Raw genomic sequence first — 52,612 nt, 5'->3', positions numbered from 1 at the left:
GCCTAGTGTCATGGACCAACATGTGGCAATCAAGATCAGGAGTCTTCAATCAACTCTTGGATGGGTCATATATCTATGATGCATGGTGGCCGGTAACTTTTACTTAAATTTTTTTTTTTTTTTTAGTTTTGATGTAGAACAAGTCACAAAAGCGATTGCCAAAAGTCCAAGTGGAAGGCCTAAGCCCACTAACCTTAATTGGTACAGAGTTAGAATCTTCCGTGAGACTTATTCTTGAATGGAAATATTGAAATCTTCAAGATCCATAGCAAAGCTATGGTCTTTTCATTTTTATTTTTTTAAGCTTGATTCCTTCGTTTACTCCCTTTTTAAAGAAATTTTGCTATTTTAAAATTTTTTCGTTTTGTTTATAACTGTAGTTATGGAAGTTAGAATCATGCACTATTGATTTAACAGAGGTTTGATGTTTTGAAATCTATGTACTAAGCTGATGAACCAATCGCATGACGCCATATGTATTGAAAAAGCAAGTAAAATCAAACACTTACAACTGCTTTGAAATTCTCTCCCTAACCAATCACACTTGTTTTCTTAATACGCTAGTCCCACTTTCTTGACATAGTTTTCGTCTCCTAAATAACTTTCTGTAGGGGTGGATTGAGCAGTGGCAATGTTTGAAAAGTATGATTTTGTAGTAGATGAGCCCCTTCCCTTCTGTGTTTGATTTTGAGGCTTCATGCGATTGATTCATAAGCTTAGCACATAAATTTCTAAACAGTAAATCTTTGTTCTTCTTGATTCTGCCTTATTTCTAAAGTTATGTAGTATCTATTTGCATGCTTAGTTCATTTTTATTATTTTTAGTAATTTTTGCTATTTTCATGTTTGACAAGAATTAGAATTTTTTTTCCCCTATATAAGAATTGTAACTACAACGTAGAAATCATCTTCAATTTAATAAAAAAAAAAATTAAAAGTCTTTTCTGGTGGATTCTAAATTTTCTTTGTTCCTTCATTGTTTCACTCTGCATCATGGTTAAGATTGATCAATCACTACAATCCTACTAATATGATTTTTGTATAAAAAAGTGTGACTCATGTAATGTATATGTATGTATGCAACAAAACATACTACAACTTATACAAAATTAAATTAAAGTGAGAGACTGGTTTGATTCAGTCTCCTCTTTTTGGAATGATGGGGATAAGTTTTACCGATTACACTACATGAAAAATGGAAAACTCGACAGGCCAAGGCCCAAAAAATTTTGAAACAGAATTTCAATGGCTTCTACCCATTGAAAATTTTAATGTTCCCTAATTCGATGGCTAAGAGCCGTTGGATTTATCCTCATTAATTTGATGGTTTTGGCTCGTAAAAATAAAACAACAATGAAAATTTTGATGCCTTGGTCTGTCCAATTTTATGATATTAGACGACCTTGGGCCATCTAATATGGGCTTTCTCACATTGTTTAATGGCTTAATCAACTCATCTCATCTAATTGTGCATCAACCCACCTTAATTTTATAAAGCTAGATAAATTGAGGTTGATGTGAATTAGCAGGATGATTTAAGGAGCATCCATCCCAATAAAAAAATTGTAAGAAGAAATGAGTACAACATGTTCATAGATTGAATGTAGTATAAATGGTGATGCCAAGATGGATGAGTGAAAAAAGAAGATAAAACTAGAAATAGATACATTTGTGAAAATGTAAGAACAAATATTCCAACAGGTAATAAACTGGGAAAAAGCCAATTGAAATGGTTGGAGCACATAGCACAAATACCGTTTAAAGCTTCAATTAGATGAGATGCACAAACTAAAGATTCTAAAAGGAAGGGAAGATGACTAAAAATCACTGATCCACGTACTAAGGGAGAATATGCATGCTCTTGAATTGATAGAAAACAAGGCTTTCAAGAGAATGGAAAATGAAGGATAGGACCCATTCTGCAGGTACATTTTGTGTGTGTGTGTGTGCTAATCGTGGGTATCCTTACCCTTTGGGTGAAACTAATCTCACGGTCACACACACTGCCCCCTCGAAAAGTCCTATGTGCAATTGGTTGAGTCAAGGGTCAATCAGACCTTGGAGGATAGCCCCAAGGAGTTCATTGTTCTGTGGAGTTTCGAACACTTAACCTATCCTTCTTGAGGAGCTTATTAAGGCTTAGCTTGCCATTGGGCCAACCCTTGGGGTTACCGATACCTTACCTTTAGGATAAAACTTTGATGACGACGCTGAAAGAAATCTTAATTAAATACAAGTTGAATATGATAATTGTGAGAACTAAAAATCGGTAGTCCATACAAAATTTTGAAATGCAAATCACATGATCGTGACTGTCAAATGGAGACCCCTCACTCGTGACGACCTCATGATTCAATCAATGGATAAATGAACCTGCAATTACATGCTTAGGACTTAGGATATAAATTGCATTCTGTCTGTATGTTACTTAACAACAATTAAGTATATTATTTCCCGTAGGAAATTCCCAAAATATACATATTTAAAAGGAAAGGAAAGGAAAGGAAATTAAAGTCCCTTCACAGCTCACGAATAACATAAACAGTTTTGGTAAAGCTTAGAGCTCAAGCGTGGTCCATTTATATAGAAGGCCTCAAGATTAAGACCAGCCAAATCCACTGTGCCTGTATATCATATGAGCATAAAAGATCAGATTAATGAGACAAGCTTAAAAGCCCATCTACGTGTGGAGTGGTTTCATTTAATATCCAAAAAGCCCATTTCAGATCCAAATAAAATTAGAGCCTCCATTTTTTTTCCCCTCTTCTAGAAAGAATTGTTTGCCAAGAAAGAATCACAATAAACAACCAAAAGAATGTCTGGAGATAGTTATTAAATAATACGAGATATTTACTAATGAGAAGTGTGAAGTATACTTTGAACAACTGGTCTACAGATATAAAAGAGAGAGATTAGATTACTTGAGTAATTAAAGAAAAAAAAGTAATTTAATTATTAACTAATCTCTCATACACAAAGCTCATGGAATAAAGTTAAAAGAAAAGCATGATCGTGATCTCTCTGTACTATTATTAACTTTTGAGGAAGCATTGGTGTACTTTTAATGTCGAACACAGCTAAAAGACAAATGAGATATTTTATTAAAAAAATACTAATTAATGGATGCATATATCTTCATCTAATAAATAAATTATAAACTGCAAGACAGCCAATGATTGGACATGATTCCCTCCTCCTTCTCAAGTTTGAACAAGTCCTGATTTTTAATTTGTAGGGATCGAATTCAAATGAGGAATCTCTCTAGTTGTTTAAGCATCACCAACCAAAGCAGTAAAAAGATCTCTAGTTGAATTTCAATGATTTACTGCTGGCCGCTGGTACCTCTATTTTAATAATTATTAAAAGTACTGAATCTTGTGGACTGAGGTCTACTTAGAGTCTTTGAATGAACAGTCCAAGGCACTACTAGATCAATAAAGGAAAACTAAGAAAAAGGATTACTGAATTTTGTCATTTTGATATAATACATGTACCGTAGAGGGTTTTAAAGTTCAAATTTTACCTTAATTGGAAGGAATTTTAATTTGTAATTTGTCAATTTTTTATTTTATTTCAAGCAAGTTTATTCTAGGTTAATTTTGCGCAAATATTTGTCTACTTGCATATGTATATATTTTTATATAAGTGTATCTAGGATTTGTTTAAAACTAATAATCATATCTGAATTTTCTAACTTTGCTTGAAAAAATGTCCCGAAGGTGTATCTGATTGCTGAGAAAATATTCTCTCTCATAAATGGATTTTGCTAGAGCATGTATATTGGTATTAGAATTTTCTAACTTTGCTTGAAAAAATGAACCGTCCCTACAGGAAAATAACTTAGAAAGGGCAAATAATTGATTGAGAAAAATGCAATTGGGCCATAGTACTCTTGTTTTTAAGTTCCTACGTATTTGATATTCCCTTAAGATACTTTGCTCAGGTAGAAGCTGTGGTTGGGACACCTAAACTTTTTTGTAATGTTCAAATTGAATCAAAGGTGTATTAGAGGTAAAAATTAATTAAAACAACAAAAATAATGCTAAGAGATTCATTACATAGTGGAGTAGAAAGGTGGGTTTAAGACCATCAGTCGTTTAAGTCTTCACATGGTAGAACCACCAAAAGAGACTCCAAAAGGATCTAAGAAAAGGGAATCCCTTCCAATTACTTAGATGGATGGTCCTTCCATGTAGCTCCACAAAAAGAAACCAGGCCCTTATGAGATTTATGCCTGGCATGGTGAAAGTGACTTTTTTCACTTAAATTTCAAAGAAAGAAAAGCAAAGATGAGCGAAAGTGAAGAGTAGAATCCTTCAATAAATAGCATATGGGTTGTCTTCTATATATGTCTTTAAACCATTACTAAAAAGAAGCCTATTTTAGAGGCCAGGACTTCTCTTAAGGCGTGTATCAAGGGTTAGCCATGAGTTGGCCTGCATCAGCATTAGGTTCCATTGGAGTCCGGATTATTGTCCGACCAAAAACATTGGTCTTACAATGATGATAATGACATGAGTCACTACATTTTATTCGTGTTCAAATCAAAATTACCAATTAAATGTTAATATACATGGCTTCAGACAGAATTCAATGGAAGAACATGATTTATCGTTTATACTACAATGATAATGACATGGTGCAAGATTTTTTCGTCGTATTCCAACCAAAATAACCAAGTAAAATAGTGCCAGTAGACATGGCTTTCGATAGTAGTGAATGGGGGAACAAGATTCATTCATCTTGCCATGATGATAATGAAATCGGTCCCTAAATTTTTCTGTATTCCAATTTAAATTACCAAGTAAATGTCAATACATGTGGCTTCATGAGATATAATTGAATTGAGGAACATGAATTGTTCAGCCGCCCTAATATTTTTGGAATAAGGCACTAACTAGGTACACGTACGCCAACATACATGAGAGAATATGAACAATTGTAGAAATATTCACCTGGAGACATAACATGAAAAGAGGTTTGTGAGGGACAATTACCAAAAATAAATTGTTGAGTACCAATGTTGCTTATTATTGAAGAAGATGCTAAAGGCACATTCCCTTGCACGATTTGGTACCTTACTAAGTTCACTGAGAAGTGCCCAGAGAACCCTCACCATTGGTTTCTAAGCAACCCACCGGTTAACACTATATGCGATTCTTTGTTGCAAAGGTAACTTTTTGTGATGTTGACCGCAGTGTCGGGGGTCACCAGTATTCCATCAAGCGAGTCAGACAATGATTTGTGACGATAATTTTCCAATTTTTTGCAATGTTAAAGCAGAAGTACCATGGCATATGGATCTCCATCTTGGTTAAGTATGGTTCTAAGAGAAATTGCTAGAATTCGATAAGGATCGAGATGAAGCCAATCTCAATCCTAAGATCATGTAGTTTAGACTAAATTATTGGTCCCCATTTACATTCAAGCCAATACTAAACCATTCTTTTTTTTTTACATGGTGCACTCACAAAAATATTTCTTACAAGAAAAAAAAAAAAGGAGGTGGGGGATTGCTAGAGAAGCATATATTCTCAAAAGAAAAAGATTTCTTTCCCCTAGTGAAAATCTAAAGAAGTAACCCGTGCATACAATGTACAATGATTGTGAAAGAAACTATAATCCCTTTCATGTAAAGGTTCCAAATTTAAAGAAATTGTTATGGTTTTCCTTGCTAACCAACTCTAAAATGCTGTAATTATTATGAACTTGACATTCAGTTGTGAAGAAAATCCTTTGTGAGAAATGACGATAAAATGCTGTAATTATTACCTAGTTCCACGAGATTGCCTGACCACTGGTGATGATAAGATCCTTTCTCTAGATATAACAGTGAAAACCAGGGTTACAATCTCTCAATCTTGCTTCCACTCAGAAAAACTTAAAATCTTCCCCTAAAACAACTTGGATATGAGTAGTTAAACCTTACAAATATGAAATTGCCCATAGAGCAAAAGTTGCAAAATTGAATAAATTTGAGACATTGGGAATGAATATGTAGCAGTTGGACCCATGGTATCCACTCCTTGGTGTACAGTCCCTATTGCCAATACAAAGCTACCTCCAACAGAAAACAAGGCACAAATATAACAAGTTGTTGCGGCACAGCTACACCATACATAGATAACACTGACGAGACGTTGAGAATAGTTTATGGGTCTTCAATTATCTTGAATGAGTCATATGCCAAAATTCAGATCGAATAAACAATTGTAATTGCATGTCATTTGGAATTTTTTTCGTGATGGTTAATCTCATTGTCATCTTGCAGCTGATGGCACTAGTAATTAAATCATTTGTTAAGTGCTGATTATTGAAATTTCCAACATCATATATAATAGACCATGACCTTCTTGTACATCTTGTACAACAGTACCTTTTAGATCATTCATGGACACATCATAGTGTTATATATAGAGATATTCAGAAAAATTAGCTATAAAATAACCACTGGTATGCTTATAAACTAAAATCCAGAAATCCATCTCGAACTGGATCATAAGTTCATATCATGTGAAGGGTACACAACATGATAAATCACAACGTTATGTACCGATGAGATCCACTGACCCACTTTTATTTTTATTTTTATACAGACCCATTTAGATTTTGCAACCACCGGGGGAGACCATATTGTCTCAGTTCCAACTCATAAAAAAGGATAAAAGAAATAAATAATACAAGGTATGAAGAAGGCTTCAACATAAATAAATCCTTTATATATATTATTCTTTTAATTATTGATGAAATTCACAAGCTAGAGATAGAGAGCGCACTTTGAAGTAATTACAAGAAAACTAGCATAACAAATGGTGAGAAACAAGTTGGTTTGAATAATAAAGTTCCGTCCAGAGCAAAGAATATGCCTAATCATCCAGTTGAACCGGTGCAACCATTTGCCGATCAGCGTCAGAGACACGACTTTCATGAAATTTAGCAATGAAAGCTGAGGCTTTCATGTCAATGTCTGGTTCAGCCACCCATCCCCGTTTGTCATAGTCGCTAGGACGTACTTTTCGCACACTAACTGGTTCATCCCATACCGTGTAGTCCCTGTCACGAGACCTCCTAGACTTGAAGATGTTGAAAATTGAGAACAAGGAAGAAGTCTTCTTGTGCTTGTTGCCTCCCATTACTCTCTTTTTTGTCTTACACAGCCAGTGTTTAATGTTTCTGATTTAAATGACAACAACACTCTCTCCAATTTATAGTAGGAGCAAACATTAGAGAATTGAGATGAAAATATTGTAAGGGAATCTTCAAAGGGTTCTAGACTCATCATGATCAATATGGATGATTGAGATTGACCGAAGTAGCATGGTGGGAAATGATACCTAATGTTGGTAAAACTTTCTTAAAAGCAAATGTTATGGTCCTCTGCTTTACAATTTGACCGCAACATGTTTAGTTGTTCAGTACCCAACTTTTTGTTCTTTCGTATCTCTCTCCAAAAAAATCCATCTTCATCTTTACAAAATACCCATCCAATCCATATAGATCTCTAATTCTTGCAATTGGGAGAAATCTCAAATCCCTTTAGTGATATTCATTTTTTTTTTGTTGTTGTTGTTCAAAATAAAGATGGCAATTACATTGTTTAGATTATGTCTTGGACCCAAAATATTTTTTGCTAAGAAGTATGATTGATCTCGTAGGGACATTTTAGTCTCTTTAGTACAATGGGGTTAAGCAAATAATTTTTTTTTTTTGGAATGAATTGTGTAATGGGTTCTACTAATTATAAGTAATGAATTCTATCTCATTAAGGTAATTTGAAGGAGTGTCATAATTTTTATCCATAGCATTGATCAGACATCATTTTGGATTTCAATAAGTTACGTGAGCCAAGTGCTCAAATTGTTCAATTCAAAACCTGTATTCAACCATATATTTAGCACTATTGATCAATTCATTAACCACCCAGTTTGCATACCAAAAAAAGAGGAAGATAAGTGAAAAAAGATAGTGTACAAAATCCATGAACCTTTTTTTTTTTTTTTTTAATTTAAATAAGACTCAAATTGTTATGAAATCAAAATTTGTTAGTAGATGCTTTAAGAAATTTTGTAGATTAACCAGATGTTGAGATTATATATATATATATATATATATATATATATATATTAAGATATTAAGTTAGGTATTACCAATTTACCATTGTAGTTTCAACCAAATCACGGAAGAGGTGTCGTCAATAGGATGAGTACTGTAATACATACATAAATATATAAATAAAACTAAACTACCTGTCGTTTAAGGAATGACTAAGTTAGGTATTTCTCTAAGTTCGAGTTGAATAACAGGGAACGAACCATATTATCATTAAGAGCAAGTTATAAGAAGTTACGTTAATTGTTTAAGAGAGCGACTGATAGCAATAAGTGATGTACATGTCATATATGGTACAATGTAGTGGTAACATTTTAACCCATGGAGAGCCAGCTATGATTTTGACATCTTAAAACTATCACTAATGCAGGAATGACACAAACGGGGACACAGGGGTGACACAAAGGACGTGGTGGCGTGCACATGAACGTAGGTACTTTTTTACTCGTATCTCACCACCATGTCATTGTGTCACCCCAGCACAACTCTAAAACTATAATTCAATATTGATTGCGAAACTACTAGCCAGGTAAATTTAATTGGTCTGTCCTAAAAAATGAAGAACAAAGGAACAAAAGTCAGAAAAAGAAAAAGCATTGTGGGTTCTTTTTGAGTTGGTGTGTGGTTTACAATACAACTACAAGCTTGGGTTGGTAAGTACAAAGATTTTCAAAGAAAGTTCCCCATTTCTATATCAGAGTACAGTAAAGCATGCAAGCTGTCTAACTTTTAGGCATCTTCTTCTCTAATTAGAGCCGAGTTTAGCATACCCACATTGTACATCAAATCAAATCTTGCCAACAGTGGCTTTAGCTTGAGTTTCCTTTTTTAATTAGTAATCAATATTTTCTTGCTGTAATCACATTGATTATAATATTGTTCCTTTTTTTTTTTTTTTTTTAATATTATTAAGAGAAGAAGAATCTCAAGGACATTAATCCAATTTTGTTAGGCGGATGAATGTAGACAACCTCGATATATTATTTTTATTTTCATGGGCCGTGGTCCTTCATACCTGTCAATTGTGATTACTTTCTCTCTATCAATATGGCATGCAATTTTATTAAAATGTCATTTTCCCAAAAAAAAAAAAAAAAAGGGCAGTGCACGCATTAGAGCATGAAATGATCCAGGTCAGTTCTGATCCACACCAATCTCGATATTTGAATTGGATTCATTTTTATAGTATGGGCTGAATTTGGGTCCAAGAGATCTGGACTGGTTTGGGTTAGGATCCTCGTTTAGATGATAAGAGACAATTCTACTCGATTTACTACTATATGTGCTAGGTAAAATATGCTTCAAATGGTGACAATCATATAGTATTCTGGATCATGAATCAAGGATTCATGTGGGGATATTTATCGTCTATATGAGCAAATTCAAAACTAATAGGAGAGTGAAGTAGAGGAAACGATTCCAAAGATAGCTCTCAGGAAAGTCTTTGAATATGCATTCCCTTCTAAGTGATTCTTAAAATCGTCTTAACCAGGGATGCAAATCTGGCCACAGTGGCTCAGCCTGACTTTTCCGGACCCAAACCCAATTCAAGCCCATTTACAGATGGACAGGCTGGGCCTGGGACTTATAAAGCCCAACACGACCCGATAAACCCCAAAAAAGAAAATTAGTAATCTTCAAACTCTAATGATAAATTAGATTCAATTCATTGTTTTCAACTTGCCTTAACGTCTTGTAAAAGAAAACAAAAGAAAAATAATTTTTAACCATATATAATGCAATTAAGCCTGGCCCAAAGCCTGATCTATAGATGAGTCACGGGTTAGACTCAGGCATGGGTTTATGGATCCAGCCCACCCAAAACCCGTCCAGCATGTCCAGATCATTTGCTTCACTTCCTTTAACTCATTAGTTAAATGGATCTAATTTAAAATATAGTTTACCTTCTCACGTTTTAGTCTATGTTAGAGATAGCCTGTGTTTTGAAATTGATTGCATGCCCCTCCTTCAGTTTTTACCAAATAGACTATCAAGCTATCACAAAATAAAATTGGGGTTTTTAGATAGAAACCCCTCCTTCAGTGTTCATCAAGTAATTTTCACTAAAAGATTTCGCTCAACGATTGCTAAAACCCAAGCGTTAACTTAGTATGATTTCAAATCTAACTAATGGTTGTTGAGCTCACCTTGTGGCATTCAAAAACATGATCTGATGCAACACGAATGTAGTGGACAAAATTGTATGATTTTTTAAATATATATAATAAAAAGAAGTTATTTTTAAAATTTTTGAATCTTAATCTTTCCATGAAATCTAGAGGGTTGTGGTCGGATCCTTTTGAACTCAATAACTCTGAAATATGATTAAAAAATCTTAGTAAGGGTCCAAGTTAGTAAGGAAAGTATTTATCAAAATAACAGAGTGTTCAATAATAAGAGTAGAAGCTCTCAAACTGGTTTTTTGGAGTTCTTGGGTTTGTTATACCTTTGGTCTAAGCAGAATATAGAGTTTACAGGGATTACTTTTGATGATTTTATTTTTGGATAGCATTCTTTATGTAATCATTGATGTTGTTTTTTCTTTTCTTTGTTATTTTTCTTGAGGACATCTTGGCCTCTTTGTTTCTTGGTTGCCCTCTTTGATCAATATATTATACTTTTCAAAAAAAAAAAAAATTTATTTCTCAAAGTCTATGGTTTTATTCTGTGTTTTACCATATCAACAGAGTGCTGAACACATTATGATAGGAGGTTAGCTCGGCAATTTTATTTTTCCTTTTGAAAAAACATTTTCCTTACTAACTTATGAATGAGAGTTGTTTTTTTTGAAAAGTGTAATATATTGATAAAGGTAAACAAATACAAGGAGGACGAGGAGGCCTCATAAAGGACAAGAAGGAAAATAAAACATCTCTAATTACAAAGGTCACTCCATCTAAAGATAAAATCATCGAAAGAGAATCCTGCAAACTCTTTATACTATTTTGACCAAAGGTACAAATAGCTCAAAATCTCCAAAAAGCCTGCATGCGAGCTTCTAGTCTTGCTATTGAACACTCTGTTGTTTCTCTCGTTCCAAACCCCCCAAACAATAACCGAGGGAAGCATAGCCCATAGAAGTCTTTTTCTGGAATTAAAGTCATTACTAGCCCATTCAACTAACAGGGAGGAAAATTTACAAGGAAGGACCCAATAGTACGAAATCGACTAATAAAATAAGATCAAATAATAGAAGAGAAAGAGCAATGAATTAGAATATGATCCACAGACTCCTCATCCCTCAAACAAAGAGGACAACAATTAGGGGTGATCCAACCTCGAGTAATCAAATTATCCAACGTGAGTATTCTACCAAGGGAAGCCAACCAAACAAAGAAAGAGACTTTAGAGGAAATAGATTTACACCAAATGATGGACTCCAAAAGGGAACGCTCTTCATGAGGATTAAGACTCTCATAGAAGGATCTGACGGAAAATCTCGCATCCTTTGCCTTCTTCCATTCCCACTTATCTTGTTTTCCCTCATTGAGATGAACCGTGTGCAGGAGATCAAGGAAAGATATCAAGCCGTTTAGCTCCCAATCATTAAAATTTCTCTTGAACCCCAAATCTCAAGTAGGATTAGACTCATTACGTATCAGACACTGCTGGATAGAACAGTTCTTTTTAATAGAACAGGCGTACAATGACGGGAATTGAGTAGCTAGAGGGGATGTATCACACCACCGATCCTCCCAAAATCTAGCTCTGTCCCCCGTCCCCGCTTTAAACCTAATACCACTTCCAAAGTCCTTGCTCAGTTTAATAACCCCTTTCCAAATGCTACAACCGTAAGAACCTTTCGTCTTGCCACTATACCAACCTAGCTTTCTCTCCCCGTATTTGGCCTTGATGATCTTTCTCCAAAGTCTCCCCCTCTCCTCCCCAAATCTCCACAACCATTTACCTAAAAGCGCTCTGTTTGCTAATCTAAGCCCCTTTATTCCCAGCCCCCCGTTCTTCTTGGGCATGCAAAGAACTTTCCACTTGACCAAGTGATACCTCCTTCCACCTCTCTTATCGTTCCATACGAAATTCCTCATGAGCCTTTCCAATCTAATTTCTACTGACCTCGGAATCGTGAATAGCGAGAGAAAATAAACTGGGATGCTCGACAAAGTGCTTTTAATCAAGGTTACTTTCCCTCCCTTCGACAAATACTTGAACTTCCATGTACTCAACCTTTTCTCTACTCTCTCAATCACACCATCCCAAATTTTGGTACTGTTATAGGGAGCTCCTAATGGTAAACCCAAATATGACGTTGGTAATATATCATACCCACACCCCAAAATTTCAGCCATCACCTGAATATCATTCACCTCTCCAACTCTGAAAAGTTTGCTTTTATTCAAGTTAATGTGTAAACCTGACATAGCCTCAAAGCAACCTAATAAAACTCGAAGAACCCTCACCTGATCCCTTGAATGCTCCAGGAAGATCAATGTGTCATCCGCAAATTGCAGATGCGAGATCAATGGACCATCCTTCACCCTAAACCCCGTCAGCTTATCCAACTCGACCGCTCTTCTAAACAATTTGCCCAGAACTTCTGCTACAATAAGAAACAAGAAAGGGAATAGAGGATCCCCTTGTCTCAACCCTCTCTAACCCCTAAAAAAACCGGTCGGACTCCCATTAATTAGAATCGAGTAAGAAATCATTGTAATACATTTCATAATCCAACTTATCCACCTAGTACCAAAGCTCATCCTCCCCATCATATATTCCAAAAAATCCCAACTAACATGATCATACGCCTTTTATAGATCTACTTTTCCTATCATTGTTTGAGAATGAGAGTTGTTTTGATCAAATGGATTACCACATTAGTAATACACGCCACAGCACTTTAGATTTCATTGAAAAACTCAGATAAAAAAATTAAAACAATTTCTTTTGAATTTGATCCATGATTTTGAAAATGGACGACTAGGGAATTCTCAAACAGGTTCCAGCTTTCAAGCATCATTTATTTGGTCATTCCTCAAAAGGTGCAAGGGTAATTGGGAAACAACAACTTGACCTGCCAATATCCTCTAGGGCAACGAGAGAGAGAGAGGGAAGTAGGTTTTGACTTTTTGGATAAGAGAAAAGAGAGAGAGAGAGAGGGGTTTGTTGGAGGGAATCTCGGAGCCCAGCAAAAGATGGAGCATTCAACAGGAAAGACGGCAGCCTTGGACCTTCCCCTCCACACAATAGGCTTCGAGATTGAAGAATTGTCGCCTGTGAAGGTCACAGGAAAGTTAAAGGTGACGGAAAAGTGTTGTCAGGTGAGTGAATCTTCAATCATTCATTGGCTTTTTTTTTTAAAGAATAGTTGTTGTCTGTAACTGTAACTGTAAAAAGTAATAATTGATGGAACACACAGCCATTCAAGGTATTGCATGGTGGGATATCAGCACTCATAGCGGAGGCTCTGGCTAGCATTGGAGCTCACATGGCGTCTGGCTTTCGTAGAATAGCTGGGATACACTTGAGCATCAATCATCTTAAGCAAGCTGAACCTGGCGATCTTGTGCTTGCCCAAGCAACCCCTCTCAATGTTGGCAAAACCATTCAGGTCTCTTTCCATCTCTATCTGTCACCTCGGCTCTCACCCTCAATTTTCAATTTTTTTTACCCCCTCAACCAAAATGTTATTTGCAAACTACCCATTTCATTTCATTTGAATTGAATTTTTAAGAAAAGACAACATTGAGAGGGGTGTGTTTGTTTGTGTGAAGGTATGGGAGGTGCAGCTGTGGAAGATTGATCCATCCAACTCAGGGACTAGAACCTTGATATCCTCATCTAGGGTTACGCTTGTATCTAACATGGCCGTGCCAGAGCATACAAAGGATGCTGCTCACACTCTCAAGAAGTATGCCAAGCTGTGAAGGAGAGACCGAGAGGGAGAGAGAGAGTACATGATTTATCACTATGTATAAATTAATGCACCCAACCCCGCCACCACCTATTTAAGACTGCATAATATAACAATGTAACTCTCTACTGTTAAGCATTTCACCTTCTTCAATTTAATGGCAAAAATAAATAAAGAAAACTATTGGTTCGGGTACGATCGATTCACTTTGTGTTGCACAGATACCAATCTCTCTCTCTCTCTCTCTCTCTCTCTTATAGAGATCATCCTCACAAAAAATTTAGCCCATTCCAAAACTTCTAACCGATGTTTTGAAAAATGTTTAGCACAATATTTGACTCTCTTTAGGGCCTCCGAACGCTCCCCTATATATATATATTCTAAACCCTAAAGTTAAGCCCATGCTTTCATCCAAGTGGGCAGTTAATAAATCTTCAGGGTCAAGCTCCCTTCCTTCCTGCCAAACTAATCTAATTTAGAAAATCCAAATGGTACCCATGATCATATATTCCCAAACCAACGGCACCAGCAAAATCCCCCCTTTAAACATTATTATTTTATCATCTCAGTAAAGACATTACTCGAAAGGGTATGCAAGGCAACAGTCCTGTGATCAAACAAATGACGACATTGGCTAAACCTGAGATGCTGGATAGATTTTTCTACTTTCAGATTGTTGCAGGGAGCAAGCCTTCGCTCCTAGATCAGATCGATGAGCTAAAACATAGTACAATATCTGATATGCTTAACCAATCAGATTTACATGCCTGTATGCAATGTCAACCACATAAAATTTAAATTCTCTACTAAAAATTAAGTAGGTTGCCTTCTTTCTGAGTTTCAAGATTCCATCCAGAGCTCCTCTTGAATATGGATCATGAAACAACACAATTCCTTCTCAATTTCTTAAAAATCTCTACAAATTAAATATTCAAAGAATGGATTAACTTTCCACAAATTCAAGATCCAGGCCCTGATTTGCCAGTTGAGTTGGGTTCGTGATCCACCACTCTAGACCTAACCCAATGCATAGGGAAAGGAAGGAGTAATTTGTTTCCCGTGTAGATTAGGTTTGCTTGTTCAGTTCACTTGGTTCATTATATTCAAGCATGAAAAATAGTTTTAAGTATAATCATCTCGCCACATGCCTCCACATTTAAAAACAGTGTGACAAACTAAGCCAAGAATTCTCTAAAAACATGGAAGAGTTAATACAACTGACAAGTATATAATGATCCACCAATACATAACCAAATTAATGGTTACACAGAACCTGTTCGTGAGAGGGTGACAACTACAGAAGCATACACATTGCATCACTAATGATTTACAAAAATAACTGTTCTGCTTCACTCCTACCTTGTAGGAAAATCAGTTAATAATAGGATTATTCCTACCTCCCTTAGACCGTGGCTTATTCCTTCTGTCTTTCGTTCCAGGCTGAATTCCTGATATCTTTTGCCTTCAATATCCAGAAAGAGGAGTTCCATCAATTCTATTCAAAGTACTTAACAGCAGTGAGGAATCACCATTAGATATATACATTTTACCTGAGATTGCTAAGCTGTTGAGTCAAATCATTGATCTCCAAGCCAGAAAGTTTTAGAGAGGACAAGGTTCCCGGTACCTCTTCTGCAACTACTTCGGAAAGTTTATCCACAGAAGCTGCTAATCTTCTAAAGGCCTGCTTGTGGAAGAAATCAAGAGCTACTCAATAACTTAACTTGTCTGACAAGACAAAATGGAAGGACATTAAGAGGAATTTATCAGGGGGAAAAAATAGATGAAACTCCAATCAGTTTACTTACATACATAGCTGGAATCGAAATGAAAGCCAATGAAAAGATTGCTCCAGCAGCCTGCACATCATGAGAGAAAATTTTGCACTACTAAGGAAACCAAAACCCCTTAAATGAGCAAGAAAACAAAATACAAGTGTGTATCATAAGTAAATACGTTTTTTTGGTAGTTTTTCCAGAAATTGGAGATATTAGATCATTCATTTTTTTTTTGGATAAGTTAAAGATTTTATTGAAAAATGAGAAAATAGGGATGAGATGGCCCCAGTACAACTTATTAAAAGATGGGGAAACAGATCCCCCTAAACAACCTCAAGATTACAAACCTAGTCCCACTTAACAACAAATTCCTCAAAGAAAATCCCTATGAATTCTTTGAAAGCTTTTCCCAAAAAAAAAAACAGCCCCAAAATGGATAAAATAAGATCCTACAACTGACATACTTTCCCCTGAAGCGTGCGACGATTCCTTTCTTTCCAAATCCCCCAACAAATGACAAAAGGAAGAAAGCTCCACAGGATACATTTCGCAACTCTGAAATGGTGACCCTAAACAAGCCATGATTCAAAGAGCTCATGAATAGACCTTGGAAGGCAACCAAATATCCCAGACTTAGGAAATGGAACCACACCTGACAAGCCACATCACAATGCATAAGAAGGTGGTCCACCATCTCCCCATTTCTTAAGCACAACAGAAAACAATTAGGAGTTTGAAATCCTCTTTTGATTAACTGGTCCATCATTGTTGCTATTCCCAATGTCGCCAACCAAACGAAACCAAAAACCTAGGAACTTTAGCACCCTAAATAAGAGAAGCCAGAAAGGGTGAGGAATTCACGGGATACACCACCCCATACATAGACCTCACCAAAAAAACCCATCCTTAGAGCCATCCCAATATGCTCGTCATTCTCATCAAAATAAAAATGCTTTATCTTTCTTGAATTTTTCATCTATCAAGGTGTTCATGTAGCATGAAAAAAAAAAATTCAGTATGTCATTTTACACATGAGCATGAGGTAGAGTTAATAACTCGGTTAGTGCTTTGTGTTGCAGCCAAGAACCAACATATTCCATCGAAGAAATATGTAACAGCCTTTTTCATTTGTAAAAATATTCGTATTCAAGAGGGTCGAAGGTGAAAAAAATGAGTACAAAGAAAGAGTAAACACACACACACACAAAAGAAGAAAAATAAATATACAAAAGTTATATGGATATCAACTCCTCCAATCAGAAAATCAACTCCTCAAAAACACAACACTCAAGATCAAGAATGCAAAAGGCAGCTGGAACAAATCCCACCCTATCCACTAAGTGATCCATCAAGTCTCAATTTATTACATGGTTATAACACATAAGCCTTCTCCAAGTCAATTTTGCGTATTATACCTGGCTCCATTTGCAAGATCCTCGTCATCAACAAGCCTAAAGTCAAAACCAATTATGTGCCATTCCTTGATGTGCTATGTGTTGAGTGTATATTTTTCTCCACTCTCAGGTGTCATACCCCAGTTAATCCCCGTGGCCCTCTTATATTCATAGCTCTCCCCCTCTCCAAATGATCAGTCTTTTGGAGTAGTTTGTTGGTTAACATGGTATCAAAGTGCTAGATTCATATAGATCATGAGTTAGATTCTTTCCACCCTTATGGGTGAGGGGGAGTGTTGAGTGTAAATTTTCCTCCACTCTCGGGAGTCATACCCCAATTAAGCCCCGTGACACTCTTATATTCTCTCTAAATTTTCTCTCCACCAACTAATCACGAATGCTTTTTCAATATACTCATGACATTGGTTCATCAGCTTAGCACATAAATTTCTTAATAGCAAATTCGTACTCTTGAAAATAAAAGGATATTTTGTAAATTGTATTTACCAAAAAGAATAAAAGAGATCTTACTAATTAGTAAATTTAAATGCATTAATAAGACATTTTTGGAAGAATATTTACCACGCCTTCTTTTCTTATAAGATAGAGATATGATTAGTTGCTAAATCTAAGAAAAATCTTTTAAACTTGGTAAGAACAAAACTCAAAATAGTTTTTATGGAAGCTAAATCAAAATATTTAGTGAGAAGAAAGATTTGGTCAATTGTAAAATCTTAGAAAAATATTTTGATATTAAATATTGTATCTTTGTTTAATCTAAATATAACTAATTAATTTTTTCATGACAATATATATTTCTAATAATCAAAATGGCTACTAAGAAAAAATATCTAATGAGTTGTAAAATCTTATAAATAAGAATTTGTCATTATATATCCTATTTGTCATGACAGTTATGCAGCAAAAAAAAAATCAAAATGATTACAAAAGAAAGATTTGATGCATTGTAAAAAAATCTTACTAAAACTGTTTGGTAATAAGTATGATATCTTTATTGCATCTTTCTATATAAGTAATTTTGTGCAACAGTTTTTCTATATAAACACCACCTATATATATATATATATTGGTGGGGATGGAGACTTCAGTTTCCATTTGGTTTTCTTAATTAGTGATCATCGTTCATAACATTTCCTTTCTCTATCTTAGGATGGAGACTTTATTGAAGACAACAACAATATCAATGGCAAAAACAAAAGTCAGTATGTTCTTCTTGTCTTATGCTAGTGGTAGCTTTGTATTGGTAGAGGGATTGCACACTAGCTTCACGTCGAGCTGGCTTAGTGTAGCGCATCCCCTACTTGAAGGTTTTGGGTTTTGGCAGACACGCGGTGTGGAGCGCCCACTCCAATTTCTTGAATATATATATTTTTTTTCTTTATTAATTTTCATAACTTTTTCCCTAGGGGTAGTTTCATCTATGTACGTATTATTATTTCATAGCCAACTCATTTTAGGGTTTCTATGAAGGACTTTCAGTTTATTGTTAAAGAAAGTCCGAACAAGATATTGTAATCCTAATTTTCACAGAAATAATAGAAGTGTATATCTCATCAACAACTGCGAGCATAGGCAATCTTGCAAAAACTAGTGCATGGTATATATCATGTTAGGCAAGATATCTCATTGGGTTAGGGAGAATCCTTATTCGAAACTAATTGAGAAAAAAAAAAAAAGTTGAATGGAATAAAATTGTGATATTTTTGTGGATCTCCGATGCCTTAGCGCTTTTTAATTTCTGCTTTAAATTTTTTAATTTTTGCTCCATACGAAAGTGTGGAAAATCGTCTGTTTTCGTAGTTTAGATCAATCTTCTTTCGCCTCACATGTGTCTTGGTTCAATTTTTACACAATCCATACGGATCAACTTCGGACACCCGAGATTTTATTACTTCGTTACAACCTTGCACTTAGGGTACTTAATCTACACTATTTTAGTCATAGTATTAGTTAACAACTCATCAAATATAGCTTCAATGCTCCAATTGATATGGTGTTGGAATGCTCTCAACTTCCTACTAAATGTTGAAACGACCCAATTTCAACATTTGCAAAAATCTAATGAAGTTTGAAATTACAGATTTTCGGATGCTAATGCCTTTTTTGTCTATATAGTGACTAAAATATCTTCCAAAATATTTCTATGTTATTAAATTAGTAATAAATAGATAAAAATTTTAATATAATTATTGAATGTACAAGAAATTATTTACAAAGCACCTGTACTCTCAACAAAACTTGATTTTGAAATCCTAATTCTTGTAGGAGTGCTTATAGGGAAACACTTCTATTGGATGCACCACAAGGCCTTAGATGTAAACCCTAAGTAATAGTTGGGATGTGCGCACATGTATTTCAAAAATTAGGATTTATGTATGATTATATCATACTTTATAATTGAATATGTTATAAGGGTATTAATAGGAATTTAAAAGATTAATTAGGATGATTTTTAAATTTTCATCCTTGCTATAATCTTCTTCTTCTTCTTCTTTGCATGAATCCTTATGTCCTTATCTTATTTACATTGTTGGCAGGGAGTAGCTAGCCCGATCAGTTGTAATTTGCTTATGTTACTGTAGATCACTGGGTGGTATTCCTTTTTTTCTTTGCAGGGAAAAAATCCTATTTGTGGCGCCAAAAGGTAGAAATTTTTTTTCCAACCAAGTGCCTCAAAGTTGGTTAGTCCAGGGGTGTGCTATAAAAAAGAGTGGTCAATATGGAGGAACCAGTGACATGAACAGGGTAAGACTTTTGGAACCTAGGAACTTTCCTAGTACCTGTACGAAAAGAAAAAAAGGTTGGATTTGCAGTACCGAAACAGTCATATTTCTTATGCAATTGGAGCAAGAATGTCTTGAGATATGAAAGGTAGGGAGCAACCATCAACGATATCTTCATGGCATGAAGAGCAATTAAACAGAAAGTTACATTCTCAATTCTTTCTAAAGTGGTCAAACAATGTTTTAATGTTCCATTAGCTTCATGGATGATTGGTAGCATTGATTCCTTAAACCAGTTGGCGATATGCATTTATCATGACGAGCTTAAGAACTATGAAACTTTACAAGTGCAAAAATGACTTATACTGTAGGTACATACAACATGAAATAGCAAACTCCATCAAGAAGTAAGTCCAATGGACAAAGAATGCAGAAAAGATTTGGGAATCACAAGAAAATAAAAAATAAAAAAAGAGCTACATGATTTCAGAATCAAAATATAAGAAGCAATTTCAAGGCACATGATTTCAGAATCGAAATCGAGATTTCATTCTTATAATTTGTCTATTTCTCTTCAACTACAAATCATCTCCAACATTTCATTATTATCTGATCAGCTCCCAACCACATAATCACTATCAATAAGATTTATCTCAGATTAGATGGTCTACATTAGTACCTCAAAATGGATTTTTGCATATTAAACTGTTCAAGAATGATTCTTATTTTCTCGAATTTCACTATAATTCACATCTATTTCAGTTTTATTGAAAAAAAAATTACAACTTTGAATGCCAATAGAGAATTAAGAAAATCAATCAAGCATCACAAACTACTAAGACTAAGAGAATGCAACAGAAACCTAACATAGAACATGATCTTCCATTATAACATTGAAGAATCACCAACATTTCACGAACTCGAGAAGAAGTGAGAGAACAATCTTTAATTTTAGGGTATGAAGAGATGATAAATTACCGTAGTGAGAACGAAGAGAAGGGACAGAAGACCTAATTCTGGGCTCGGACGAATCCCTAGACTTCTCGCCAACTGATTCGTCGGAGTAGACACCGAAGATTGTTTTAAAATGATTGGACTTGACTTCTTCAACTCTGCAATTCTTGCCGGAATTCCATCTCCGGCAGAGAAGGTGACGGAGACAGCTGTTCTTCTGCGAGATAACGCCGGCGCCGCACGAGAAAATGTCAGTTGTACGGCCGGCACCGCTAGGTTCTCTGAGAGAAGCAGGCAATAAGACAGTGACATGAGAGAGAGAGAAGGGAAACGCTGTCCTTTTACCAGAGAGGAGTTCGTTCGTTCGTGTCGTGTGGGTTATTGGTTCTCTGGAGCTACGAAATCTGGAGGACTTTTCTTTCCACGTGGAAAGCTGATGTGTCCATGAAGAATATGGGTCAGTGGCCTGTTTAGGCAACGACCTTTCCACATGGAAAGATGGCGTGTCCATCGGACCATCAACCAATACTATAGATCGATGGCTGACGTGTCTATTCACAGTTGCATCATGTGTAGTTATGAATGCACGACATAATACTAGAGTCGTGATAAATGCACATGATAAATCATACGCAATTGAAATGGCAAGGTCACATAACCATAGACCTTTTTCTTCGAGACACGTAAGGAAAGAAGTTATGTGATTACCGTTGCCACATCAGTCACGTTCAGACCGCGTATGATTTATCTCGTGCATTCATTGTTATTCTAAAAATTAATATGATAAATTGACTCGAAAAACATAAGTGGTCTGTACTCAATTGACATGGCAAGTGCACCGAACCATATTTTTTCCTTGTGTATCCCAAAAAAAAAATCTATAATTTTGTACACTTGCCATATCAATCAATTACAATTTTTCGAATCAGATTATTACAACTCATGACTTAATCGTGTTGATTTTCTAGGATAAAATAAAAGATCCCCATTTATTTGGTGAGAAGTGTTCTTGATAATGTGCATATCGAAACAAGTCCTCTTTCCTAACAAATACATTCAAGATTTATTTCTTTTCATTGGAAACATTCGTTCATGGTAAGATTCTAACAATATATCAATTTATTTTTAGAGGTTTTATATTTGTTAACTATTGTTTTCTTTAGAAATCACATGGACTAGTTAGTCATTGGATCATAATCTTATTCATTGTTCATTTGCTACAGTAATTGACCATTTAGTGGGTTTACTCTATTTTGATGCTCCATTCCTACCACGGTTGGGTTTCAAATCCTTTCATATCTTTCCAGGTAGGGGAATAAATTGACATTTGATGGGAAGGAATTAAGTGACAATGAAGTTAACATCAACATTTTGAATTTTTATCGCTTTTTGTATAAATTATTTAAGGAAGAGGTTTCTTTTTTTAAGAACTATGAGATTAGAAAAAATCAATCGTCATTCCAAGAAAACCTAGAGATCCAAAGACCAAGACTCAAAAATCTATTAAGAAGTCCCCTCCTGAGATGAATCAACAAATTAAGGCAAATGGATTAAGGATGGGAACAAAGAGTCTAAAGGACTCAAAAATCACAAATGAAAATATAGTTTAGGACCATCAAAATGGGTATGATAGTTCACTTACCCATGGATACACACTAGTAAAGGTGGTTAATCTAATGAACATACTAACATTGTTCTAACATAATAGTTGGATTGAAAAATTAGGTATTCTATCAAGGTAGGCAACTTAAAAAAAATATGTGAAATGTCAAGACTTTGTTCTTGTAACACCCTAACCCATGACAATAAGATATTGTTTGTATTAGATTGAACTCGACGCAACTTTAAAATGCATTGTGCCTTGTAGGGTCTGATTTATTCTTATAATTTAGGTCTAAACATTTTCTTGTCTAACGTGAGACTAATCATACTTGTTGCCATTCCACCATGCAATGTCATGGCTTCACTTCAACCTCAAGTGATCTTCGGATTCCTTTCCCCATCCAATTAGCAGTGCATTGGCGGGGTTGTGATAGTTCACTTACGAAATGTAAATATGATATGCACACATTTAGTAAGATGCGAACATGTGTTTGTCTAACTACGTATCACCTCCGCCGAGCAAGACATAGGTAAAGAGATTTAATGATATTTCCAAATAATCAAGATTAGACAATTCAAAGGTAAATATATATATGCAATTTTTTCATTTTGAGATCTAAATCTTGTCACTAACTTAATCGTCATAGTACTTTTATTGGTCACCACGAACATAATAGATGAGTATTTAATCTAACCTTTTGAATCAACTCAATTCAAAAGGAATTTACATACACTAAAGACATTATTGTACTTTGTCTTTGAGGAGTCTCATTAGCTTCTTAATTTCTAGACGAAAATTCAATTTTATTTTATTTTTCCTTTGTAATTTGACTTTCTTTCGTTTTTCTCTTTCTTTTGTAAATCTTCTAAACCACTTTTTTGTCTCTCTTTCTAATGGGTAATGAGATTCCTTCACTTATAAAAGGAAATTTGTATAAAAATAATAATTGTAAATCAAACATGGTAAAATATGACCAACTAATTAAGATGGGGCCTTCTCTTTGATTTATAGGAGTCCGAAAATTTTGGTAGAACCCTTTTCTTTGGATTATAATTGGTGAATTTTTGAATTTATTTTACATCCCTAAGTTTTACTAATATTTAGGATACCTCTTTGGAATCTTTTATAGAAATTTTGAGCAAAATTCCCCCCCCCCCCCCACTAATGTTGGAGTGACACTTTTGGGGGTGACAAAAAGGATATTTTGACGTGATAGCGTGCACATAACCACAAAAGTTTTCCCTCGAGATACAAGTAAAAAAGCATATACGGTTATATGCACGCCACCATGTCAAAATGTCATTTTTGTTACTCAAAAAATGTCACCTCATGACTTTTTTTTTTTTTTTTTTTCTAGCTTCTAGAGGTTCTCTACAAGTGCAAAGGTGTTTGTTATGTAATGGGTATTCTAGGTTTGTGCCTTTTGATTATGGAGTTGAGTAGATCAAGTGTAGGATGATATTGTGGTGGTTGAAGTTGGGTAAGGAATTTACCCTGTATTAGGCCCTGTAGATATTGTCGATTTGGATTATTAATGTAGAAGGTAATATTGGTACATTCTCTAGACCGTACACGTATCCAAACTGATTTAAGTGGTACCTTGAGTGAGTCAATAAATCCAGTCTTGCCTAACAGTAGGGTAGACCTAGCTAGCAACGTCTTATATGATTGGTAGGGCAAAACAATGCAAATGGAAACCTGATCTGTTTGGTAGGGTAGGCCTGATCTGAAAATTTGCATAATTTTGGAATACACCATATTGAGTCTTGAGATCTTAGACTCACTCTCAAATATTCATATTCCACCGAAGATTATTGGAATCAAGGAATTCGTCGTAATCAAATTCTGATTGAGAGGGAAACCCTAATTCGAGGGAAGGATTTATAAATAAAAGAATTAATGAAGAAAAAAAGGTTGGAATTTTTTACTTCTTGACTGTTGTTTTCTTTGCAATTCTAAATTAAGCTTTTAGATGATTATTGATAAGTATCACATCAATGCTTACAAGAGAGACATGGGAATTATTTCAATTTAGTAGAAAACAGTCGATCAAGATATCATCAGATTCTTCCTCTATGATTAATATTTAATAACATGCATTAGTAACCACTTCATTATTTAATTAAGTGATAAAACCTCAAGGTAGTTCGCGAGGTCTTAGGTTCAATCCCTTCTAATGTTAAATATGCCAACCGTTAATCAATAACCCTGTCAAGCACGATAAAAGTAAAAAATAAAAAAACAAAGTTACGTGGTTTTGTTGAATTTCGTACGGATTATGATCCGCGTCTGTCTATCTTTAAGATTCGTTGGATTCGGTACGATTAGAATATCTTTCTTTTTCCACCATCTTTTTGGAGAAAAAGATACAAAGCAGCTCCCTTTTTTTTTTGATTGATTAAAGCAGCCCTTTTTGTTTCTCGATTTTTCTCCAAGAAGATTCTAGTTTCTGCCTGTCTCTCAGTAACTCTGTGTGGCCCAGTGCACTCTATCTTCTTCCCTTTTCTTTCTAACCAAATCTGAAATACCCATATCTCCAAATCGGTTTGGGTTTGATTTTTTTGGTTGGAAATTAAATTTCATCTAATCCAGTCCATCTCAGAACCAGACATGGAAGAGGTTAATGGTGCATCCCTCTCTTTCTCTCTCTCTCTGTTTATTGTGGGTATCTGTTTGATATTTGCATTGCATGATGTTGGATATGCTGTTTTCTGACATTTGTTGGATTTCATGAGGAGCCGTTGTTTGTTTTGGAAGAATTCACTGATGGCTCACCACCTGTTTTTAATAAAGTTCTGTGCTGGGGATGTGTACAATCGGAACTATACGTTCTACTTCCATGGTTATAATTCTCAGTTGGGTTATTTCTGGTTCCTATATATGTGCATCATTGTTCTCTGTCTTGCTTATACTTCACTAATTTTGTTGAACTTTTGGTGGAGAATCTATGTTGGCATATTTTCCCTTGTTGATTTTTGGGTCTTCAGGGGATTGCCTTTACTGGCTTTGTTTAAAGAGCTTCTAGATTCTGTTTTTGTTGTATGGGTATCTACTGGATTGCAGTCATAGGCTTCATTGTTATATTTTGTCGACTTTTGATTTATTTTTTTCTGCCTCTTATCCACGTTGCTATTCCCCCCTCCTCCCTAGAATTAGGAGTTAGAATTCACAAATGGGTTGTGCTCTCTTGATATTGTTATTCTTATTTAATATAACAATATACTTTCTCTATTGAAGAAGCAAGTAAACAATACCCAATGGAAACTGAATTAGAAGAAAATTCAAAACATTTAACAGTGACATATATGAAAAAACAGAAAAAATAAAATAAAAATTGAATGAGACCGAGACTAGAGTTTGACTCTATGTCCTTAAGACAATATTTGCCCAGCATTGGTGCTTACGGTCTTTGGCGATTGTCTCCCAGGATATAAGGATCTTCTTTTTGTGATAATAGCGCTTCAAACCACAGGAATAACGAAACAACTATAACTTGCACACACTCTCTCTATGAAACTAGTATGAAGAATGATTAAAAAATTCTATAAAAAATGTAATGAAGGATGAACGATAAATAAAAGAAACTTGGTAGTTAAACACCTATTCATGGAGGGACATGATTTTTGGAAAGGGTACTACACCTATTAACATTTAATACACCTCTTTGAAGAGGTACATAATTCTTGGAAAAGGTATTGCAATTTTTAACAATTTTCTGTCCACATGACTATTATGGACAAGTTTTGTAACTGCCAATGTGACTATTGCTATGAATCCAGATTCTATAATTTGAGACAAACCCAAACTCTAATTTATCATTCATTATTCCAACAGATATTATGTTGATTTATGTGATTCATATGTATTTGTTTCTTTGTTGACTCTTAGTTGTTTCAGATTACATTGGATAGTCTTATATTAATGGTAGTTTCATATGAATTGGATAATGTTGGGAAATTTTATGTTCACTTTATTGAAAGAGTAAACATCTAGCTTATTTGATATAACTCTTTCATATTTGCCTCTTCTTTTTTCAGTGTTGGAAGCAAAAGATGGAACCATTTCTGTTGCTTCTACATTTGCTGGTCATCAAGATGGTATCAATAGTTTATTTTTTTAGTATTTGTTCTACTTTGTATCTTCTATTGAAAAGTAATGTTTCCTCTAGTGTATTGGGCTAGTCAAATTATGTGTTTCAGGATGATTTCTTTCTTCGTGGGTTCTTACAGGGGGTACTTTGCTTTCTAATTGTTGTGGAAACCTAATGTATGGATTGCTAAGCATCGGATGGTCCATTTGTCTTATTTTAGTTCGTTTCATCACATATGCAGAATAGTGAGACCCATTGGTGGTTTCTACTTAAGGTCACCACACAATAATGTGATACAATGAAATGATCATAGTCATCCACTCTATAGGTCCTTTGCATACTGTGGACCATATTTTACGGAACTTTCTTTTGTGTATATGAGCACCTTTGTGAAGTTCACTTAATAATTTGATCAAACACCTATTGGGTATTTCACCAAACACCTTGTATGTCACACTTTCCAAGACCTTGTTTGATAATAACAATGAAGGATAAATCCAGCTAATAGTAGCAAATGCAAAGAAGATAAACAACCACACAACAAAAGAGTAAGAATACAATACCCACAACAAGAGATTTTAAGTGATTCACCCAAAGACTACGTCCACGGAGGTATGAGCGGTGAAGCTTGATTTCAATATGAAGAAAACGGGGTAGATCGATGCAAGGAAACACCTCTATGTAGCTTTACCTTCTTCTAGATCTCAATTTTTCCAAACCTCTCAACCTCTCCTCTCTTGGATTTTCTCTCTTTCTTTACTCTCTTCTCTAGAAAAGATTTAGATTTAGAGTTAGACTTACAAGAAAATAAAACAAAACTCCTTTTAAAAGCACCACATAAGTGGGCTATGTACATAAGTTACAAGCCCAACCCAAATTACCTTGGACCGATCCAAAAAACACACCTACTTGGACCGGACCTAATTGTTTTGAACCATAACTTCAACACGTTCTAAATACCATGGTAGATTGGATGATTATTGTCATGCCATTGAGACAATTTTTTGTGTAGATCTTCTTGAAATAAAATGAGTCCCATCACTTTACACATGAATCATTTTTATCCATTGATAGATTGTGCTTAATCCATAGGTACCTTATATTACTTCTCTTTTGTTCCTATACTGAAATTAAATATTTGGTTATTGGTGTTTATCAAGACTTTCTTCTTTTGGTCTTGGTTGAACCAGTTGTACAGGATAGAGACCACAAGTTCTTAACAAGAGCAGTTGAAGAAGCTTATAAAGGAGTAGAATGTGGAGATGGAGGCCCTTTTGGTGCTGTTGTTGTTTGTAACGATGAAATAGTAGGGAGCTGTCACAATATGGTTCTGAAGAACACAGACCCAACTGCCCATGCTGAGGTGACTGCGATAAGAGAGGTTAGAAGAGAAAAGTCATTCGTTATGTAACTGTTTTTGAAGTATCTCATTGGAGTTAATCTTGACTAGCCATTAGATAGATAATGAGGACAATCTACCAAGGTTATAGTGAAACAGGGCGGGAACATATAACTTGATTGATATCGCCTAGGAGATCGTATATCAAAGCTATAGATCATTAATAATTGTAACCATGCAATCTATCATATTGTGAGAGTCGGGAAGTTAAGGAAAATTCTAAATGAAAGTTATATATTGGAGGGTTATGATCATTTCATTATGTTAAAATTTGGCATTGGAGATTGTCTACATGGAACCTGTTGTATGGTGGTTGCGCTCCATAACTTTGTTCCACATACACCACTATAGATCCAAACACTTCGATGGAAAATTAGGATTCATGTTGCCAACCCCAATATTTGGGATATGACATAGATGATGGTGATGTTTCTCAATTTGGTATCTATGTTAGAAACTATTGTCAATTTTTTAATTTTACGAAAAGATCTTTGAAAATATTCTTAATTAGTGTACTTTGCCTTGTTTCTTCTGCTAATTTACGTCTTTCAATTCTCATGCATTTGTTGGATAATACAATTGTCTTGGAATACATAATTTGCCGATGTTATTAATGTATACCCTTTTGTAGAGGTGGAATCAAGTTTACCTTGATCAACTATGCTCTATTGAACCGAAGTAGATCTTGAGTTCCTCCTGTAAGCACCGGTGTGGTACCTACCAATAATCCTCCGACGCCCAAGTTAGAGTTGCAAAGAAAACAATATTAAAGAAAAAGAGTTTTGGATTCCTCTTTTTCTCTCGGCAAAAAAAATCCTCTTCTTCCTCCATTGATTCCTTTATTTATAGGTTATTCCTTCAAACTAGAGTTTTCCCTTTAATCGGGATTCGATTATTGTGAATCCCTTGATTGCAAGGATCCTAAATGGAATTTGAATCACTGAGATTGAGTCCAAAATTCTCCGGAGATATCAGAAAGAGTTCTCTGGACTTGACAAGCGTAGATTAAGATTATGCAGATATTCGGATTAGGCTTGCCTTGCTAAGCAGGCCTAGTTTCTCCTTAAGCTGTCCTGCCCTAGCAGTTAGACCAGACGCTACTAACTTGATCTGCCTTGCTACTGGGCAGGATTGAATTTACTGGCTTGCTCTAAGTACCACTTATCTGTCCAGGACACGTGTACGGTTTAAATAACGTACCATTATTACCTTCTACACTTTTCATTTTTAAGCTTGTTCTAAGTTCAGGAGTTTAGAGATAAAGGACCTTCTATTTTGGTCTCTTCACAATGTAGGGATGGTCGTTCTTCCAATAAAATGGCTGTGAAAATTTCCCATTGGACCCCCTAATACCCATGGGATGGAAGAGATGTAAAAAGGTACAATTAGGATAATGGAAGGTGCCACCCAAAGAATTGGGGGGGTGGGGGTGGCCTGTGATTTGAAAGGTTAGGATAATGAATTGGCTCTTTTTATAAAGATGTTATAAGGATTCAAGAAAGGAAATGATTGAGTCTAGAGAGGAAATATTAGAAGTATGGTGTAAGAATGAGGTACTTGGATAGAACAAAAGTAGGCCAGTAGTAGTTTTGAGGTGGTGGTTTATTTTGAGTGTTAATCGAGGAGTTTAGATTCATGGTTACTCAAATCAATAGGATAAATTTTCAAGAAGACGCGATGTGGCGTTGAGTTGTATTTCTCCATTTTATTGGGTTTCCTATTTTTTTAGAACCATTTCAACATGTATGCCTTATGGACTTTGCGAACTATTCAACCAAGAATTGACTCTCGACTCAATACTCATTGAGTACGGAGTCAAATTTGAGTCTCTAATTTCATTGGGATTATCATTTAATGATTTTGGTTCGTGCTTCTATCATGTGTTTTCAAAGGTCTATGAGGCTTGCGCATTGAGGCGCTCCTCAATGTGAGGCTTATTAAAACACGCTTCACTGTGCAAGAACAATAGTTGAGGCGTACACCTCATACTAAGAGGCACTTAAATGGTGTACTCCTTAGTGTGAGGTTTGACTGAGGCATACAACTTTTAACCAAGTTGTACGCCTCACATTATTTTTCTTTTCATTTTTTTAAGTTACATGTAAAAGGTGAAATCAATATCTCATTGAGACCTTACACGTGTCCTGTTGAGAACAGGAATTGGAGAGTAGAAAAAGAAGGTTACAAAAGGCAAGTGGTACACAGGATAAGTCAATAATTCAGCTTTGCTCAATAGGAGGGTAGGGCATGGATCGAAGTCTACCCTGACTGACAAGGCAGACCAAATCAGAATATTCATATGATTCTTTGCCTCACTTGTCAAGCTCCAAAATTCTAGGAAAAATCCCAAGATTCTTAGAATATGATAGGAAAGGTTCCATTTTCAGAGTAAGATCCTCATAATCGTGGAATCTTACGAGATCAAATCCCAAATAAAGAGGAAACGCTAATCTTGAGAGAGATGATATATAATAGAGGAAGGATCCAAGGAGAGGGGATTCCTTTTTTCGGATCTCTTGAGATTAGAAGGAAGAAGGACAACATCTTTTCAAGAATTCTAACTTGATCGTCGGAGAATTATTGGTAGGTATCACACCAGTGCTAACAGGATTGAGGAATGTCTTTGGAGCAGTAAAGTAGATCGAGATAAGCCCAAATCTGCATCCACGCTACATATTGACGCATTTTCTATTTTCATCTTCTTCTTCTTTTTCTTGTTCTTTCTTCTTTTCTTCTGTTTCTTTGTCTCTGCTAGGTTGCAACATTCTTAGACATTTAGAAATGTATTTGAATAGAGTCGTGTTGGAGTGACCTCAAGATTGTACCTCATATCTCACTTTCTTGACGTGGAAGTGTGATATGAGGTACAATCTTGAGGTCACTTTCAACGTTATTCATTTGAATATAAAGTAATAATATATGAAGTAAAAGATGAATTAATTTGATTCATAAATAATTTTTTGTAGTATTTAGTATTGTGCAAGATTATCTAAAAAAAATATTTAGTTATATCTTTGTAATAAATATAACATAGTAATTTACTCTGGAAACTTTTAGAAATTATAAAATAGTAATTTGCTCATGGGTGGCCCCTCTCCAATGAATCCCCCTCTTCATGTCAAAAGCTTGGCACTGAGGGCCCCTCTCCAATGCCCCTAACATCCCATCTCTGCAGTGGTGGAGCCAGGATTTTGCTCATGTGGGGGCAACCAAGCGTAGAAAAAAAATTGTGGGGACAATTAAGAGTGAAAAAAATAGTTGTGGGGGGCAACTAAGAGTGGAAATTTTTTTTTGTGGGGGCAACAGTGACAAATTTCTTTATCCGCCGCTAAAATCTGTTGCAATAGCACATAAACCCATAGAATTTGAAAACTCTTGTGGGGGCAAGTGCCCCCACAGCTCCCACTCTAAAGCCGCCCCTGCATCTTTGGATGGGGCTCTTATTGTTTCATGAAGAATTTTTTAAAGAAGTCCTTGTGGGATTTTAAAAAGGATGGGTCTTGTGGGGAGTTCTAATGTGGATTTCTTATGCGAATTGGGTTATTTTCTCAATATTTTCATTGTGGTAATTGAACCTTGGACTCCTGCATATCCTTTGTGCTCCAATGAATGCTTACAAGTATATTGCAGCAGGAGCTGTGCTGCGCCCCCATCTGAGCTATTGTTTGTTCTAGAAGAGAGTTTGAGTACTATTGTGGCATGCAACTAAATTTTTCTCTCCTTGTGAAGGAAAATATTCACCGATGAGTTAAATAGGTCCCATAACTATGCTTCTATTTGATATGACACTTGTCATGTAGACATGCATAGATTGGACCTGCTCCACATAAATAATGCATATGTTGTGTGTGAAGTTGACTGTGCATGTGTGTATGTAAATTGCCTTTCTTTTCTTTTAGGTCTTGTAGAAGTTTCATGAAGTGAATGGTTAATCCTTGGCATCGATATATTTGTCTCTCATGTGCAACATGATTCATGTTTGTTCAGGCCTGTAAAAAGCTCAACCAAATTGAGTTGTCCGATTGTGAAATATACACTTCTTGCGAGCCTTGTCCAATGTGCTTTGGTGCAATCCACCTTTCTCGAATCAAGGTCCTACTCTAATCTGCCTCTCTTCCTTACTTTAGTCATCCCTATAAGTTGATAACTCTTTTTGGGTCATTTTCTCATCTGGTTGTCGCATGATTTCCCCTTGTGGTGCAGAGATTGGTGTATGGAGCCAAGGCAGAGGCAGCTATAGCTATTGGATTTGATGATTTTATTGCAGATGCACTGAGAGGCACTGGGGTTTACCAAAAGGCCCACTTGGAGATCAAGAGGGCAGATGGTAAGGAGGCCATGATCGCAGAACAGGTCTTTGAGAAGACAAAAGCCAGGTTCCAAATGTATTAATTTTTCCAATGGCCCGACCAAGATTGCCTCCTTCCATGGACCCCAAATTTATTTCTGGTACTTGAAATTGAACTATATATATCTTTTCAGAATAGATAATTTGATGATGCATTTGTTTAGAAGACAAGATCCTGATTGCCATCCAAGCAAAAGCCAAATGAACCTTGGGTGTCTATATATTATCATTTTAAGACCATTGTTTGCAGAGGATTATGGTGCTTGGTATAATGAAATAGTAGTGGATCAATGAAGTAACTGAGAGAATATTGCCCTGGATAGATTGGAACGATGGAATGGTATACATATAAATAGTTTGGACAAAATTATGGTGACCGAGGATTCTGATTGGTCAAAGTGGAAGACAAGGAAATAGTAGAGATTTGGGTTTTTGAAGAATATGAACCCAAAGAGGCAGTGTCATTAAAACATTCATATTGCAATTTTTTGTCGGAAAGAGCATCAAAATTCTCTGCACCTCGTTTAAACCAAGTCAACCTAGTGTGGTGTCCCCTCGTAGATAATTCTTGGCCCCAATAAAGGAACTCAACAAATTGAGTGACTCCCGTCCTTCTTGTTCTCAGTTGTAAAATCAATCACTTTCGCTATGATGTTAAGTCAACCATATCGAAAACCTGATGGAGAATTTTATGGACAGAGGGAGGCCAGTGGAAGTGGTCCAGTGTGTTGAGAGGTAATAAGATAATGGGATTCATTTTACTTCACCCGCTACTGAATTAGTAAAATGCCATCATTTTGATATATATTCCTGTTTCATTTGGGCCAGAATCGCCTCTATGCCGCCTTAAGAGTGATAAAAATAAAAGATAAATCCATCACTTCATCCCATGTAAGACAAATTTGTTCGCAAAATCAAAACATAGATCCTCCAAAAGAAAACTTGGGTCTGAAATAACAGTATCTAACATGTTAGAAAAATCCACCTCCAAATTCATCTTTATTTAAACTTTAGTATTTTATGCAAAATTTTGTGATTTATGATACAACAAAATAGCCTAGATGTTAGTGGTGCACATGATTTCAAAATGAGGCGGACAATCAAGTCTCCATGTGTATGAGACGAGACATCAAAACGAGTTTTAAAACCACGGTGGTACAGAAAGTTAATTTCATATTTCTTTTGGGTTGTAACACAGTACCACATTACTCCTTTGCCAATGTCTGTAGAAGCCCACTTTGTGGCTGCTTTCACATTAGAACCCAAATAGCCATTTTTCCCAGATTGACCCTTCTATAAATGCCCTTGATTCTCACTTTGTGGTTAGATTTGAACTGGAGACATGGTGCTGGTTCTGGTACCAAATGAGGTGAACCCAACCAATATACCAAAAAAAAAAAAAAGGTTAAGCCTAGGGTGCAAAAATCTTAGCCCACATTTCTTTGGGGAAGCTGGGAAGGGGTGGTCAGTGGCAGTTACAACACCTATAGTTTATCCAATCAACGACATTGACCCTAGTTAATAGTCAACAATAAAATGAAAATTCTGGGCAGTTGCCAATTCTGCAAAATGTAACCAAAGGGGTGAAGGAAAAATCCCTAAAATCGGTTAAAGATCAACTAAGGAGCTGTGTTTTTGGAAAAATGATGGAGGCCCATGGGCCCATCCCCACTTAATTTAAATGAATGGAGTAGCGTAGGAGTTAAAAAGCACACCGTTCCGCTCTTCAACTTCAATTTCAATTTCAACTTCACATACTCTCTCTCTCTCTCTCTCTCCCTCAGCAACACAACACCCACCCACCCATCTTTTAATTTGTGCTTGTTTTTAATCAAATACCTTAATTTTCTCCACCAACCCCGAAATTGGCCACTAGATGCATTGAATGCAGACCTGAAAATAAAATTGAATAAGTAAGGCCACGTCTTCAAAGTCCAAACTCCCTCAATATATTTGACTCTCTACAACTACAAATGTTGACTCAGTATGAATGGAGGTGGGGGTTTTGAGGATCTCTCGCAATTTTGGCACTTTACAATTGCATTCTACAATAAATTATTAAAAAATTCTAAATCTTTTTTATATAATTTATCTTAGAGTCGTGCTGGAGTGACCTCAAGATTGTATCTTATATTGTACATCTTGATGTGAAAGTGTATAAGAAACATAGATGCCTTTGATTCATATCTCGGTTAAAGCATCTATGATTCCTACACATTTTCATGTCAAGATGTACAATATGAGATACAATCTTGAAGTCACTTCAGTATTATTCTTTATCTTATAAACGATCAACAACCATAAATGGTTGAAAAAACACAAAATCTGGACAATAGCACATATGCAATGGGTCACTAATGCTCCTATATTAAAAATTAGTGATAATCTCAATTCTCAATCATATATATAACACACAAACGATATAGAGATAGTCTACTACTTTAGATGATTTACACGAGTAACGTGTGTTAGTAACATCATAATTTGAAAGATGAAGCAAAAGCCAAGCAAATGGACTAATACTACGATGGTGGGGTAGGTGGAGTCATCCAAAACTCTAAACCAAGTTGAAAAAGTAGTGAAGACCCTAATTATATCCCCAAGAGCCTTTAAAGTCAATAAGCTTGAAAATGAGATTGCATCCCATGGCAACGTCTGTCTTAAAGGTCGCTCCTTTTTCTAACTTCGAATGTCACTGTGGGCCTACCAAAACTTGACTTTTGTGGAAATCTAATGCCTCTTTACTCCTTAGATAAAGAGGTGTATCCAAAGGAATGAGAACAAGTTTGATGGGAAGCTCCAACAGACGTACACGTCAACATAATCATAATCAGACAAAAAAAAAAAAAAATTATCGTAGAAGGTAAATTGTTGCTTTCTTAACAATTAACATAAGAAATTTTATACATTCCTCTAAAAATTTTTCATCCATGTTTGGAATCCTCCCTTAGAAGTCACCCTCAAGGATTTATCTCCAAAATAACCCGGTCTTGGTGGGGAAGGGTATTGCACGTGCCCAAGAATTTGTCGGTAGCTCTAAGAGTTTTGGAATCGTTGGTTACCCAAATAAATAAGGATTTGATTGATGGTAAATATAACCATTATAAATAAAAATATATATATTTAAATCAATTATAAAAAATTATTTAAGTATAATAATTATGAGTTATCAATAAAAATTGAATGTATGTACATCCATTCAACAAAATCCTTACTAAGTTAGTGGTTCCAATTGAAATTGTCACAAGATATTTTGAGAGGGGCACATCAAAGTATTTACAGAAAGAAATAGCAAATTCAAAGCTTTGATGACATAACATGCAGTCCAAAAGGGGTGAAAGAAAAGTATGTATTTGTCATTTTCCATGGCAAGTAGGAGAGGGCTTATCTTTGACACGGAATCCGAAAGCAAAAGGGGTAAGTGATTCTCTAGAAATCCTTTTTTTTTTTTTTTTTTTAATATATCAGATAAAATGCCCGGGCCACATATACTAGTGATTACGCCAACATGAGCTACCAAAATACATCTACAAGTGTCCTCGATCTCTTTTTAAGATATCCTCAAATTTTGTAAAAAAAAATCTTATTAGGGAAGGGAAACAGAGGGTTAGTATTTACTGGAGGTGATGGTGGGTTCAAAGGATTTGAACTTAGGTCTCCTCAATGTCCACAATCCTTCAATAATACAATAATCAAGTGGTTTAATACAAATGAATTAACATCCCCCTAAGTCAAGATTTTGTATAGAATACCACATGAAAAAAGCATGATTAATTTGTTCAACATAATACATGAAAGTACGTTGATGATGATGATCAATTATAAATACCCAAATTTGTTGAAAAAATAATGGTCGGATAAATAAGGCGTTAGTGCCGCCTCATATAATCGCAAAAATAAAATAATAATAATAATAATAATAATAAAATCGGAAAAGCTTTTGAACTCCTTGACCCTAGGTGTAGGTGTGAACGGTAGAAGATTGTATACTTCATGGGACCTAGGCATGGAGGGAGACAGTGAAACGAAGAAAAGGATGCAGTCGCCCAAATTTCACATCCATGGCTCAATTAATATTATGGACCTAGCGTGCTCTGGTCACTGGAAATTCATATCAATGAGACCTAAAGAAAACACAAATTAATACGACATACATCATGCTGATTTTGGTGAGCAGGCAATAGGTCCACCAAGTGGGGTGGTCAAATGTTTATGGTTCCAGTATTTGCTTTAGTTTTTTTTCCTGAATCCCTAGAAACATATTAATTCTTAGAGTCGTGACCTCAGTGGGGGACACCTGGGGGACACCTTGATGTGGTGTCGTAGTGACGTGCACATGTCCATTGATGCATTTTACTTGTATCTCAGAAAAAATGCATCTATCCATTAGAGATTAGAATTTTTCCCTAATACATTCAAAATCACGTTGCATGTGAGTACCCACCACTACCCATGAAGTCTTCTAGGTCTCCTCTTTCCAATCGATCTTTTTCATTGTTTTTCCTTTTTGGTGAGGGAAGGGTGGTGTAGCACTAGTAGTATTAACTAAAAAGCTAAATTATAATTAATTTTTCTATACCATGAAAACAAAGAAATTTAAATGAAGTCCATCTCACTTAAAAACAGAAGATGGTCTTCTAACACCTGTGGTATTTCTGAGTAATCACAAAGGAGAGTTATCGAATGCAACTCAATACGAATATCAGCGCAACCATCCCAAATGAGTTTCAACCCCTTCTCATAGAAATAAATTCAGCCAATTTATTAGTAGTCCGTAATAAGGCTATTATTCAAGTATCAAATAATTTCATTCGCTTCCCCATCACCAGGATTAACTATGTATTTATTTTTTTCTGGTGGGGTTAGTTATTAACAACTAACATTAGTATAAGAAGGTGCTCAAGGGGTTTGAACCTAAGACCTTGGGAACAACCTCCACAAGGTCTTATGACTTAGCTAAGTGGTCATTCTTTAACTATGGATGTAAGTCATGTTAAAATTTTCATCCATACATCTCTTCGTCTAGACCAAGTGGTCATGCAAAGAGAACAATTAAAAACTTAATCATTTCACCTGGCTGGTCAAAAGCTTAGTTTTTGTTATTGAGAATGAGTTCATATTTTTTATTGCTGTCTTTATCAATATTTTTTTAAAATCTTCAATTTGAATATTTCTTCTAATTAAAATTATAATTAAGCTTTATTAAACATGCCCAAATCACTCAATTGACTTTCTCTTGTTTAATGCTTTAGCTAGTCTTACATTTTATTTTTCATTTGTGTCTATTTATAATTTTATCTTTCATTATATTTTCACTCATTCATTACAACATCCTCATCTCTACTAAATTTATAAATATGATATTTTTAACTGCACAACCTTCAGCTTTATAAAATATAATTGGTTTTACCACTTTCTTATAAAATTCTACATTTAGCTTGATTGACATTTTTCTGTCTCATAAGTCATAATTCCGTAAAAGTGCACATCTACATAAACTATCCAACTCTAATATTGTGTGTAATATCTTCCTCAATTTCTCAATCTTTATATATAATGGATATGGATGCATCATTATGTGAAATGAGTAAATTAGACTGTATGACATGGTGAAATTAATCGTATATGTTGGAAATCGAGCATAAAATTTGATTTTTTTGAAAAAAACAAATAAAGAATTATAATTCTGGATCAAATCAACTTGGTTAAGTGGCGAGTAAACGCTTCTTGAAGATAGTCGAAGCCTCTCGTTTGTATAAGGGAACACGACAACACTATCTCCGGGATTCAATCTTGTCTGGACTCAATTGTTTTCCTCTACAAGTTTGCACTACTCAGTATGAACTTGTATTTTACCTTTTTAGGATGTTGATAAGGTCCCAATTATTCGATTTTGGGACCGTAATTGCACTAAAATTACTATTGCATAAATGTTAGTTCCTTTAAATAATTGCAAAATTATTTCATTTATCCAAATTAATAGAGCTAATGATATATTAGTGTTAATTGTAGCGCACGTGGAAGTTATCAAATCGCGAAACAATTACGGTTACAATACACGAGCCGAAAGGAAGCATCCAGAAAAACCTCGAAGGATTTGGGCGCCACGTCACCGCGCCGCGGCTAGGCATGACCGCGCCGCGGTCATCTCGAGGAATTTGTCTTCGAGATTTTCACAGAAGCTTCCTATTGCTTCGGTGGTTGTAACTGAATGGGTAGTTTGAAGCGAATCATCCAAAAAGTTAACCCGATTGCCCGAATACGAACATTATAAATTTGAGGGTTGATTTTAGAGAAGGGCCCTCTCCTTGCTCTCTTCTTCTCCAATTTTTTATTGTTCCTCTCTTTAATTTTCTGTAATTTTCTATTGAGAGATCTCTTGAGTGTAGTGAGAACATCAAGAGTGCTCAATTCTTTTTCTTTGTAAATTGTTGGGAGAGCTATAAAAGAAGAATTCGGATCGATCATCATCTTCATCTTCTTCACCTATTCTCTCTTTTCTCTTTTATTATTTTTCTGCAATTACAATGCTTGCAATGATTGGCTAAATTCTCATTAGAGAAGTGAAGGAAGCCATAGCAAATTAATCCCTCTAGTGTAGATTTAAATTCTTGCTTGCTTACATGTTTTAATTCTGAAAATTCTATTCTGATTAAGGTAATCCAACTTATAATTCTGATCCAACTTAGATAGCCATTACTTAGATAAGTTCAAGAATGGCTATGCTATGTGAATAATCAGAATATAAATTGGGCAATCTCCATCATATTAGGATTTTCATGAATAGCTTCTAATTTCTTTCAAAAATTTAATTGATCCATCTTCCGATCAATGAGCAATGACTTACTCCATGGATTGAGTTAATTTCAGAATTTATCTACACTATGGATTACTTGCAAAGGTTTACTTGACCTCTCTAATCCCTCTCTCTTAGAATTTCAATATTTATTTTCTGTTTAGATTTCAATTTAGTTTCTACTACAACTTTGTGTTGTTTTTAAAACTAATCTGTTTTTGTTTCTAAATTCTGTTTTGGCATTTTTATCCGAATGAATCCTTGAATCCTCATTGTCCCTGTGGAACGAATTCGACTTACCCAAAGTCCATTTCTTAATCTTAATCTCTGCATCTCTATTGCAAGCTTTACAACCGATCAGATGTCCAAAAGAAAAATAAAAAAAAATTTCTCATAAATAGTAGAGTGAAAATTGAGATATGTGAAAAAATTGAGTGAGTTGTAAAAAATCAATGGGATTAGGAGTTTATATAGTGGTGGAGATGAACTTGAGAAATGTATCAAAATAAATTGATACATATCTCACAAAACCTTCTAATTAAAGTGCATTGTACATGTATTTATTAAATATATGTCCCATAATATCTTTCAACCTTAGGTTTATCTCTAAATTCATTTATCTAAAATTAATTAATGAATTTTGATCTGTGAACTAATATAAATGTCATGAACCTTAATCAATATACTTAGATCTATTAATTTGATTTTATGAATTTAAGTTTGGAATAAATAAAATGAACTTTTTTTATTCATCTCTACACACTATCCATCCCCTTTAGAAAGAAAATTAAAATTCAATGCACAAATTTAGTATTTTTTTATGAATAAGTGACAATCCAATACCACATTAGGATTGTTAAATGCAAACTTTGCGTTCTAATAGCAATGACACATGTTGCAAGATTAGGTTCATGCTTCCAATCTTATCTTACCCAATAATGAGAATTCTCAATGTTAAATATGAAATCGCTGGCCAATTTAATTAACATGTGGTCCATAGTATATGTGATGGATGAGAGAGTACTTAAACATCAAATTATATTGTCAATTTCGGTTATAAATTGCTTGACTTTTGGGATGGTAACGACCAAACACACCACAGCACCACCTTCGTAAACACACGCAATCACCTCAATGAAATTTGATTTAACTTGTTATTTGGCATTCAAATCAAAAGGTTTTTTCCCCATCTTTTAAATACAACCAAATAACCAAATGTCTAGAACTTTTATTTTAATTATAAATTATAAATAATATTTGCGTCAAGTATCACTATCTTAAGTTAGATCGTTCATTGGAACTACTTCTCCAAAATTGAATAAGGAACAATTCTCCTTATTGTAGTTTTTTCCTTCTATGCATATCTATTGTTATTTTTTGATTTCTTGATTAACCCATTATTGTTGTCATGGTTCAGCGCTCTAGAACAAACCCGATTTGTTGGAGGTAAGTAAAAACGATTCATTTCTTGGTTTGGTTAGGTTCACTAGTTGGACTTGTTTTGTACGATTGTGCATGTATATATATGTCCAACACTTCATTGGGACGTTAGCATTTCCCACAACCATCAAATGCCAAAAAAGCCCTTGAAAAGTATTTTGATTATTTATATTAGAGTCACGACCTAGAATGGTGTCCTGTTCCTATAGGAAAATATGGTTAGGATTGGAGAACAAATACATTCGACTACTTGTCAAATAAAAATTGTTTGGTTAGGAGGCTAATGTTTCTTAAACTCCTACCAAAACACCTTTTCTATGCTATAGGAATGGGACACCGTTTTGGATACATACTGAAAAAGTAAATGTGTTTTTGAATTTATATAATTACTTTACAAAAAAAATTATTAGAATAAATGCTTGTATAATAAGTACAATAAGTACTTTTATAAAAAAAAATACTAAAGGATATTTGTAGGAATGGTATTAAACAAATATCAAAATATCATTATCTTTTTGCACTAAAAAAATAGTTAATACCAATGAAGACCATTTTCTGAATCCAAAAATTGTGGTTGGGTTAATCGATCCCAATGAAAAAATTCAGCGAATCAGAGTGATTAGGTCCATGAATTGGTTAGAATGGATTTGTTGTATTAGATTAAACCAACACGAACTATACCATGAGCTGCTTCGCTTTGTACCAAATCCTTATTTGATCCAATGGGAACGAATCTGATAATACAGGTTCTATCTATTAGGTAAGATTTGATCAATATTATAGTACGACAATTCGATAGGAATAGAAAGAGAAGTCAACAAAAGTAAAAGTAATAAGGGAGAAGGATTAATTCCCAACTCGCAAGTAGTTGCAATAACATGATTCATGAGTAATTGCTTGGTAAATATAAGATTAATTTTCTTTAGTTTTTGTCCTAGAAGCCAAGTGGGGGGCTGAATGAGCTTTCTTTCCATTCAACTCCCGTGAAAGAAAGGCGTTGCATAAGTTAGCATTTGAAAGAGTAAACTTAGAACACTTAGGGCCTGTTTGGATACCAGGAGTAGAACTACTCTTCCAAAGAACAGAAGCTGAAGTACTCCATGGAGGAGCTGGAAAAGTAATTCTGTGCAGAAATGGCGTTTGGCAATCAACTCTATGAAGTACTGGCAGAAGTACTTTTGTGCTGGAAGTCTGTTTGGGAACCATACTGACTTCTCATGACTTCTAGAAAAATGACCAGAATACCCTTATATTATACCAGTTACTGTTTTTTATCTTTTAATGTCATAATATGCCTTCAAACTATACTGTTTTTGACATTTTAACTATAAATATTAATATAATATAATATAATAAATATTAATATAATATAATATAATATAATAAATATTAATATAATATAATATAATATTTTAAATATAAATATTAATATAATATGTTTAAATCCATTATACTTAAAATTTTTAAAAAAATTTGACTGACTGTTTTTGACATAATATGACATAATATTTTAAAAAAAAAATTGACAGACTGTCTTTTAGTGTGATAATATGCCTTCAAACTATATTGTTTTTTACATTTTAACTATGAATATTAATATAATATAATATAATAAATATTATTATAATATAATATAATATTTTAAATATAAATATTAATATAATGTGTTTAAATCCATTATACTCAAAATTTAAAAAAAAAATTGACAGACTGTCTTTTAGTGTCATAATATGCCTTCAAACTATATTATTTTTGACATTTTAACTATAAATATTAATATAATATAATATAATAAATATTAATATAATATAATATAATATTTTAAATATTAAATATTAATATAATATAATATAATAAATATTAATATAATATAATATAATATTTTAAATATTAAATATTAATATAATGTGTTTAAATCCATTATACTTAAAATTAAAAAAAAAATAATTTAATATTAATAAATGTTTCTTTTGTTTGATTTAAGGGCAAATGAATTAGAAATATTTTCATAGAAAATTAATAAAGTTAGGGGTATTTTGGTAAAACGAACCGTTAGATTTTGACTCCCCGCAAGAAGAGTTTTGAGAAATAGGTTTTCTTGACTTCTTCATAAAGAGTAATTTCTTGCTCTTGCGTGGAGTAACTCTTCGAGGGAGTAGTTCATACAAACGCATCCAAACGACTTCTAACTCCCCGCAAGAGTCAGAAGTAGCTAAGGAGTCCTATCCAAACGCCTACTTAAAGTTTGATTTTGTTGTTCTTTTTTTAATAAAATGAGACCAGAGAACATGGATTGGATGGTACAACCTTTCGGTTTTTTTTTCGTTTGAAAATAAGAGATACTCAGGTTTCACAAATTGATGACATACCCCTTGATTTCAATCTTCCATGAGAACTCAACACAAAATGATCAAAATGCTTTTGTCTTCAATTTCTTACAAAAAATAAAAATAAAAACACATTCAATATTTTCTTTCTCTAAAAAATATTTTCGATCTCACCTTCAATTTTCTTGTCAAAATTTTTTTATTTTTCTTTTCAAAAATCTTATCTTGTCCATGAAGTTTAAACTTCAAAGGAGAAAAATCTTGGGGGTTTAAGATGAGCTTCTCATCCTAGAGGTTTGAAGATATTAAAGAGGTTGAAAATTTTCTTTGTAGGAAAAGTCAAGGGTTTTAAACAAGAGTTCGAAGATGAGGGCATTCAAGTCAAGTTTTGTTACTTTATCTAGGAAGACAAACGTTAAGGGTATGTCATTAATTTGAAAATATAGGGGACACCTCTAATTTTCAACAAAACTAGGAGGTGTGTCTCAAAATTAATTATTTTCTTTTTTAAGGACTCATGGTCAAATTAGATAAAGGGGGAAGAAGAATCAAGGAGATGTGTCATTGACAAGTGGATATCCCTTCACATGGAAAGTAGGACCAAGTCTTTGTTTTTAGTATGAGCTAGCGACAGCCCAATCATCTTCAATGCATCGATCATATTATATTAATTTAATAAATAATAAATGAAGAAGAGAAGAGACGAGACTTTCTTTGTGGGTTCCACTGTCCACATCCCACGGGGCAGGGCATCGTCTTCATCTTCTTATACCTAAGACCTAAACTTTCTGACATCTTCTCCAATCAAAAACTGAGATTTATCTGTATATAATAATGTCCATAGTGATGACTATTTGTTTAAACAATTATTAACTCTTATCATTTCAAATAAATTATTAAGAAGCAATCGTGAGGTCTGGCTTATTTAGCTTAAAATACTATAATATTTATGACCATTTCTTTGGAAATATAATCTTGACATTAATACCAAAAGATCTAGGTAATCTTATATACATTAAAATAATTACACAATTAAAATATATCCCACACGTCAAAACCGCTTTCTTTTGAAGATCGAGATTCATATGTTCTAACTTTGAAAATTCTAGTTCTTTTTACCCTATCATTATTATTTTAAATTTAAATATTTATTATTATTTTCATTGCAATCGTTTAGATCTTGGTAGACTCATAAATGTATATGAGGAATCTTCTAGAAAATGAGTAAATCCAATAGACTAAGGCGGTGTTTGTTTACGTTATTTTTTAGTGTTTATTGTCAAAAAAAATTAAATTCAGCACTTTTGTCAAAATAACACGTTTGTTTACTCTATATTTTCAACGCTTATTGCTGAAAATAGGTGAAAAAAATTCAGCATTATTTTGATGCTGAAAAAAAGTACTGAAGCGGTAAGTACTTCGCTTTTTTCAACATGGACAAGTATGCCCTTTGTTTTTTTGAGTATGGACAAGTATGCCCTTATTCTTAAAAGGATATTACCTCTTATATCCCATGAATAAGTATATAAACACCCCACAAATTAATAAACCCACACCATAACTAAATTATTTTGTCTTATATGGGTTAAAAGTTTTGGAATGAGTTGATTTTTGGTGAGGATGATCTCTACAATGAAGAGATCATCCTCACAAAAAATAAGCACATCTTGAAACTTCTAACCCTATCAAAACAAGTTCAAGAACCGTAAATTGTCCTTTTTTTTTTTGTTGAAAACTATTTTTGACGAGTTAGAAGTTTCAAAATAGACTGATTTTTGGTGAGGATGATCTCTAGACCATATAGACCATTCTCACTAAAATTTTGCTCATTCCAAAAACTTTAACCCATATAAAATAAAACAAAAAATAGCTATAGTGTGGGTTGCCATTATTAATTCATAGGGTGCTTTTATAATTACACATCCTTCATCTCCATCGAAAATTGTTCATCCAAAATTAAGTTCTTTTAAAGTTGATTTCAAATTTTGGTGACTTGTATGACATTATTATTTTTAATTTGAAATTTGTGGGCTTTTATAAATAGAAATTATTATTTATAAATTGAAGATTTGAGTATTATTTATTATTTAAAAATAAATTGTATTTTAATTTTATAAGAAATAATGTATTTTATTGTGTTTGATAATAAAGAAGCATTTGAAATATGCAAACAATGTATAATATGATTGTAAGGGTAACAAAGACAATTTACCAATTTCAGCAATGTGTAACAAACATGATTCAACATCTAAACAAACAACTTTTTCAGTACTTAAATTCAGCACTTATAAGTTTCAGTGCTTAATGTTATTCAGCACTTATTTTTTTCAGTTTAACAAACAACATCTAACACTTTTCTTACTAACTTAATAAGGAAAGAAAAAGGCCTAACTAAAACTCATCCATAGTTAAAATAAAATAAAAAACTCGAGATTTGTTATAAATCTCAAGGTTTCGTTTTGACGATGGATGAACCTTAATAAGGCGTTTTTTCCCCACTAACCTTTTATGAAATTTTAGACTATCATAACCTCTCAGTTGCTTTATTCAAAGTTTGTTTCTTTTCCTTGACTAGAAGTAATTTATTTTCAATTATTTTGTGCTCAATTAGTCAATAGTCGCACCAAAATGTATAAAACATGATAATTCTAATTAAGAGAAAAAAAATGATTTTATATCCTGTCATATAGATCTCTTTTAAGACATTTTTTAAACTCCAAAGCTATCTCAATTTTCTCTCCTATCAATCTAATCATGATGGAGAGAAACTGACTTTCTCTTATCTTTTCTTAGGTTATGCTTAGATTGAGAGAAGTGGAGAGAAGAAAAACTCATAAAAGGAAGAGAAACTCAAATTTTTTCTACCATGTTTGGATTGACAGAAGATAATTTGAGACAATTTTGAAATTTTAAAATATCTTAAAAGAGATCTAGTGGCAGAATTGAACTTCTAAAATATTTTAAATGAGTTTCTCTCCATTTCTCTCCTAAACTCACATTTTTTTTCTTTCCTCTTCTCTTCTCTCCTCACTTGATAGTTCAAACAAGAGAAATGGAGAAAAACTTAATTATTTTCTCTTCTCTTCTCTCCATTTCTCTCAATCCAACTACAACGTTAATGAATTTCTTTTCTCTCAATCCAAACATAATGTTAGTAATAAATCGATTACGAGAAAATGTCAACTTAAACGTTTAGAGTGTTGATCCCACAACTAAGGTTCAAATCCCATTGAACCCAGTTTCACTTTCATAGCAAATCACTTTATTTGCTTAGAAAAAAATCAAGAAAAATATTTGTTAAATACATAATTTATTACAATTAACAAATTAAGAAGACTTAATAAAAGATAAAAGATGGAAAAGGCTATAAATAAGAGGAAAATGACAAAAAAAAAAAAAAAAAAAAAAAAAAAGATCCATCTAATTTTGTTTTACTTGATAAATTACTAAATTATTAAGAAGTTTTAAGTGTAATATATTTTTGATAGGTACCATATTCATAAAAAATTCTAAGCAGAGAAAAAGACTGAGATCAGAATAGTTGGTGCTTGGTGGCATCTATATATGTATGTATGTCAACGTATAGATTTTAAAAAAGTCTGACAATTTTTCTTTTAATAAATGTAAAGAACTTTTCTCTTAACTAGTTGAATAAAATATACAGTACATATTTTTCTGAAGAACTGTGGATCAAGTAAAACAAGGGAGATATACGTATGCACTTGTGGAAATTTGGGTACTTGTCTGATTAATTATCTGCACGTGTCTTAATAGGGAAATTTAGGTCAAATGAGAAAATTATAGCTAGACATAGAACCTATCTGTATGAAAAGGCAAGGGACCCAAAGTCCAAAACCACTGATTGTTGTACAAAACAAAGCCAAAAGTCCAATCAGTACAGATGACGTATCTCTTAGCTGCAATAGTAAAAAGTTATCATAAAGAAATGTTAATGTTCAGCGATACCAGAGCTGACATTCAAGTGGGTTTGAGCTTGAGTCCTTGGGCTCACCCTGTCACATATAAAATGTTAAATATATATATTACTGTTGAATTTTACATTTAAGTTTGAGCATTATGTGAACGTTCAATAGTCTTTCATTTTCAAAATCTTAGATCAAATTTAAAATGAAATTAATTGTTGAAATTTATATATATTTTTTAGAAAGAATAATTATTAATCAAATACAACAAATAGCATTCCATCATGTGAAAAATACACATTATACCCCTTATGTTTAGTTGCACAAAAAATGTAAATATTGCACTCTTACTTACACATCTATTTTTAGCATTTCAATCAAAAACCCTTCATATGCAATAGTGAGGCATACATAATTTAGTGGGTCCCGCCAACTCAGTCTTGATGTCAAATTTCTCACCAATTCAGTCATTATTTCAAATATCACCAATTTAGTCGTGGTTTTAAATCTCACTTGAATGATTCAGTCCAGTCAACTTGATAACAACCGGGCAACTTCCCACAAATTCAACCATGGTTTCAAATTTATCACCAATCCAGTCATGATTTTATATTTCGATTATCTCAACTTGAATGATTTAGCAGAGTGAACCAGTTTTCCATTTGATGTGCAAAATATAAGGGTATTATGGGAATTAGAAAAGTTAAAAAAAATAATTGATAATTTTTTTTTTTTACAATGGAGTGCTGCTACCTGTTGTGTGTGATCTCCAAGTATTCACTCCTTCGAACCGACCCATTGACAATCCTATTTTGGTCTACCTCATTTTATACAAAATTATACTTATTTACATATACATAAATATTTATAAAACTGTTCCCTCAATATATTATACTTTTTCAAAAAAAAAATAAAAAAAAATTATTTATAAAACCGAAGTGAATAATTTATTTCATTGAAGAAGGGACGATTCATCCAAACCACTTGTACATGAACAAGATGAGAAGTCAAACCGAGATTTGAAATGATGACATGAAGATTGACAGAATCAAATGTGGATCCCAACAAACCCATTTGAACATTGTAATTTCAACAAAAACAATATATATATCTTACAATTTGAACTAAGTATAGCATCATATTGTAGACTTGAATTATGAACAAGAACCAAATTTTAGATTTCAAACCAAACAACCCAACTAATAAAATTATACAATGAAGCTGATTTATGTCCAAGATGTCTTTTTAACATGGGATTCACTAACTGGACGATTCAAATTTCCACCATTGGTGTTATATAGACTATGGTGCTAGGTTAATCCCATTATTTGGGAAGCTAATTAGGTAAGACCGTATGTTCTATTTTCAAAGCAAGCTCAGAGTAAGATAGTTTAGAAAAATTTACTTGCAGAATATTTCACTTAAATGAAACTTCTGCAATGGACCTACCAACAGTTGAATATAAAAAAATTCACTTTATTGTGGAAAAAATTTTCAATAAAAATCTTCTACGCTCCCCCTCCCCCATAGGCCCTACCCAACTTTTATTTCAATGGTATTCTTCTTCTTCTCTCTTTTATCTTCTATCTTCTATCTTCTTTGACGTGGACAGATCAAATGTCATACGGATTAGGTATTGAACCAGTGGATCCCACGTACACTAACCACCGTCAGAGAGCCGTGCCGTCAACTGCGTTGACTAGAAAAAATAACTTGCACGTGTTGAGCAAGTACCGGATCTCTTCTACAACAAGCACCGTTATCTCTAACGGCCAATCCACCGCTCATTAACGCCAAATGGACGAATGGGAACGGACATACATCTTTTCTTTCCTCCAGTTTCGCACTGTGCCACGTTTCTCTCTCTAAACATCACCACGTGTCACTTACATAAGCGTGACATCATTTTTCCGCGCGTGAAAAACGGCTGGTCTTCTCTTTGGCCTTTTTATTTGCCCAAGAGTCTTACTACCAAAGACTTGACAACCCCTCACCTTCTCTTTTTTCTTTTTTTTTTTTTTAAATTCATGGAGAGAAGCCGAGAACTGACACTCTTACACACCGGTCAGAATTCCGGTGCTTCTGATCACCAAATTGAGAAGTCAGTTGATCGGAAGGTTGTTATGCCGATGGAAGAGGTCGATTTCTTCTCCAATATTCATCATCATCATCTTCGACAGGTCGAAGTTCTTCGATCAAACAGTCAAATCCAAGATCAAGAGAGGAAAGATAAAATCGAACAGCCCCGTGTAAGCGTAAGATCTCTAATAACATAATTTAGTTATTTTCCGAATCATTTATATATAATTTGATCCTGTTCAAGCTTTTCTGTGATTGAATTGTGGAAGAAATGATAGATAATAAATCAATTATGTTATTGAGGAATGACACGCACCGATGAATAATTCTTACAGACTGGATTGCATCTTCGTACTCTCAATACCGATATTGAAGGACCCACAATTGAAGAGAAACAGATGACCCAAGTGAGTTTCAATTGCTCCTTAAATAAGATTAATTAAGATTTATGTATTTAATTACCTATATTTGCTTTGTAGTTGAGAACAGTTAAATTGGAACTCGATCGATCGAAAGATGAGAATAAAAAATTGAGGAGCATGTTGGATCAGGTAACCAAAAATTACAGTGCCCTTCAGACTCATATACTTCTGGCCATGCAACAACAAACACGGGATAATCGTCAAGAACAGGTAATTAATTGAGTTATTGCTTAATTATGTATGTGTTACTTCACTTAGATATGGAAATATGATGAGAAAGTTTAATATTATTATGACATCATCTAAGTCTCATACAATATATTTGGGGTCGGCCATATTGAAAGTGTTCTTATATTTGTTTTAGCAACCTGAATTCTACTTCTTTTGGATCTTCTCCTCTCTCCTTCAGATCCTTTAATTTACATATTTCTCATACTTATACTGTAAATCACCTTTGTTAAAAGTACCCAAATCCACCGGTTTGTCTTTCCTCTATTATTCTTATCTTTTGCACTCAATCTATTAACATGGTACATCAAGTTCAATGTTATAAATTAGAGTCGTGATAATCTGACTACCCCACGTGCCACACTCAATTGACTCTCCTGACGTGACAAGTTCGGAAACCCGTACATCTCAGGATACACAGTTGCCTCTGGATACACAATTTTATGGGGAAATGTAATTTTGTATCTCGAGCATACAGATCTACAGTTTTCGAACTTGTCACCTCTCAAGAGACGAGAGTCGATTGAGTGTGCCATGTTGGGGAAGTCAGATTATCACGATTTTATATATTACATAAATCTTGAAGTGTCTTCCCGAAATTAAAATGGAGAGGAGTGGTTTTCTCTAAATTTGAAAACTGTGTTCCCATAATAAACCAGAAATGGAAAACTTTGTACCTTAATTTTAATCTCGAGGAAAAAGTGGTGTGATATTAATTAACTAAAGATATTTACATAAATCTTAATATTGACTTGTAATCACTTTCACATATTTTAGTCGGCTTGATGTAACTATATATGTGAGGTGTGAGAGAAAACAAATTAGGTGTTGAAATTGTTGCTTGTTCATATTTGATTTGTATGCATGTGGATACAATTTTTTGACCTTTCAATAAATTTAGAGATTGACAGATGTGTTGACACATCTTTTTTTGCCCACCTAAAATCCCAAACTTATCACTTCACATCTCGAAAAGACCGTGGTCAAGATTGGTGCAGATGTGACAGAAAAAATGTTTTTGTTTTCTAATGGCACCAAGCTTTTAGTTGATTAAGGTATTCCAATTTAATTTATGTAATTCAAAATCATTACTTAAAAAAGAAATCACGTTTTTGTGATTTTCAGTCTGTATTTTATGTAAATTTACGGATGGTTTTATGGTTTTCTTGGTTCGAAATTAACGTTCTTTGACTTAGGCCTTATGTTAATTGGCACAATGATTTTGGGGACCAGTTTATGAAATATAGTATGGTTGTTTCACAGAAGGACCAAAGAAATGGCATGTCAAGCTCAGCATTGTCTGCCCATCAGTTCATGGACCCCAGTCCCTCCGGTGCATTAGATATCAACGAGCTTTCACACTCCAACGATGAGACACAAGGTCCATCAACTTCTCCTACTAATTGCATTGAAGTTATGTCGAAAGAATCAGATCATGACATGACTCAGATTGCAAGGAAGAGGTCTTGTATCGAAGATAACGCTGTTCAAAATTCCCGGAATTCGGGGCCCAACAAGAGCCCAAAGCTAGCACAAGCGAAATGCATCGAACAAGTTCCTGAGGTCCCATGTCGGAAGGCAAGAGTTTCTGTAAGGGCACGATCGGATGCACCACTGGTGAGAAAATTTAGCATGACTAATTTACTATATAGTGTTTTCCTGAAAGGGTTAATTATGAAAGTAAATTTGTGTGATTTAGATAAGTGATGGTTGCCAATGGCGAAAATATGGTCAAAAGATGGCGAAGGGTAATCCTTGTCCACGTGCTTACTATCGTTGCACCATGGCTGTTGGATGTCCTGTTCGTAAGCAGGTAAGGAGGATTTCACTTAATTTTTTTTTCAATCCTTCTCAGAAGATGTTATATTTTTTTTTATTGAAATAATAACATCTAGAAAAAAAAAACAAATAAAAAACTAATAACAACAATAACATTTCACATTCCTAAGAAGCAATATCTCAGCCATATCTAGTTGTATAGAATTTTTATTTTCCTTTTATTTTCTATGATGAACATAAGTAGCGAAAATTCCCAAAAGGTAGAAAAAAAAATGAAATTTTTCAAAACAGTAGACTGTACATTTCAATTACAAAAAGGGTAAATTATCATATTGGAAATTAAAATACTTTGGTTAAACTAGGAAACAAATTTCCTATTCTACAAAATAGTAAATACTTTCCCCATTTTAACTTTAGTTTAACAATTTTAAAAAATTCCGCTTTATAAAACAATAATTCTAAAAACAACAATTTTCTAGTTTCAAAGTTTAAATGAATACTTTATTGTTTTAGGAATTTTTACACTTTCAATGTTTGTTTTGCTAAAATAGCCATGTAAATATGCTATGAAAAAATCAACTAATGTTGAGCATAGTGACCAGGGCCTCCCTCAAAAAAGGATGGTATGAAGGTTGGGGTATTTGAGAAAAAAAAAAAAAAAGAGGAAAAGTTTGTCTGTCTTTGTAAACTCTTTGATATAACGTTGGAGTGACTTCCTACCCTCTATGGTGAAGTCCACACGTCCACGTCAACTAAGTGTCCAACGCAGAGTCATAGGAAGTCACTTAGTATTTTCATGAGTTCGGATACTATACACCCAGGGTGGAGGATTGAAATCCTCCCACAATTCCATACATCCAAGAAAATTATGTAAAGGAGATCTTTTAGACTTCAATTTCTAAGCTTGTTGCTAGCATGCCATATATTGAGGTGTGGGAAATCCTACACCCTGGGTTGTATATGATCTTAAGATTCTTTTCATATGTTTATTTTTTATTTTTTATGAACAAAAGTATGCTATGAAAAAAGTGGAAAAAGTTAATCATACTAATCACGGGGGAATATAGCTTTCAACCTACCTCATGATTTATGCTATAAATCATTGAGAGATCTCACTTCAGAAGACTTTGAATTCTGCATTAGGGGCTATCTATCAAATCTACTTCAGACACTATTCTTTTTTGTTTTATTTATTTATTTTTTGCTAAGTTACTTCGAACAGTATTCAAAAAATTGAATTAGAGACAAAATAAAAGAACAAAAAAACAAAGTAGAAAAATAACCAAGCATGCAAGATAGCTAAGATTATTCGTTTGTGGTTCGTTATATATTT

The 52,612-nt window shown here is 34.1% G+C and overlaps 4 protein-coding genes and 1 long non-coding RNA gene across 9 annotated transcripts in view; 3 read left to right on the top strand and 2 right to left on the bottom strand.

Moving 5' to 3' along the window:
• Positions 1–13,138: 13,138 nt before the first annotated feature.
• On the top strand, positions 13,139–14,170 carry LOC147402627 (1,4-dihydroxy-2-naphthoyl-CoA thioesterase 1-like). Its single transcript, XM_086444350.1, has 3 exons — positions 13,139–13,382; positions 13,481–13,672; positions 13,836–14,170. The coding sequence occupies exons 1-3, from the start codon at positions 13,257–13,259 to the stop codon at positions 13,986–13,988; spliced, it is 471 nt and encodes a 156-aa protein (XP_086300476.1). The 5' UTR covers positions 13,139–13,256; the 3' UTR covers positions 13,989–14,170.
• Positions 14,171–15,143: 973 nt separating this feature from the next.
• Positions 15,144–21,218, bottom strand: LOC147402625 (uncharacterized). The gene is made up of 4 exons (XM_086444349.1): positions 20,870–21,218; positions 15,784–15,834; positions 15,526–15,659; positions 15,144–15,437 (listed from the first exon to the last, which is right to left on the bottom strand). Exons 1-4 carry the CDS (start codon positions 21,155–21,157, stop codon positions 15,347–15,349), a joined length of 564 nt encoding a protein of 187 aa, XP_086300475.1. The 5' UTR covers positions 21,158–21,218; the 3' UTR covers positions 15,144–15,346.
• Positions 15,978–20,861, bottom strand: LOC147402626 (uncharacterized). The gene is made up of 2 exons (XR_015178936.1): positions 16,406–20,861; positions 15,978–16,322 (listed from the first exon to the last, which is right to left on the bottom strand). It is a non-coding gene; the product is annotated as an uncharacterized LOC147402626 (long non-coding RNA).
• Positions 21,219–24,817: 3,599 nt separating the features above from the next.
• On the top strand, positions 24,818–32,523 carry LOC147402624 (guanosine deaminase-like). 4 transcript variants are annotated; one of them, XM_086444347.1, is made up of 5 exons: positions 24,818–25,074; positions 26,486–26,545; positions 27,699–27,919; positions 31,925–32,029; positions 32,141–32,523. In XM_086444347.1, exons 1-5 carry the CDS (start codon positions 25,059–25,061, stop codon positions 32,327–32,329), a joined length of 591 nt encoding a protein of 196 aa, XP_086300473.1. In that variant the 5' UTR covers positions 24,818–25,058; the 3' UTR covers positions 32,330–32,523. The 4 variants fall into 4 exon arrangements, with proteins under 4 accessions (XP_086300473.1, XP_086300474.1, XP_086300472.1 ...); XM_086444348.1 differs by having other exon boundaries at positions 24,822–25,074; positions 27,729–27,919; XM_086444346.1 differs by lacking the exon at positions 24,818–25,074 and adding an exon at positions 25,096–25,290 and having other exon boundaries at positions 27,729–27,919.
• A 16,215-nt stretch (positions 32,524–48,738) lies between these two features.
• Positions 48,739–52,612, top strand: part of LOC147402623 (putative WRKY transcription factor 47) — a 5,123-nt gene continuing 1,249 nt past the window's right edge. The window contains exons 1-5 of one of the 2 annotated variants that reach the window (XM_086444344.1): positions 48,739–49,020; positions 49,186–49,257; positions 49,330–49,482; positions 50,764–51,117; positions 51,200–51,313. In XM_086444344.1, the coding sequence (XP_086300470.1) occupies positions 48,799–49,020; positions 49,186–49,257; positions 49,330–49,482; positions 50,764–51,117; positions 51,200–51,313 (915 nt within the window). In that variant the 5' untranslated portion in view covers positions 48,739–48,798. Of the gene's footprint in view, positions 49,027–49,185; positions 49,258–49,329; positions 49,483–50,763; positions 51,118–51,199; positions 51,314–52,612 lie in introns of both variants that reach the window. The other variant, XM_086444343.1, reaches the window with a different exon arrangement.

Source organism: Akebia trifoliata, chromosome 5 (genome assembly GCF_017979445.1).
Source record: "Akebia trifoliata isolate Shusen 1 chromosome 5, ASM1797944v1, whole genome shotgun sequence".
Classification (NCBI taxonomy): domain Eukaryota; kingdom Viridiplantae; phylum Streptophyta; class Magnoliopsida; order Ranunculales; family Lardizabalaceae; genus Akebia; species Akebia trifoliata.
Note: the sequence above shows the minus strand (reverse complement) of the source record. Positions and strands in the feature narration are given on the sequence as shown.

Excerpts from the sequence above, each read along its gene's own strand:
- LOC147402627 (XM_086444350.1), top strand. The coding sequence starts at position 13,257 with ATGGAGCATTCAACAGGAAAGACGGCAGCCTTGGACCTTCCCCTCCAC. Across the intron at positions 13,383-13,480 it reads TGACGGAAAAGTGTTGTCAG|CCATTCAAGGTATTGCATGG; the intron begins GTGAGTGAATCT and ends TGGAACACACAG. Across the intron at positions 13,673-13,835 it reads ATGTTGGCAAAACCATTCAG|GTATGGGAGGTGCAGCTGTG; the intron begins GTCTCTTTCCAT and ends GTTTGTGTGAAG.
- LOC147402624 (XM_086444345.1), top strand. The coding sequence starts at position 25,179 with ATGAGGAGCCGTTGTTTGTTTTGGAAGAATTCACTGATGGCTCACCAC. Across the intron at positions 27,920-31,924 it reads AGGTGACTGCGATAAGAGAG|GCCTGTAAAAAGCTCAACCA; the intron begins GTTAGAAGAGAA and ends ATGTTTGTTCAG. Across the intron at positions 32,030-32,140 it reads TCCACCTTTCTCGAATCAAG|AGATTGGTGTATGGAGCCAA; the intron begins GTCCTACTCTAA and ends CTTGTGGTGCAG.
- LOC147402625 (XM_086444349.1), bottom strand. The coding sequence starts at position 21,157 with ATGTCACTGTCTTATTGCCTGCTTCTCTCAGAGAACCTAGCGGTGCCG. Across the intron at positions 15,835-20,869 it reads TTCTCTTCGTTCTCACTACG|GCTGCTGGAGCAATCTTTTC; the intron begins GTAATTTATCAT and ends CATGATGTGCAG. Across the intron at positions 15,660-15,783 it reads TTTCGATTCCAGCTATGTAT|GCCTTTAGAAGATTAGCAGC; the intron begins GTAAGTAAACTG and ends TTCCACAAGCAG.